Source organism: Homarus americanus, unplaced genomic scaffold (genome assembly GCF_018991925.1).
Source record: "Homarus americanus isolate GMGI-L3 unplaced genomic scaffold, GMGI_Hamer_2.0 scaffold54679, whole genome shotgun sequence".
NCBI classification, from domain to species: Eukaryota; Metazoa; Arthropoda; class Malacostraca; order Decapoda; family Nephropidae; genus Homarus; species Homarus americanus.
Genome location: NW_024722701.1, coordinates 2,817,921 through 2,890,009, shown reverse-complemented (window position 1 = coordinate 2,890,009; position 72,089 = coordinate 2,817,921). Strand labels below are relative to the sequence as shown.

Below are 72,089 nucleotides of genomic sequence, written 5' to 3'. Positions count from 1 at the left end.
GGTAATGATGGTGGTAGGTAGGTTGTGGTAGGTGGTCAAGGATGGTGGTAGGTAATGTTGTGGTAGGTGGTCAAGGATGGTGGTAGGTAGGTTGTGGTAGATGGTCAAGGATGGTGGTAGGTAGGTTGTGGTAGGTGGTCAAGGATGGTGGTAGGTAGGTTGTGGTAGGTGGTCAAGGATGGTGGATTCTTGTCAAAAATTGTGGTAGTTTACGGATTGTGGTTGAAAATGGTGGTACATATCGGATAGTGGTTAAAATGATCGTAGCTTGCGGATTGTGGTCAAGAATAATAGTGGTTCTTTACGGGTGAGTGTGTTTACGGTACCCTGGTGGTAATAATAGTGACACGTACACAAGCTCACGGCAAGCTACACCCAACCACAACTACCACCATCAACCACCATCCTCAACCACCACTTGCGCTGAGGTGAACAGAAAATATCCAGTAACTCCCTCACAAATGGTGTATGTGTGTATGTATGTATGTATGTATGTATGTATGTATGTATGTATGTATGTAGGGGTGAAATTCCAATCAGTTAAGAGAGATATAAGACCCTAAACACATATTAACATTATTAACATCAAAACACTAAAAAAAAACCTAACCTAACCAAACCTAACTGAAGGCTTTATATAGACAAATCCACCTGAGTTTACGAGAGCCTGAGAATGTGAGTGAACGTGTACAATTTCAGGTGTAAATTTTCGTTGATTACAGGTACTTAGTGTGTGTGTGTGGGGGGGGGATGATATGACAGAGAGAGAGAGAGAGAGAGAGAGAGAGAGAGAGAGGGAGTGAGAGAGAGAGTGAGTGAGAGAAAGAGAGAGTTACTTTTACCGGTAGAGCAGTCAGGAGGTGACCACTTCCCCTGGTGACTGAGCGTAGCGTCATCACGAGATACAGCAAGTGTGAAGGAGGACCACTGCTCCCTGTTGTCATGAAAATCACTCATCCTTTTCCTATGACACTCACGCACTGTATGTGGGCGTGAGGGGGGAGGAGGGCGTGTGGAGGGAGGTGTGGGGGTATGGGGGAGGGTGTAGGCGTGAGGGGGAGGTGGGGGTCAGGTGAAGGAATGAAGGAGCATGAAGGGGTTGACCAGGAGGGAGGGAGGGAGGTGAGGTAGTAGGATGGACAAGAGACGGGGAGGGTGAAGGAGGGTGAGACAGGCAGGTAGCAGGAGGGAAGGAAGGAGGTGGGGGGTAGAGGGGTCCGAGAAGGAGGGTGAAGAAGTAGAGAGGGAGGGTGAGGAAGGGTGAAGGAGGGCGAGACAGGCAGGTAGAGGGAGGGTGGAAGGTGAGGTAGTAGAGGGGGAGGAGGGGGAGGGAGGCGAGAGAGAGGGGGGGAGAAGAAGCGGTGTTCAGGACTAGAGACGCAGTGAGTGGCTGGCCGCTGGGCGAGTAGGATGCTGGCATTACTGCTCCTGTTATTGTGGAGTGCCGCTGGTATGTGGCGCCCGCTTATCCACCCTTTGCCTCTTCCACATGTTCTGAGGACCTTACAGTGCCTCTTCCACATGTTCTGAGGACCTTACAGTGCCTCTTCCACATGTTCTGAGGACCTTACAGTGCCTCTTCCACATGTTCTGAGGACCTTACAGTGCCTCTTCCACATGTTCTGAGGACCTTACAGTGCCCCTTCCACATGTTCTGAGGACCTTACAGTGCCTCTTCCACATGGTTTATGGAGTTACAGTGCTTCTTCCACATGTTGTGTACAATGACGTCTTGGTATGGTGTTTATAGTGTTACCAATGCGTGATGTTTACAGTGTTACCAATGCGTGATGTTTACAGTGTTACCAATGCGTGATGTTTACAGTGTTACCAATGCGTGATGTTTACAGTGTTACCAATGCGTGATGTTTACAGTGTTACCAATGCGTGATGTTTACAGTGTTACCAATGCGTGATGTTTACAGTGTTACCAGTACGTGATGTTTACAGTGTTACCAGTACGTGATGTTTACAGTGTTACCAGTACGTGATGTTTATAGTGTTACCAGTACGTGATGTTTATAGTGTTACCAGTACGTGATGTTTACAGTGTTACCAGTACGTGATGTTTACAGTGTTACCAGTACGTGATGTTTACAGTGTTACCAGTACGTGATGTTTACAGTGTTACCAGTACGTGATGTTTACAGTGTTACCAGTACGTGATGTTTACAGTGTTACCAGTACGTGATGTTTACAGTGTTACCAGTACGTGATGTTTACAGTGTTACCAGTACGTGATGTTTACTGTGTTGCCAGTACGTGATGTTTACAGTGTTACCAGTACGTGAGGCTTCTGAGAAAAGTTAAGGCTCATGGTATCAAGGGGAAAGTTTTAAATTGGATAAAATCATGGCTCACCGAGAGAGCACAGAGGGTCACCGTAGATGGTGTTAAATCTGAGTGGGGCTGTGTAACCAGTGGGGTTCCCCAGGGGTCAGTACTAGGCCCACTCTTGTTCATAATCTACATAAACGATCTAGAGACTGGGATCAGCAATACCATAAGCAAGTTTGCGGATGACACCAAAATAGGGCGGCAGATTAATTCAGGGCAGGATGCAAATGCACTACAGGGGGCTTTAAATAAACTGCAGGAGTGGTCAGAAAAATGGCAAATGAAATTCAACACAAGCAAGTGCAGCGTACTTAATATTGGAAGATTAATTCTGTCAATGTATACAGCCTTAACAACATCAACCTAGAGAAGTCGACTTGTGAAAGAGACTTAGGGGTATTTGTAAGCCCGGACCTACGGCCTAGAAAACAGTGCGTTAATGTTCGAAATAAGGCAAACAGAGTATTAGGTTTTATATCTAGAAGTGTAAGTAATCAGAGTGCAGAGATCTTATTGCAACTATATCTTGCGCTAGTCAGGCCGCACCTCGATTATGCGGTTCAGTTCTGGTGCCCCTATTATAGAATGGATATAAATTCACTGGAGTCGGTGCAGCGAAGAATGACGAAAACGATTCCGTGACTTAGAAACCTTCCATATCAAGATAGGTTAAAGAACCTAAACTTGCATTCCCTAGAAAGACGAAGAGTGTGGGGAGATATGATAGAAGTATTTAAGTGGGTGAAAGGAATCAATAAAGGAGACATAGATAAAGTTCTTATAATATCCGAGCAGGATAGGACTCGTAGCAACGGATTTAAGTTGGATAAGTTTAGGTTTAGGAGGGAGATAGGAAGGAACTGGTTCACAAATAGGGTGGTGGACGAGTGGAACAAGCTTAGCAATTTTGTAGTAAGTGCTGGAACGCTGGAGAGTTTTAAAAGGAGGCTGGATAGATTCATGGATGATAGAGAGTGGTAGTAACTCTCGACAGGAGCTGCCATGCACAGGCCAACCGGCCTATTGCAGACTCCTTATTTTCTTATGATATTGTGTTACCAGTACGTGATGTTTACAGTGTTACCAATACGTGATGTTTACAGTGTTACCAGTACGTGATGTTTACAGTGTTACCAGTACGTGATGTTATTTTATAGTGTGTGTGTGTGTGTGTGTGTGGTCAGTACAGCTAGTGCCTGGACGGACAGTACTTACGGCTAAACATGGACTTGTATATACTGTAGTTAACGGCGTGTGTGTGTCTAACTCTCTCTCTCTCTCTCTCTCATTCACCAAGACGTGGCTGGCTTTCAGTTTACAAGCATCACATGACCATACCAGCTGTCAGTCTAAGAAGTGACAGCGAGCGCCACCAACAACTAACTTTGAGTGGCACCTTTGGCACTTGAGGGGGGGTGGGGTCTGAGTGAGGGAGGGGGCCTGGGTGTGGGAGGGGGCCTGGGTGTGGGAGGGGGAGATGGGGGGGGGGAAATCGCTAAGTTGTGACAGCGGGTATGAAAACGTCTCTCATTCCTGTCAACCATTCCTCACTTTCCTCCCTCTCCATTCCTCACTTTCCTCCTCTCCCTTCCCCTCTCCCTCCCTTCTGCATTCTGTTCTCCTTTTCCTTCTCCCTCCCCTCCTTAGTTCTTCTACCTCTCCTGTTCATTCTCATCCTTCCTCTTCCTTTCTCCCCTTCTCCCCTTTCTCTTCCTCACCCCTTCCCCTTTCACCGTTGCGAAGGTTAGAAGGGCACCAAAACGATGAGCAAATTGCCCAGACAGACAGACAGACAGACAGTCCTCGTGAGCTAGACAGGAAGACAACAAACAGACACTCACAAGGCGCTTTGTGTGTGTGTGTGTGTGTGTGTGTGTGTGTGTGTGTGTGTGTGTGTGTGTGTGTGTGTGTGTGCTGATCGACCTATTATAACAGCAGCCATCAGACCTTTGATTGATGGGAAGAGGGGGGTGGAGAAGAGAGAGTTAGAGAGAGTTAGGGGGTGGGAGAGAGAGAGTTAGAGAGGGAGGTAATCGTGTGTGTGACTGCCTTTCCTCCTTCTCCCCTTCCCCCCTCCACTTCAATCCTTCCTCCCCTTCCCCCCCTCCTCCGCTTCCCTCTCGTAACAACTTTCTCTCTCATTACGACTCCCCAGCCTTGTCGTGGGAGTCGTACCTGTGACTTGCTGTGATAATGTGTGTACAGCCTCGCTATAGTGGTGTTTGTACGACGTCGCCATGGTGATGTTTGTACGACGTCGCCATGGTGATGTTTGGCCTAACGTCGCCATGGTGATGTTTGTACGACGTCGCTATGGTGATGTTTGTACGACGTCGCTTCATGGTGTTTGTACGACGTCGCCATGGTGATGTTTGCGACGTCGCCATGGTGATGTGTTTGTACGACGTCGCTGGTGATGTTTATACGACGTCGCCATGGTGATGTTTGTACGACGTCGCCATGGTGATGTTTCTTCTGACGTCGCCATGGTGATGTTTGTACGACGTCGCCATGGTGATGTTTGTACGACGTCGCCATAGTGATGATGTGTGTACGACGTCGCCATGGTGATGTTTTAGCGACGTCGCCATGGTGATGTTTGTACGACGTCGCTATGGTGATGTTTGTACGACGTCGCCATGGTGATGTTTGTACGACGTCGCCATGGTGATGTTTGTACGACGTCGCCATGGTGATGTTTGTACGACGTCGCCATGGTGATGTTTGTACGACGTCGCCATGGTGATGTTTGTGACGTCGCCATGGTGATGTTTGTACGACGTCGCTATGGTGATGTTTGTACGACGTCGCCATGGTGATGTTTGTACGACGTCGCCATGGTGATGTTTGTACGACGTCGCCATGGTGATGTACGACGTCGTCTGGTGATGTTTGCGACGTCGCCATGGTGATGTTTGTACGACGTCGCCATGGTGATGTTTGTACGACGTCGCCATGGTGATGTTTGTGCGACGTCGCCATGGTGATGTTTAATACGACGTCGCTATGGTGATGTTTGTACGACGTCGCCATGGTGATGTTTGTGCCGTCGCCTGTGATTTGCGTGCTGTTTGTACGACGTCGCCATGGTGATGTTTTACGTCGCCTGGTGATGTTTGTACGACGTCGCCATTGATGTTTGTACGACGTCGCCATGGTGATGTTTGCTGACGTCGCTATGGTGATGTTTGTACGACGTCGCTATGGTGATGTTTGCGACGTCGCCATGGTGATGTTTGTACGACGTCGCTATGGTGATGTTTGTGCGACGTCGCTCTGGTGATGTTTGTGACGTCGCTGGTGATGTTTGTGCGACGTCGCCATGGTGATGTTTGTACGACGTCGCCATGGTGATGTTTGTACGACGTCGCTATGGTGATGTTTGTATGACGTCGCTATGGTGATGTTTGGTACGACGTCGCCATGGTGATGTTTGCGACGTCGCCATGGTGATGTTTGTACGACGTCGCCATGGTGATGTTTGTACGACGTCGCCATGGTGATGTTTGTACGACGTCGTATGGTGATGTTTGTACGACGTCGCCATGGTGATGTTTGTACGACGTCGCCATGGTGATGTTTTTGTGACGTCGCTCTGGTGATGTTTGTAGCGACGTCGCCATGGTGATGTTTGTACGACGTCGCAGGTGATGTTTGATGACGTCGCCATGGTGATGTTTGTACGACGTCGCCATGGTGATGTTTGTACGACGTCGCCGTGGTGATGTTTATACGACGTCGCTATGGTGATGTTTGCACGACGTCGCCATGGTGATGTTGTACGACGTCGCCATGGTGATGTTGTACGACGTCGCCATGGTGATGTTTGTACGACGTCGCCATGGTGATGTTTAACGACGTCGCCATGGTGATGTTTGTACGACGTCGCCATGGTGATGTGTTACGACGTCGCCATGGTGATGTTTGATGCCTGTGATGTTTGTACGACGTCGCCATGGTGATGTTTGTACGACGTCGCCATGGTGATGTTTGTACGACGTCGCCATGGTGTTTGTACGACGTCGCCATGGTGATGTTTGCGACGTCGCCATGGTGATGTTTGTACGACGTCGCTATGGTGATGTTTGTACGACGTCGCCATGGTGATGTTTGTACGACGTCGCCATGGTGATGTTTTGTCGACGTCGCCATGGATGTTTGTGACGTCGCCTGGTGATGTTTAACCGACGTCGCCATGGTGATGTTGTACGACGTCGCTATGGTATTTGACGACGTCGCATGGTGATGTTTGTACGACGTCGCCATGGTGATGTTTATACGACGTCGCCATGGTGATGTTTGTACGACGTCGCCATGGTGATGTTTGTACGACGTCGCCATGGTGATGTTTGTACGACGTCGCCATGGTGATGGTACGACGTCGCCATGGTGATGTTTGTACGACGTCGCCATGGTGATGTTTGTACTGACGTCGCCATGGTGATGTTTGTACGACGTCGCCATGGTGATGTTTGTACGACGTCGCCATGGTGATGTTTGTACGACGTCGCCATGGTGATGTTTGTACGATCGCCATGGTGATGTTTGTACGACGTCGCCATGGTGATGTTTGTGACGTCGCCATGGTGATGTTTGTCGACGTCGCCATGGTGATGTTTGTACGACGTCGCTATGGTGATGTTTGTACGACGTCGCCATGGTGATGTTTCGACGACGTCATGGTGATGTTTGTACGACGTCGCCATGGTGATGTTTGTACGACGCCTGGTGTGTTTGTACGACGTCGCCATGGTGATGTTTGCGTCGCTATGGTGATGTTTGTAGACGTCGCCATGGTGATGTTTGTACGACGTCGCCATGGTGATGTTTGTACGACGTCGCCATGGTGATGTTTGTACGACGTCGCTATGGTGATGTTTGTACGACGTCGCTATGGTGATGTTTGTACGACGTCGCCATGGTGATGTTTGTACGACGTCGCCATGGTGATGTTTGTACGACGTCGCTATGGTGATGTTTGTACGACGTCGCCATGGTGATGTTTGTACGACGTCGCTCTGGTGATGTTTGTACGACGTCGCCATGGTGATGTTTGTACGACGTCGCCATGGTGATGTTTTGTACGACGTCGATATGGTGATGTTTGGCGTCGCTATGGTGATGTTTGGCGTCGCCAGTGGTGTTTGTACGACGTCGCCATGGTGATGTTTGTACAACGTCGCCATGGTGATGTTTGTACGACGCGTCGATATGGTGATGTTTGTACGACGTCGCCATGGTGATGTTTGTACGACGTCGCCATGGTGATGTTTGTACGACGTCGCCATGGTGATGTTTGTACGACGTCGCCATGGTGATGTTTATGCGACGTCGCCATGGTGATGTTTGTACGACGTCGCCATGGTGATGTTTGTACGACGTCGCCATGGTGATGTTTGTCTGACGTCGCCATGGTGATGTTTGTGCGACGTCGCCATGGTGATGTTTGTAGACGTCGCCATGGTGATGTTTATGCGACGTCGCCATGGTGATGTTTGTACGACGTCGTATGGTGATGTTTGTACGACGTCGCCATGGTGATGTTTACGACGTCGCCATGGTGACGTTGTATGACGGTAGGTGGATGGTGGGCGGCGGTCAGCAGTTGTAGAGGCCCGTTGATGGTGAGGTGGGGTAAGTTCCGTTCAGCCGTTCAGTTTTAGGTGAAGGTCCAGCGGTGTCACCAATAATTAATCTCAAGGTGAACGTAGGCGGCGTTCTTGACCAGCTATGAGATCCGTTCAGCGTTCACCAAGTCTTTGTCTGTTACGTTATTTCCCGTAAGGTGAGGGGGAGGGGGAGGTTGAGGGAGGGAGGTTAGGTTAGGTTGGTGGAGGGGGAGAGAATGTGGGGAGGGGAGAGGAGGAGGAAGGGGAGAGAATAGGAGGAAAACAGGGGGAGGAGGAGGAGGAGGTCAGCTAGTCGGTGGTACTCCTCCCCCTCCCCCTCCTCCCTCCTCCCTCCCTCCCCTCCTCCCCACCCTTCTCTCACCTCTCACTTTCCTCCCACCTTCTCTCACCTCTCTCCACTCCCTCTTTCTCTCACCTCTCACTTACCCTCTCCTCCTTCTCTCCTCTCACTTCCACTCTCATCCTTCTCTCCTCTCACTTACCCTCTCCATCCTTCTCTCACCTCTCCCACCCTCTCCTCCTTCTCTCACTCCTACTTCCCTCTCCTCCTCTCTCCTCTCACTTACCACTCTCCATCCTTCTCCACCTCTCCTTACCCTCTCCCTCCTTCTCTCACCTCTCACTTACCACTCTCCCTCCTTCTCTCCTCTACCACCACTCTCCATCCTTCTCTCACCTCTCACTTACCACTCTCCATCCTTCTCTCACCTCTCACCTACCACTCTCCCTCCTTCTCTCACCTCTCACTTACCACTCTCCCTCCTTCTCTCACCTCTCACTTACCCTCTCCTCCTTCTCTCTCTCACCCATCTCCTCCTTCTTCTCTCTTACCCTCCCTCTTCTTCACCTCTCACTTACCCTCCTCCTTCTCTCACCTCTCCCCACCCTCTCCCTCCTTCTCTCACCTCTCACCTCTCCTCTCTCCCCTCCTTCACCACCACTCCCTTCTCTCACCTCTCACCCCCCTCTCCTCCTTCTCACCTCTCACTTACCACTCTCCCTTCTCTCACCTCCCCTCCTCACCCTCTCACCTCTCCTCTCCCTCCCTCCTTCCCCACCACTCTCCCTCCTTCTCACCTCTCCTTACCACTCTCCCTCCTTCTCTCACCTCTCACCTCTCACTCTCCCTCCTTCTCTCACCTCTCACCTCTCACTCTCCCTCCTTCACTTACCACTCTCCCTCCTTCTCTCACCTCTCACTTACCACTCTCCCTCCTTCTCTCACCTCTCACTCTCCCTCCTTCTCTCACCTCTCACTCCTTCGTTACTCCTTCTCAAACGTGTTGATGTTCTCTTCTCCTGCCTGACTCTGGTGATGATGTGGCTCTGTGTGTTGGCGAGGTGTGGTTAGATGTGACTTAGTGTGACACCATATTCGGTGAGAGGTTAGGCACGGGAGGTGGTGGTGATGATGAGTGTTGGAGGTGGTGGTGGTGAGTGTTGGAGGTGGTGGTGGTAAGTGTTGGAGGTGGTGGTGGTGGAGGTGTTGGTGGCCACAGCTGGTTATGAGAGCAGCATCACCACCTGTACACCCGCCTGTCCACAGCTGGTTCACCTGCCGTCTTGTACTCCTCCAAAGACCCACTTCCGGCCATCTCCACCACACCTGTACTTGTTGGAGACGTCCCGGAGTGGCGGAGGGAAGAGGGAGGGTGATGGAGAGTGTTGTTAGTGTGAGGTGGAGGGAGGGATGGAGGTGCTTGTGAGGTGGAGGGAGGGATGGAGAGTGTTGTTAGTGTGAGGTGGAGGGAGGGAGGGAGGGAAGGAGGGAGCCACGTACCCACAAGGACAACTGCTAACTGTTGGCATCCAGACAGGCGGAACCGTAAGCCCGATGGTTGTGTTGAATATTATTATTATTATTATGGTGTTAGTGGTGCAGCAGTGAGTGTGTTGAGGCTGTGTGGGGTGTGGTGAGGGTGTTTTGGGTGTGTTGAGGGTGTGTGGTAAGGGTGTGCATAGGTGTGGTATAACCTAACCTAACCAAACCTAGCCAAGAGGTTAAATAAGCTAACACAGTATAAGGTTGAGAGCTTTCAAAATTACCTGTGCATTACTGACCACAAAACCCTGATTAATTAGGGACACAAGTAGGCTGTGGCCCCCCCTTTCCTCCACCTCCCACCTTCTGGACCGTTGTTTTGACCCCCCTCCCCCCAGACCATCTCAGAGCCCTTTAGGGTGGTGGCGTATACCCCCCTTCTGATCACTCACGCCACGCTGTCTCAGAACACAGTCGAGAGTAATGCAGCATGAGTGGTGGTGGTGGAGGTGGTGGTGGAGGTGGTAGTGGTGGAGGTGGTGGTAGTGGTGAGGTGGTGGTAGTGGTGGAGGTGGTGAAAGTGAATGAGGTAGTAGTGGTGGTGAAGTAGTGGTGGTGGTGGTGGCCATGGGGTGGTAGTGGTGTGGTGGTAGTGGTGGTGGTGGTGGCAGTGGTGGTAGTAGTGGTGGTGGTGGTAGTAGTGGTGGTAGTGGTGGTGGTGGTAGTAGCGGTGGTAGTGGTGGTGTGTTTACTGGATGTCGCGGGTGTTATGAGGAGGTTCTCTTATTTCTTCCTCTTCCTCTTCTTTATCCTCCTCTCTTTCGTCTTTCCTCTTCTTCATCCTTATCTTTCTACTTCGTTTCCTCCTCCTCCTCCTCTTTCTCTTCTGTTCCTGCCACCTCCTTCCTTCCTTCCTCCACTTCCTTCTCTCGTTCCCTATAACCTGTACCCTTACAGTGCATGGTGTGGTGTCTATAGTGTATTGGATGGTGTAGTGGATGTAGTGTAGTGACTGGTATACTGGGTGTGGTGTGATGGGGTGTAGTGTGTTGGGTGTGGTGTGAGGGAGGTGATGGGGTGGTGAGGGAGGTGATGGGGGGGGTGAGGGAGGAAGGTAAACACAGTCAGGGCGTAGCCAGGAAGGTGAGACAATTAGGGCGGGGACACGTGAGCTTCAGGAGGGCGTGGGCGGGGACCAGGACGTAAGCCTCAGGTGGGCGTGAGACTCGAGGATTAGGTGGGCGTGAGACGTGGGGTTCAGGTGGGTGTGAGACTCGAGGTTCAGGTGGGCGTGAGACGTGGGGTTCAGGTGGGTGTGAGACTCGAGGTTCAGGTGGGCGTGAGATGTGGGTTTCAGGGGGGCGTGAGACGGGAGGTTCAAGAGGGCGTGGCAGGTAAGGGGAGGGCGTGGCTCTTCGGTACCCAAAAATGAGGGGCAGGGCGAAACCTTGAGGACACCGTATCATGCAGAGTGGCGCCAGGGGGGTGAGGGAGGGGGTGGAGTGAGGGAGGAGGGAGGGGGAAGGTGAGGGAGGTGAGCGAGGAGGGGGTTGAGGGAGGAGGTAGACAGTCTTTTATCTGTCCTGAACGTCCTGAACACACACACACACACACACACACACACACACACACACACACTGATGTCCTCACGTACACACGGAAACACCTCAAGATTTACCCAGTATGTGTACCAGTCCCGGGAAGATACGGCCTTTGTCTCACGTGTGAGATGTTCTTACCTCACCTAACCTAACCTAATCTAACTTAATCTAATCCTAACCAAACCTAACTAAACTTTACGAGGTTTTCTCTCACTACCTCCTTCACTTACCTCACCTCTCACCTCCAGATGGCCTCTCTTTGAATCTTGTCTCCTCCTCCTCCTCCTCCTCCTCCTCCTCCTCCTCCTCCTCTTCTCCCTTCTCATGCTGACGTCCATTTATTTTTGTCTTTGTTTTTCATCCACTTTCTTTTATCTTCTTGTTCTTTTCTCTTCCTCCTCCCTTCCTTCCCTCCCTCCCTCCCTTTTCCCGTTATGTCTTTCAACTACTATCACCCGACGCCTATCTATCACCCGACGCCTATCACCTAACATCACCCCTCCTCAATGCCCACTGTGCCCCCCCTGCAGCTCGGGGTATCCTTCAGGAGCGTCGTTGCCCGGGCGTGTGGACCTTAACGCTCCTATAATGGAAATACACGTCCTGGCGTCCTGGGTATAGAGAGAGGAAATGCCCGGCTCCTTCCTACCATCCCTCCCTCATTCCCCATCCTGCTCCCTACCCACCCCATCCTGCTCCTCCCTGCCCCTATCCCAACTCCCTACCCTGCCCTCTACCCCGCCCCTGACATGATTACTATGACTTCACGACACACACACACACATACCTCTCTCTCTCTCTCTCTCTCATATATCCATAAGAACACACATAAGGTTGATGAGGCAGGTTAGTGAGGAGGGGCTGGGTGGGAGTGGGTGGCAGCTGGGTGGGAGTGGGTGGCAGCTGGGTGGGAGTGTGGTGGCGGCTGGGTGGGAGTGTGGTGGCGGCTGGGTGGGAGTGTGGGTGGCAGCTGGGTGGTGGCTGGGTGGCGGGGATTTGTGGTGACCTTCCGATACCGCCCTTGCTGGAGGCGGTCTGCTCCCTACCCTACCCGGTGCACTGCTGGGCGTGGTGTATAGGTAGGCGTAATGTGAGGCTAGAGTGCACCTGTACCACCAACAGTGCACAATAACGCAGTGTGGGGTCAGTCTTGTGTGCACCCTGGGTCATATTTCTGTATTCATTACACCATATGTGCACGTTAACCTATGTGCTGTGTCATTCCGCGTGTCATATGTGCGTGTCATGTGCGTATATGATTTTGTGTACGTGTGTGTCATGTGTACTTGTGTAATCTCTTGGGTGACATGTGCGTGTTCTGTGGGTGCTTGTGTCATTTCGTGTGCGTACGTGTGCGTGTCATGTGTACTTGTGTCATCCAGTGTGCACATGCTATTCTGTGTACATAAGTGTCATCCCGGGAAAATATATAAGTATGTACGTGTGTGTGTGTGTGTGTGTGTGTGTGTACATCAGTTTGTGGGCCGCTGAACCGCACAGTGAGAGCGTCAGGTGTACAACGGTGTCAACATCTGCAGGTGTGTGTGTGTGTGTATTGAGTGTGTTTTGAGTGTGTGAGGGAGGAGGGGGGTCGTCGCTTTTTACTCCCCCCTCCCCCCATAAAGAAGGAGGGGACAAAGGAGGAGGGGGAGGGGGAAGGAAGGGGGTTGTATCTTCCCTTGACAAGTAGATGAATCACCAGGTAATCTATGTCATAAAGCTCAGGTAATTATGCTAGATATGTGTGTATACCTGTGGATAATTACTATGTCTTACGGAGTTGTCAAAGGCAGGTGTGTGGTTACGCTTGGTGCTTGTCAGTCATACATTCTGTAATTTGAATATCTTGTCTCTGCTCACACACACACACGCGACTACCCATTCCTGCTAATCACTGCTGGAAAACCTTGATATTACGGACCCCTGAACAGTGAGTACAGTGCTTTAGACATCCCGTGACAGTGAAGTATCAGGGAGGTTGCCACACCTACCCACACAGCGTGATGGGGACCCGCAAATATCCACCTCCTGTCACTCTTCTCTCCCATATCTACGAACCCTGGGACTCATGAGCTCGTGAATCCGAGACACCACTCATTGTTGGGGTCTATGGATGGTGGAACTGTGTGGTGTCTCGGATTCATGGGTTCATGAGTCCCAGGGTTCGTGAATGGGAGAGAGAGGGCAGGACATATTCTTTTGGTAGGAGGAGGAGAAGGAAGAGAAGGGGGAAAAGGAAGAGAAAGAGGAGGAGGAGGAAGAGGAGGAAAAGGAGAAAGAAGACGAGGAGGAAGAGGAGGAAAAGGAGAAAGAGGAGGAGGAGGAGGAGGAGGGAAAGTTGAGGTTTCCTAAGTGTTGCTGAGTGAGTTTCTCTTTCTGTTGGAGGCCGCTGTCTTAACCAACCTGCTGTGGTGGTAGTAGTGATGGTGGTAGCTGTGGTGGTGGTAATGGAGATGGTGAGGGTGATATCTGATTAGGGTAGTAGTAGTGATAAGGGTGGTGCTAGTAGTAGTAGTGGTGGTATTGATGGTATTCATGGTATTAAGAGTCATGGACGCCGATCAATACCAGTACCAGGGTTGTGGTACTCTCAAACACACGAGACCCAAAAATACCACATACCAATACCACAGGTCATGACTCCTTCACAAATACCATTTACCCACCTTCTTGTACTCCCCCACTGTAACACTTCCTATAAGCTGTTCTGCCACACACACACACACACACACTGGGTATCAGATGTGGTGGGAGGCCTTGACTTTTGCGAGGCAGTGTCGTAATCCTGCGCCACTGTCCGAATCACTCACCTCTCACCGACTACCGCAGCTGTGGAGGAGGTGCTGGGAGTGTGCTAGGTGCTGCGAGATGTGTTGCTGGGCCAGGGATGTGTCACAGGAGGAGATATTGATACTTGAAGATGTGTTTCTAGGCCAGAGATACGCCACAGAAGACATTCCTATAGTTTATAATATCCCTAATTAAACCCTGATAATAAACCATTCATCAACAAATATTAAACCACACTATGACATTTCTTAAACCAAATTACTAAACCAGGTGTTTCTTTCTGCACAGGTACACGACTGGGGCCGGAGCGAGGAGGAACTGGTCTTGGCTTGGTTACGGGTAGGTCCAGTCTGCTACAATTATCATATATATACCAAGGTTATGTAAGAGCGTGTGTGGACGGCGGCCTCAGGTTGAGTTGGGTACCCCGATCGTCATTTGTTTGTCGCGATCACCTGAGGATTTGCTTCTTTCCAGCTTATATTCGCTACCCAAGCTTATTGTACTTGAGGATTAGGTACCCCAGCTTCTTTTACCTGGAGTTTGTTGGGGGTATTCAGAACACTTACAAAACACTTAATAACTTATCAGGTCATACCACTTAACATTACTTCACTTTGTAGAGTCTATAGTGAGTATCCAGTAAAGTAACAGTGTCTTAAGTGTGGGACAGTCGAGACACTTATAAAAGTTCTCTGGGATTAAAACCACACTTTTCACTACAGGGCTTAAGTGATCACTCCCCAGTGCACCGTTGAAATCCCAAGTTGCTGTGTAAGTGTTGCACGCACACACACACACACACACACACACACACACACACACACACGCACACACACACACACACACACACACACACACACACACACACACACACACACACACACACACACACACACACACACACACACACACACACACACACACACACACACACACACTAAACACACACACACACACACACACACACACACACACACACACACACACACACACACACCTAATGAACGTCTGTTGTTTTTCTGTCATTTTGTTTTTTATCTTTCATCTTCTAATCTCTCTTTCTTTCTCTTTTTCTTTGATTTCAGTCGCTCTGTTCTTTCTTTTCATTTTATTTTCCTCTTCCTGTTTGTCTCTCTTCTCTCTCTCTCTCTCTCTCTCTCTCTAATATACACAAATGAGACAGGGATCCGGCTCACCCTTGCAGGACTCCCCAGCGTCAGGTACCGGAAAGTTGTAATTACAGGAGAACCATCAGTACACGTCCTCTATCTCGTGAATTGTACTGGGAATAACCTCTTCTTCCCTTCTCCCATCATCCCTCCCCTCCCCATCACCCCCTAGAATGAGTTAATCACCCCATCTCCCCAAGGCTTTCCACCCATTGCCTCTCCTTTAAGTACAGGTTACGTAAGGCCTAAGGGGGGAGTTAATTACCCCTTCACCTGGCTGTGTTTACCTAGCGTGCAGCGAGTCCTTAACACGATCCCTTCCCTCAGTCCCTTTCTCCCTTCCCCCTCCCTCACCCACCCCTTCCCTCCCTCTCTCTCTCGTCTTCCTTCTCACCCGTCTCTTCCACCTGCTGTTAATGTCTTATGAGAAATGTCTTCCTGGATAATTTCTCATAGTTCTGCAACTCTCGGTAATTCGATTTTAATGGTAGTGAAGATATGGTAGGGTAGGGTAACACACACACACACATAGGTGATATTCGCAGCACCAAACACCGATCCAACAATATATTACGTGTGGGAAGCTGTGGCCGTCACACTCTCCTCCTACACCCTGCTCCTACATCCTCCTCCAACACCCTGCTCCTACACCCTCCTCCAACACCCTGCTCCTACACCCTCCTCCAACACCCTGCTCCTACACCCTCCTACATCACCCTGCTCCACATCCTCCTCCTACACCCTGCTCCTACACTCTCCTCCTACACCCTGCTCCTACATCCTCCTCCAACACCCTGCTCCTACACCCTCCTCCAACACCCTGCTCCTACACCCTCCTCCAACACCCTGCTCCTACACCCTCCTACATCACCAACTTAACTTCCTAATAACTAGATATACCGATTAAATTTTCTTAATTATAAATATCTTCACTTGTAAATTAATAATTTCCAAATTTCGAAATATAGGAAATTAATAGTTTTGGAACCTTTTCACAATGAAGATGGAGTACGTGTCGCCTCTCGCGGCCAGAGACGAAAACAGTCAAATGGCCACCGAGTAACTGTACTCACACACTCGCTCTGTGCAGTTAATTGTACAGATTCTCGAAGATAACAACCACGATAGATTTATTTTTATCCAGGGGGAAAGGAAAACATAGTGATGAGAAAAACAAACATTTATGGGGTTTTCTTTATGTTATTATTGTTCTATGTTATTGGGATGAAGAACAACATACTGTACACACATACATAGGATCTATAACAGGTGCAATGGGGATTTAACTGAAACTTTAAATTATGTGGCTGTGTTTACAACTTTACACCCTTTAGCACTAGGGGCGCTGATGTCTGTTATTAAGATCCTCTAGTACTACTGTCTGTCTTGTTTAGTCTATTACATCAGTGTATTAGTTGAAGTGGAGTAGTGTGTATGATTATTTATCTCCCAGGTCCCCAGTGTGTGTGTGGCCAGCAAGACCCAGACGCGACCAGCCAGTACTGTTAGCTTGTGGTGATCATGACCAACTAGTGTTATTATCCCATCAACAAGCAAAAACAGTTCCTTGTCTTATTTGTATATACGAGTGTGTTTACAAATACAGTGACGTTATGACTTCACGCGTCACGGAGTACGTTCATGGGAGGATAATTTTGTTATTTTTATACTTTCTGCCAATTATAACTGGAGATCCCTCGCTATGTGTGTCAGTGGAGAGGGTGTAGTGAACATTTAACGCCGAGCTGACAGATTTCACTCCGTACTAGTGTCTGGTGTTTGTAAACATTCACTTGTGTTTAAAGGTTTCACTGGTCAGAGCCTTGATGACCAACAGCGATTAAAGCAAGTGATAGTAGATGGGACCTGCCGTCATGCAGGGTGACTGACTGACTGGTGATAGCTACATGAACACCAGTAGGTAGATGGGACCTGCCGTCATGCAGGGTGGCTGACTGACTGGTGATAGCTACATGAACACCAGTAGGTAGATGGGACCTGGCGTCATGCAGGGTGACTGACTGACTGGTGATAGCTACATGAACACCGGTAGGTAGATGGGACCTGGCGTCATGCAGGGTGGCTGACTGACTGGTGATAGCTACATGAACACCAGTAGGTAGATGGGACCTGGCGTCATGCAGGGTGACTGACTGACTGGTGATAGCTACGTGAACACCAGTAGGTAGATGGGACCTGGCGTCATGCAGGGTGACTGACTGACTGGTGATAGCTACATGAACACCAGTAGGTAGATGGGGCCTGGCGTCAAGCAGGGTGGCTGACTGACTGATGATAGCTACATGAACACCAGTAGGTATATGGGGCCTGGCGTCATGCAGGGTGGCTGACTGACTGATGATAGCAACATAAAAGCCAGTTGGTAGATGGGGCCTGTGGCGTCATGCAGGGTGACTAGTAATAGCCTCACCAGTATGTGTTGAAACGTTCAGATGAGGGAGACAGTGACTGGCGAAGGTGTGTTCCGTGACCAGACGAAGCTGCTCCCTCCCTCCCTCCTGCTGGCGTCAGATGTCACGCTGGTCGATCAGGACCCGAGGTAAAATTTCAGTGTTTAGAAATATGACATCCGGAGAAAGTGTTTATCTTTACTCTGTACTTGATGAACTTAGAACACTTGTTTAAAGACGTTAGTTGGTACAGTGATGCATTATAACACAAACTACAACACTGCTTAAAGACCCGAGTTGTTGAAGCTTTGTTAGAATTATATATAGTATAATAATAACATCAGATCAACGCTGCTTTCACTGATATAACCAGCAGTGTGTGTGTGTGTGTGTGTGTGTGTGTGTGTGTGTGTGTGTGTGTGTGTGTGTGCGTGTGTGTGTGTGTGTGTGTGTGTGTGTCTCGCTCGGCTTCACACGTCCACTCAACCCATTACTATCAGGCCAGAAGAAAGCCACTATTGTCGACCATGAAAGTGCATTTTTGTCATGTGTGGAGAAGCCTGAAGGGAACTTTTACTGCTCGTGTCGTTGTGGGTCTTGTGTTAGCGTGATGCAAAACAAGAGGAGATTTGCTTTCTCATTCACACACAACCAAGAACAACGTATCACTGCCTTGTATAAACATTTAAAACACAGGTTGTTGACTTATGAGACAGGTGGTTGTAAACATTTAAACTATCTTTGGTGACATTCAAAACATTTTTTTTAATATTCTAAACATTTCTTTTATAATTACAAGGTCTTTCAACCCAAATATATATAGTTTTTAATTATTATTTTGGGGAAGATTACAGTGAATAGTACAAGTCTATGCTCTTGATTACTCGCTACTACTACTACAGTACTACTACAGCACTACTACACTACACACACCATCCGCCATATGTTAATAGTAAATACTTATCTGCTTATTCTAATATTTCATCATTTCCACAGCAGACGCCCGGTCGGTGAGCACAGGAACACTCAATGCCTTCGTACGGGCGCTACAGCTCTCAGAGACGCCCACCACTGAGGCCACCACCACCAAGCCTCCCACCAGGTTCAGATTCCAGACGCCAAAACCAACCAATGGAAGAACCTCCTCCCGCATCACCTACATTCCTCAGGTACTGTACTGTTACACCTGTGTTTCTCTGATTATCACGGCCATTCAGAGTCCTCTAAAAAGTGTTTGACCCTTTGATGAGGATGATTTAGCCCTTTGAGGATTGTAGTTTAACCCATTTTTTAGAATTATGGTTTAACCCTTTAAAGACTGGTTTAACCCTTTGAGAACTATGGTTTAAATCTTTAAGCGTGTGAGCCAGTATATTAGATTCTTAACTCCTCAAGTATGATGATGACCCCAGAGTATAATATCATCATACTCAAGGGAATAAACCATTGCATTTAAGGGCTTAAGACACTATACTTTAAGGATTAAGTCACTATAAGTTTAGGATTATAATGAAAGGGTTAAAATATAATCTTCACAGACACTATAATCTTCACTAGTATGATTTTTATCTTCCTAATATTAAATACAAAATCAATTAACATTCACAGCCAATAAGTTACTCGTAAAATTTAGTTTATTCATTGAAATTGCTGAAAGTGTTTTAGATGTTATATAAATCTAATGTATATTGATAATAAACTCATATATATTTAATTATATCACTTAATCTTGACCACAACATTATAATTACTCGAGTCCCACCATACATTCCTCTCTACATAATAACAGTGATTTATAAACTTATCTTAGCAATGTGAATGATATTTTTCTTTCAAAATATTCCCTTAAAATTACCAAGTTTGTATTATGATTCTAGTTAATGATTCTATAATGATGCTTATAGTTTTAAGTTTGTTTCTTTATGACAATAGTAACACAAGTGCTGTAACATAGTGTATGATAGTACTGTACAGAAAGGTTGCCAGTACAGTACTTAACATGGCTGCTTGAAAACTGTTGTTACACTCTGCATATTTAAGATAATTATTTATTTATTTACTGGACGTCTTAAATCCTCCGTAACTATTCAATAAATATTCCCTTTTCCAGGATCGTGCGGATCGCGTTAATCGACCGCTGTTACCCTTCCCAGGAGCAGCTTTCTCCTTCCCAGCGACTACCACCGCTTCTACTCCCTGGACCAAGACCAGTCCTGTTCTAAACACTAAGTACACTACACCCTCACCCACCAGACCAAAGGCCGATGACAACGCATTCTCCGACGACAAATTACTCGAGGATTATTATTACTACGATGATTATTACTACGATTACTACGGAGATAACAATGGTACCGGTGAAGGGGGTGGTATTGGTAACTTGGGGCCTCTAGATCCACCATCTCCACCCGAGCCCACACGGTTCAGCTTACATACCACCACTGCTAAGCCCTTCAGGTTCTCTTCTTCGTCAGACACAGACACCAGATCCGCCAGAAGACCCGCCGTCGCAGAGAGACCGAGCAGACCGAGCCAACCGAGCCAACCGAGTGAACCAATTCAACCTGACGATGGAAACAATTCTGGTGGTCGATTTTCCTTGTCTGAGCTGATTGCCAAGCTAAAGGTGGAAACAAAGGGTGATCCTGCTCCTCCCATCACAAACAACCTCTCCAACACCAGCACCAACAGCCGTGACTCTCGTCTTTTAACTCACAGTCCAGAAATATCATTCTCTAATTTTAATGAGCAAAAAGAACCCAAGAGAAATATTGAAGTCCGTGTTACAAACTCTACTGAGAGTTCTGTGGTGGTGGCCTCAGTGCAGACATCTCATAGCGTGAGAGTTGGGGACAGCTCTGCCACTACCACTAATCCACCTCTTCCACCCATAAGCTTCTTTATAACCACGACTCCACCTCCAGAGACGACCGAGCCGGCCCCGGTGACCACCACTCGGCGATCTCTGTCCGACATATATGAAACTGTAAATGAGGCTCCAGTTGTCACCTCTGGTCCATCACCCACACCAGAGCCAAGTGACTTCACCCCCAATGATAGAAGCACTACAGAGAAAATCATCCGCCACTCTGAACAACCACTACCACCGCGTATTGAGACTCTCTTTGATATTGAAATTAATACCAAAAACCAAACTGTGACAGCAACTGATGCCAAACTAAATGTGGGTCACGTGGAGGATATATCACCCCTTCTGCCACCTGGTTACAAAACAGAAGAGGATCCTGTTGTAGATACGAGCGCTACTTCCACAACCCCTGTGTTGGCTACGACACCAGCTCCTGGTTCTACAGCACTCGATGTAGGGAGTTTGTTTGAATCTTCTTTAATTGAAGATTCATCAGATTTCCTTCCCCCAGGCTACACCCCAACACAAGGGGAACCTCCCTCCACTACCACACAGACCTCCACTACCACACCAACCTCCACTACCACACCAACCTCCACTACCACACCAACCTCCACTACCACACAGACCTCCACTACCACACAGACCTCCACTACTACCTCAGATACAAATTTGTTTGATCTGTTCTCTGCTCTCCAAACCACGACTGAGCAAACAACTACACAAGCTCCAAAGGCTGATGTGCCCAGCAATATTGAAATGGTAGATCTGTCTTCATTCCTTCCTCCTGGCTTCAAGTTGTTAGAGGAGCCCCTAACTGACAGTACAACTAAAAAACTACCAGTAGTATCAAAGGTAGACATTTCTGCCTTCTTACCTCCTGACAACAAGCCTTCAGAAGAACTACCAGTAGTGAGCTCACCAAAAACAGTTCCTGAGGTGAAGACTGTGGACCCGGCTTCATTATTGCCTCCGGGTTATAAACTAAATGAAGAAACTTCACAGAAAGCTCCTATTATACAAACAGTTGATTTGTCCCAGTTCTTGCCTCCGGATTATAAACTTGAAGAACAGCCCACAGAGAAAAGCACTACACAGAAGAGTCCAATTATTGAAACAGTTGACGTATCCAAATTTTTACCTCCGGGATTTAAACCACCCGAGGAAACTTCACAAAAAGCTCCTATTATACAAACAGTTGACGTATCCAAATTTTTACCTCCGGGATTTAAACCACCCGAGGAAACTTCACAAAAAGCTCCTATTATACAAACAGTTGACGTATCCAAATTTTTACCTCCGGGATTTAAACCACCCGAGGAAACTTCACAAAAAGCTCCTATTATACAAACAGTTGACATATCCAAATTTTTACCTCCGGGATTTAAACTCGAGGAAGAACCAACAGAGAAGGTCACTGCACAAAAGAGTCCAGTAATTGAGCCAGTTGACATATCCAAATTCTTGCCTCCAGGCTACAAACTTCCCTCTGAGAGTGAGTCAACGAGCAAGCCGACCACTACAGAAGCGCCCACCACAACGAAAAAGACTGCTTCCCGAGGTTTGGTGTTCCCTCGCCGTCCAATTGCATCATACGCCACAACACAGAGGCCAGTGGCAAGAACACCCTCTGGCCCTCCACCACTCAAGGTCACCTTCAGGAACATATGGGATAGGTAATCCATCATTTTGCTCTGTTCACTGGATAATTAAATAAAGTAAATATTAAACTGCTGTATAATGACTGTATTAAACTGAATGAATTACGTGTTAAAAGTTGTAATAGATTTAAAACAGAGAGAAGAGGAGAGGGACAGTGTACATTATATTCTCAAGCTTCACGCTATCATTATACTGTATGTATGAAGACTATAATGATTTTGCCTTAAGAAAATCTATGGTAACAGGTTTAAGGTTTTATTTTCTAGTAAATATATAAGAATTTCTAAGACTGTATTATGTATTGATACGATTTTGTTTCGTTTCCGTCCAGCATGAAAACAACGACAGAATTCACCGGCTGGAAGACCACGACACGAGCCACGCCGGCCGGCTTTGTCCCCAAGGCTCCTAAAGACGATGCTACTACAACGACCAGCACCACCACCACAACGACCACCACGACTACAACCACTACGACAACCACTCCCAGAATCACAACTCCCGGTAACAAAAGAAATCCACAAACTAGACAACATTTACATATTAGAATATATATTAAGATAACCTTCCTGAAGTAGTGGTTACTGAGGCAGGGTTAATGCTGTATATAATGAAGTAAAAAATATTATGTTATTTTAATTAATTGTCTAATAAACTCATATTTGCATATTTCTCTTCATAAAAGATGTACAGTCTATCAAAAACTATCTATACAAAATTGTGTTGAAAAAATATGACTTGTGGATTTTGACAACACTACTGAGACAACAGTAGTCCCAGTGTTCATTCTGTTCATTCTGAAGTTCATCAATGTCTTCCTCTTCCCCCCCCCCCCACCAAGTAGAGGTAGTTTTTTCAGAGACTGCACTTTTGTTGCTACTGATGAAGAGAGAATGCAATCCACAATGATGTTAAACCATTCACAAGATCATTCCTAGTTTGGACATTAAAAATTTCACTACTAACATAATACCTATACTGTATCTTTAATTAAAACATTTCATTAAACAGTTTTTGGTGATTTTAATCAATTTCAGTGAAACCTCCATATAATGGACCTCTCTCTTCATATTAGTTCATTAGATGGAGGTTTATTAAACAGACCCTCGATATAATGGACATTATTTTCCATATAGTCCATTAAATAGAGGTGTCACTGTTATTTAATATTATACTTCTGTGTCAGGTGTTTGTGGAGCCAAGTGTCGTCTGGCTGCCACGCTGAGGATCGTCAAGGGAACAGAGTGGCGTCCCGAGCTGGCCAACAGAGACACACTCGAGTGGCAGGAACTTGCTAACACAGTGGAAATTGAGGTACTGTACTGTAATGTATTGTAAAGCTTTAATAAACTACAATGATTTTAATAATGTTCTTACCTTTTGATGTTTGATAAATAGATACTCAGTATATTCAGTGATATCATCGTACAAGTTTACAATTGGCTCAGCATGTACAGCCAGTCCCCGGGTTATGTATGAGCTTCGTTCCTACGGACGTTCTTAAGTCAAAAATGTACTCGAGTCGAACCACGTACCCTATGTGCACACTGTACTTTCACACCAATGCTTAAAGTCCCACTATATCATAGCCTAAGTCCTTATATACATCTAAAGTCATTTAATTTAAGAAAAAAGAAGAAATAAAATGACAAAATACAATAAATGAAAGTAAAAAAATAATTCACCATGTAAATAAAATACTTCAAATTTAAAGTTTAGTTTTAAGGAACCACGTTTGTATGTGAGGATGTTTGTAAGCCCAGAGTACATAACCCAGGGACCTCTTGTATAGAGCTCAGAATGTACACAGACAATGCAGGTATATAGTGCAGACAGACAGTGGTATATGTAGGTACATAGACAGTGCAGGTATATAGTGTAGGTACATAGACAGTGTAGGTATAGTAGTACATAGTGCAGGTATATAGTGTAGGTACATAGACAGTGCAGGTATATAGTGTAGGTACATAGACAGTGCAGGTATATATAGTGTAGGTATTATTAGACAGTGCAGTGGCATAGTGTAGGTAAATATAGACAAGTGCAGGTATATAGTGTAGGTACATAGACAGTGCAGGTATATAGTGTAGGTACATAGACAGTGCAGGTATATAGTGTAGGTACATAGACAGTGCAGGTATATAGTGTAGGTACATAGACAGTGGTATATAGGTGACAGTAGTATATAGTGTAGGTACATAGACAGTGCAGGTATATAGTGTAGGTACATAGACAGTGCAGGTATATAGTGTAGTATATGCATGCAGGTACATAGACAGTGCAGGTACATAGACAGTGCAGGTATATAGTGTAGTGTAGACAGTGACATGACAGTGCAGGTATATAGTGTAGGTACATAGACAGTGCAGGTAGTGTGTAGGCACATAGGTGCAGGTATATAGTGTAGGTACACAGACAGTAGTGGTATATAGTGTAGGTACATAGACAGTGCAGGTATATAGTAGGTACAGACAGTGCAGGTATATAGTGTAGGTGCTAGACAGTGCAGGTATATAGTGTAGGTACACAGACAATGCAGGTATATAGTGCAGGTACATAGACAGTGCAAATAAACAAACAGTTGAAAATAATAATGAATTTTGACCAAGGACAGAAACAATGCCATTATACAACACCAGAACAACAACAGAAGTGTGATGAAAGGTGAGAAGAGAAGATAGAGAGAATTGTAATGATTTAAGAAAATTGGTTTAGGCATCAAAAGTTCGCTCCCGCCCCAAATGAAGCAGCATCGACCACCAATGGGAGTAAGCAGTCAAGGGTAAGTAAGTCCAGAGACTCATTCCAGTGGATCAGTTTCACCTCAGGGAGCAAACTGTGGTCCTCGACTGTATACTTAAACAACACGTAGATGCCTAAACCAATTTTCTTAAAACATTTGACCATTATAATTCTCTATATTGTTGCAGAATCTGTAAGTTTTCACCTAAACATACAGGGAGAATTAATTAACTCTTCCTCACTAACGTTCCTTTCAGCTGGATTCTCTGTACCGGCGAAGTGAACTGGCGCCCTGGTATGAGAGGGTTGAGATCGACGCCTTCAACCCCGGCTCGGTTCTGGTCGACTACATCCTGCACCTGATAGACATAGAGACGACCCTCGACACCATGGACCTCAAGGAGATCCTCAACCAGGAGGCGGCTGACAACGAATCTTTCTTCCTTGGAAACTACACACTGGACCCTAAAGGCACAGATTTTCTAGGTAAGTTTTTTTGCACATAATAAAGCTAAATGTATTACTGTACAAAGCTCTCCATTACACAATACAAAAACAAACTATAGTACTGAAGTTTTTAATAATAATTTAATAATAATAATACTGTACTCATTCAATAAAATCATTGTATATGTTTACATTTGGTTTGTCATGTATGCAGTTTCCCATGTACCAAGACAGTTCAGATGTACAACAATAATAAACAGTGAGACAATTTAACCAAGGATAGCTGACAAAGCCATCAGATGCTTTAGTCGAAAAAAGAGGTTGTAAATATGCCCTCAATACTGCAGTACATTGTTGAGAAAGAGTTTTACTTACAAAAACATGATTAATTTTATATTTGACTATAATAGCATATTATCCTTGGCCAAATTAACTAAAAACAGTATTTGTGCACAATTAAAATATCTGGGGTGGTAAAATTTATGACTGGATTTCACTGGTGTAAAGAAACTTCATGGACTAGCACCCCAGCCAGCCAAGAGGTGTACAGTATACCTTGCCTACCTCTTTATTACCTCAGAAGAAATGCTAGTCAGCTATTATCTTACATCAAGGGTTTAAGATATTATATTCAAGGGGTTAAGTCATTGTACTCTAAGAATTAAGTCATTGTACTCAAGAGGTGAAGTCAGTGCACTTAAATGATTAACATCTTACTCAGTGGAATAATTCATTGTACTTAGTGGTGAGCATTATATGTACTTTACAGTATTAATGCTTTAAGACAGATAATCATATATATGTGTCTCTCTCTTTCTCTCATTCCGTGCTGCAATAGTGACGCTGTTTTGTGAGTGTTGGTTGACGTTTTTAACATTAATATACCCTCATGGATGTATCATAACCACTTGTTCAAATTTCATTCTCCATTTTCATTCTCTTAATTGTCCTCCTCATCAAACAATGTACCTAGACAGTGCAGGTATATAAATAATGTACCTAGACAGTGCAGGTATACAACTAATGTACCTAGACAATGCAGGTATATAAATAATGTACCTAGACAGTGCAGGTATACAACTAATGTACCTAGACAATGCAGGTATACAACTAATGTACCTAGACAATGCAGGTATACAACTAATGACAAACAATAAGGTTATATAATCAAAGATAACTAATAAAACCATCAGATATTTATATCCAGTAAAAATCTTTTCTCTTACTCACTTCTAATCATCTTCATCTTTTGTTTTCAGTTTTACGCGAAAGAGCTCAGATCGTAAATGAAGAACAGGACGACTATCTCATCCCTCAATGGCTCATAGCTGTTATTGTCATCGGCCTGGCGTCACTCCTCTTCATCCTCATCTTCGGGATTACCGTCGTGAGTCGTCATTCCTCCGTAGCTTTCCTTAGGGTCGCGGAGAGACATAAAGACCGTAATATTTAACCATTTATGTGATGATCAAAGCAACATGCAGGTACTCCTTCAGCAGATGTCTCTCGGTCATTACTCGTAAGTATTTGACGGAAGAAGGAATGACGACGGCTAATCAGACATTACTTGAAGGAGAACCTGATTTAAACCCTAAAAAAAAAAATTATATTATCTCATTATGGTGTTGTACCTTTAATACTGTACAGTTCTTTAAAAAAAAAATTCTGCTTTACTTACAATAAAATTTTCATTATTGTTTACAGAATAACTAAATGAGTGGTTCCTATGCATGACTGTTCTCCCAGGCATAGAACTTACTAGTTGTACAGTTCTCTCATCTTTCTCACTACAAATAGTTCCTCCGTTTCTCTGCATGGGATTGATAAATGACTTTTTTCTATATACATGTATATACTTATACCTTCCATAATTAGCCAGAATTTCTTATTTTTCATTTCATTCTATTTACTCATAACTAAACTCTCTGGCAGTGTCCTTAACTAATTCAAACTACCCTGTATATTTGGATAATTTTCATCATTCCTTGCATGGGACTTTGAGTCTTAATACCTCCTAGCACAAGGCTTTAACTTGTGCTCTTCTTTTGCATGTTCTCCGCCAGTATGTCAACCGTACCTGTTGCAACGTTATCAAGCCGAACAACGTGCCACTGACCGAGGAGATGCTCAACGACTCTACTGTGGGTTATGACACATGATCTTTCTTCTTTTGTTTTGTCTATTCTACATTTTTGCTGTTTTCTAATTTCACCCAAACTATATCTTCTTTTTAAATATCTATATCTTTCTTTTTGTTAATTCTTAAAAAAAAAGAAAAAAAACAATTCATTTATCTTCCACACTTGACCTACTATTGTATACAGAAACTATCCACCTCTCACAAGACTGTAGCACCGTGTTGCTTCTTACAGCTGGTGAACCGAGCTCGTGTTAAGAAGCGCCACGATGTTCCTCTCACCGCCGAGATGCTCAATGAACTGAATAAGGCGCATCTGGCTGGAGTTGACAACTACGCCATGGACGGCCTCTATGACATGGACGCCATATGGAATGAGAAAGTCAACGACAGAAGAGCAATGAAGGTAAGTGTGTTTTGTGGTCTAATGATTAACTAAAATGACCTGTAGTTCTGTCTTCAAAATCAAAAGAGACTGCATATGTACTTCCTTATGGTGTGCTGTATTAGGTGTTCTGTACTTGTGAGTGATAAATGTTGAGATGAAAAGTGAGTGGAGACTGTATCAGACAAAAGTACAGTACAGTTAGGAATAATGTACTGTAGTACCTGCATTCTGGAGGGATCGTTTACCTGACAGTACTGTATACTGAGCTTGGTGGACTCGGGATGAAACAGACTAGACGAAATTAGACTTAAGAGAAGAGACACGTTTGAGAGCAGTGTGTTGGGTAAATAAGATGCAGGAAATAAGAAACATAGAAATTAGATGGGAAATAAGATGCAGGAAATAAGAAAAACAGAAATTAGATGGGAAATTAGATGAAGGAAACAAGAAACACAGAAATTAGTTGGATCGTGTGAAACTAAATGATGTGTTAGACCAAGAGTTTGTTAAAGAGTTATGGATAATAGCGAGAAAATAGGAAATGAAAGATTGGTAAAGGAATTGAAAGGTAGATGGGCGAGATGAAGACCAAGAGGGAGATGAAAGGATAGGATGAAGGAAATACTGGAGGAGATTATACAGCCCAGTACAACATGGTGGCTGTCGTGGCTTACCAAGAGTAGTGTCTGTGGAAGCAGGAAACCGTCAACATGATACAAGAATAAAAATTATTAGAATTTTATGTAATTATCTTTTCTTTATCTTCCAGCCACCATCAAGCAAAGGAAAAGGATACAACCCCAACTACAACATCAACATTTACGACTCGTGGCGCACCGACTGGTCTGGCCCCTATGGTTCCTCCGCCACTTACGCCAAACGCCGCCCAGACACGAACTTCTGACATGAGGATTCTCAAGAGGAAGACATCGAGGACTTCTAGACAGGGTGAGGATCTTCTGAGGTCCTGAGGAAGCACACACACACATACACTTTCATCTGAGTATTGGTGTTGCACTAATATTTAACTCTCAGTCTGTTTGTGGTAATGATCATAGATGTTTGTTACTTGCTCTTTAGGCAGTGAAGGTTAACACGTCTGCCTCTATACTGTACCAGAGAGCGACTGATAGATGTCTAGTTATAGCCCCTCAGGACCCAGATAATGGTCAGCATCAGACATCCACTACCTACTGTGTGATGTTGACTGACCTGACCCCCCCAGTAGGACTAACACACATCCTCGGTGCCTCCACATTCAGGAAACATTTTTTATACAGCTGTTAAGTTTAATAAAGTCTATAACTTTTGATGACTTGTGGAGAGGGGATGTGAGTCCTACTGAGTCTAGTGGACCTTGATGGATCGTGTTCACTGCCCTGAATACTGTGTGACTTATCCTTCTGATCTGGCAACTGTTATCTACATCTTACTCATCAAAGTCCAGTTACAAACAAATTTAATCCTAAACTGTACTAAAAACTTTAAACTATCCCAGCTTTAATTTGCCAACAATAGTTTTACTTAATACTTGGTTCTTACTTCTCAACACAGTGCTGTACCGAATCCATCAACACAGTACTGCCACCTGTCGTCCCTCTCACCACGTGAAACTCTCAGCGAACACGATCTTGACTCCTTTTGAGAACTGACTGTCTTGTGCCTACACTGCTGAAGGTGTGGCATAGCATCACCACCTTTGTACAGTAGAAGAAACTTTTAACATAAGTTTCCTCAGATAAAGATCCATATCTGCATTTGTGAGGAAAACTTTATACTATTGTAAGTAAAATAAGTAATAGACACTAGAATACTTATAATGAATGTATATTATTGATCGACTCCTAATGTTTTATGCTGTGTAATTCTTTTGAGACTTTGTACTCTATAAGGATCTGACCATTAGGTTTATATACAAGTGTCTGAAGCTGTTATATGGCAAGCAAAGGTTATTTACAACGTACATAGAAACAGAGAATATTTTAAGATAATTAAGAAATAGGATACACTCAGGTTGCCTTAAAACAAACCTGAAATGTTAATACATTACTGTACTCTACTGTGACATGGCTGGCCCAGGAGTCAGGAACCTTCACTTAACGAGATAAGACAAAAATGTTGTTCAACTGTGATACACTATTAAAGTAAGGTCATTGTATTTTGTCTAATCATTTGACTCTTTTTAATACGAAAAATAATAATAATATTCTACTGACACTGGGCACACAAGCTGTTTAAGTTACATTAAAGTCTATTTTAAATGTTTATAATTTTGAGACAGAAGAATCACTTGTTACCATGTGTGTTGCGGAAGACTTGAAGTGAGTGCAGCACGGTGCCATTATCAAGGGTAGAATGTTTCAAACGAGGGGTCACAGAAGCTCAATCTTAACAGACCTGCAATAAAATTTGGTGAAACACTAACACGTCACGTCTTTGTTGTAAAACTGCAAAACAGGTGCATTGTTTATGTTGATACATTCCACTGAATATAGGACTTATATTGTATTAAGTTCATTATATTAGTACAGTATATACATTAAACTGTCTACCAGGATGACAGAACTAGATTTTGGTATATCTTAGAATTAGTCAACAATTGTGCATAGATTACTAATAATATTTATAACTGTAAATTTTTATTTTTAGTGGCATTCACTATTAATGTCCTGAATGTATGAGTAAATGTGACTAAATGTCTGAAAAGGAATATTAGTTCCCCATTATTGACTAAACAGTGACAGCAGGCATAAGAGTGTGGCCTAGTCCTCTGAGGCAACACAGTGGGCCACCTCTCACTGCTCTTATGTTCAATATTATGTCTCTCTAGTATGTGATATACATGGGCTCACACTGTACAGTTCATCACAGTTTTTAAAGCTGTTTCTTTAATGCTACTAAGATATGACATTTCATTATAACTTCCAGTATATGTGAGAATATGGCAATACTGTATCCTCAACACATTTTAACCAGTTGAGCCGTCATTTGTGGCTCTGTTACACACTGTTGGCAAGTACTGGGCACGTACTGGCTTCTGGAAGTACTTGAACTAAACCTGCATCAGTGTTGGTCAAGTATGGTTTGGAATGAGCTCACACTCAGTGATTATCAATAAATTTTGGCTCAATGAGGGTAAAAGATTATATTGCAAACATCATTAGGTATGTAAACTGGTCCTAAAATAAAATTTAAATCTGTCATAATTATGTGTTTGCTATAGTATTATATTACTCAATGTTTGTTCAAATTTTTGTATCTTAACGATGTATCGGTAAAGAAGTAAACAAACTGTATTTCGGACTCGGATGCTGAAACGAGTGTTTATTTTCATCAGCGGTCAAACATTACTTGATAATTTGTGTGAAGTTTTGTGTGTGGTTTTTTTATGATTAAGAATGAACCAATGAAAACTTTCTGAATGTGTTGTCTAGTCTGAGTGGCTGAATGAATGTATGGTTGAATCGTGTCAGTCTTATGGACATCGTGTGTTGTCTTGTCTGATGATAACCACATGAAAATACTCCTTCCACCTAACAGAATCACATCTTAGGATTTAATCTATAAGTAATCTGACCTTCGGTATCACCAATGTAATATACCTTGGCTATGTACACCCTATGTAGACTCTCATCCACCAAGTCTGTGTAAGGCTTCACACCTTCGTTATTAGAGAACCAGTTTTACAGAGCATACTTAGTTATATAAGGTATACTGTACTTACTTATACAAAGAATATACTATAATTTCATATATATACATATACGTATATATATACCTGTACTGTATATGCTATTTTCCTTATACTTCATAATGCGTGAACTACAGAATACTTCAAGCATTATTTTCTGTAATCCAAGTGAATGTTTAATACAATGAACCAAAGCAAGTAACCCAGCAGGCATTTGACATTGTTTCATGTGGAATAAAAGTTGAATAGCGTTGGCATCATTTCAACATAGTCAACGTTGCAATGATCAAGTGTCAGCCAGGATAATGATTAGCTTATGTGAAAGATTTGTTCTCATTTATGCTTTCTGTTGTTAGCAGGAGAGAGTAACAAGTCTATATATATATATTGTGTGATGATCACCCCAAAGGTTCAGCTTCTCTGTCCTGCCTGGTGTTACATGGTAGCCCCCTGCAGGACCAATAATTTCTGTACATTTGTAATATAGCTGGTTTATACATTCTGCACTACCCATCTGACGGTGGGTAGTACCAAAGGGGCCAAGGTTTCGTAATAAAACACCTAGTACCAATGTCCCATGTATCTCATTACCCCAGGCGTGTGAGCAGTATCTTATTGTTATGAACCGTGTCTTAACTTGTTGTGTTTAAAAATCTCATCTGATGGGAATGACAGAGACTTGAACAATAAGTAAAACCAAGAGACGACCCAGGATTTTATGAGCAGGAGCACACATGGTGGGTGTGTTTGGGTCTGGAGGTTGTGTCACTTGGATTACCACACCAGCAACCATTACTATAAATGCCTTTGCTTTGCTTCATCTGTTTTTGTGGTCGTTAGTAAATTTTACATAGGAATAAACTCACCAGACATGTGCCAATAAGTGATGCTTGAAGGCGAAGTGACCACGAATAAAATGGATATTAAAAAAAATCATGAAGACAATATAGATTAAATTGAGAGGGAAGAGAGAGGCAAAGGAGGGCAGTGTGGACAAATACCAGGGGATTATTAACATCAGGTCACCTGTCAGAACATACCTGAGAGATAGTTGTTGGCACCTCACCTCACCTCCCCCCTCCTCCATCCTCTCCCTCCCCCTCCTCCAACCCCATCCCCTCTCCCTCCCCCTGCCCCATCCCCTCCCCCCCTCCTCCTACCCCATCCCCTCCCTCCTTTTCTTCCTATCCCATCCCCTCCCTCCCCCTCCTCTTACCCTATCCCCTCCCTCCCTCTCTTCCTATCCCATCCCCTCCCCCTTCCTCTAATGTCATCCCCTCCACAACCCCATCCCTTTCCCTCCCACATATGTAAAAAGGATCTAGGGTTGTATGTTGACAATGAGCTGAAGTTCTCGGGCCATCATGAGGAGAAGGTTGTAGGATGTCGAGCTGCACAACATCTTGGGCAGTGGGGTCAGGCACCACTGCTCGTACCTGTGGCTGTCGCGGGCAGTTGAGATCTGACTGACTTGATGCTTACATGTTCTCTAGCCTCAATAAACCACAAAAATCCTGCCATGTTTTCTTCAAGACCCAACATGGTGCAGTGACAGTCAAGGAATCTTGTAGGAGCCAAGCTAAGTCGACATGACTCCAAAAACCACCAGTAAGTCCCACTTCAGGTTGCTGGCAAGCCTTGTCCGACGCCACTCACACCAGGACATGACCGCCCAGCAGACCATCCAAGCTCAACAGACAGCCATCACAGCCCTGCATTCCCAGATTGCCACCCTGTCTGTCAGCACAGGTGGAGGCGCCCTTACCGGGGGCAACAGAGTGCCTGCGTCAGCTGCATCGGAGAAATGTGGGACGGAGATGTCTTCAGCGCTTTCCGTTCTTGAAGAAGGTCGATGAAACGTTAGCTGGCTCTCAGTGGATGGTCGGATGGGGTAGCAGTCCCACACAACTGCCTACAGTGTGCCCTGGACGCCAGATACACCATCAGTCAGTGGCAGAACCTCAAGATAAGTGAGGCTCTGGACTCAGTGGGCAGCCTGACGTAACGGTCGACCAACCAGGCAGTCATGTGGAGTGTGTTTTATAGGGATGTGCAGACCTCAGGTGAGACAATGAGCGCTCACTTCCAGAGGTGCTCACAGCAGCCAATGGAGCCCCAGGTGTCATGGTGACCTTTCTGAGTACATGATTGCAAGAAAATTCATGGTGGGGCCATGCACCATGCTCTGAAAAAGGAACTGTTTCAGAACTACAGAGTATATACAGATGTGGACTGCCTGCGTAAGAAGTGTCTTTCGTACATGGCGGTTGTCAGGGACGATGGTGCTTATGCAGGGTTCGCTCTCAGCAACGCCGCTGGGGTAGGTGCAGGCGGGCCAGATGTAGGAGCATCCGGTGAAGGATGCCTGCCTCCGTCCATCTCCGCTTGTCCCTGTGGCAGACCCTATGGCCCAAGATCATCACATGTCATCACTGCTTAATAGTTGGACACATGAAAAACAGCTGTAGGAGCAGACAGATAGAGGGGGCATCACTGCCCCTCCCACCACGGCAGCACTGGGTGTCTCTGGAACAGCCTTTGTGGCAAGGGTACAGGTGGCCCCACACCCATCTCTATTGGTGTCGGTAACCACCGCAAGTTGTCTGGCTGTGGCAGACACAGGGGCTCAGGTGTGTGGTGCAGGCTCTGCCCTACTTCAGCTCTCAACCATCCCACTGAACAAGAAGCACAGCAGGATCTGGGACGTGGCAAATCTTCATGTCAAGTGCCTGGGAAGCCACGAGTGTCACATTGACTTAGACTGGACGTTTACCCTGCAGGAAGTGTTTTTTGTACAGTCGTCTTTGTCACTGGCTTCCTGCAAGGGGCTGTGGTCTGCTCCCTGAGACCTTCCTGCCCATTATGGCCCCGGTGGGGGTGGAGCTCCTGTTGAGGTGCTCTCCTCAGAGGATGTGGTGCTGCCACCTCGGCCATTAAGTGTATACTTTTCCGGCTGGAGAGGAATGTTGCCTGACTGGAGGAGTGGCTGCAGCAGCATTTCTCTGCATCCACGTTCAACACCACACGGTCGCTGTTCCCAGTGATGGCCGGTGTCCTGCACCACATCCACCTCACCCCGGATGCACTTCCGCACATGTGCCACACACCTGGTGCCCAAGAACTGGGAAGCTGAAATGAAACACCAGTTCAATGAGGACGTCAGGAGGGGGGTACTGTACTCGGTGCCCACTTCACGATGTGGTGCACTAGAATGGTGGCCGTGGCCAAGAAATGTGGCTAACCCCAGTACCGAGACGCTCGTACAAGATGGTGGCAGACGCTTCCGGGGGCTCTCATCATGTAGAGTTAGACGAGGACAGTAGTCGCCTCATCACCTTCATTACCCTGTGGGGAAGGTATCAGTACCTGTGTGCCCTTATGAGGCAGTATGCTGCCTGGGACGCGTACACCCGGAGATTTGAATACATGATCCAGGACATTCCACGGAAGTTCCAGTGTGTGGACAAGACGTTGTTGTACGATGAAAGTGTAGGGCAGGCCTTGTGGCACACATCTGACCTCCTGGAGACGTGTGCCAAGAAGGAAGTCATGCTGCAACCGGACAAGTTCCAGTTTTGCCAGAGAGAAGCAGAGTTGGTGAGATCACACCTGGGGTGGGAACAGTACACACCCACTGAGGACCGGCTGGCTGCCAGTCAGAACTCCCTCCTGCCAACACAGCCCTCCATTACCAACAACCACTTGTGGCACGGGCTGGTAAACTAGCTGGCCCCATTTATGGCCACAGCGCCAGTCAGGGGGCCATTCAGGGAATTGCTGAAGCGGCTGGAAGTAATGAAGGTCTACTGGGACGAAAGGTTCTGCCAGAAGTATAACCAAGCCAAAAATAGATCCACCAATCACAATCACCATTAAATACAAAGTTACTTTACCAAGTATTGCCAAGTAAAACTATGAGAACGAGATCTAGGGTGGGGTCGTTGCATCTTTGGCTGACTGGACATGTCATACGCTGACTGGATGGCACACTTCCCGAGCGGTACTGTGGAGTACGAGTTGTTGGCTGTAGCTAGAAGAAGAGAGCTGGTTGGTGAGGATGCTCAGAGGAGGACAGCTTGTGGGTCGCCATGCTCGCCGGCGGGAGCGAGGACCGCCAGGCAGGCGGAGGAGGTGGAGGTGTTGATGGCTGGTTGGTGTAGGTAGAAAAGAGAGAGATCACCACGAGGTCAGGTCTTAAATAGCGGGGGGTAGGCGTGGCTTAGTAGTTGACCCCCGTGATGTATGGCGGCGCTGGTTGACCTAGACCACGAGGCATACACAGGGGAATTCGTGGGGTCGGCTATGCAGCGACAAACAGCATTTGTAGGGGAGAAATCCACTACAGTACCACTGTCAGGACGATCATCCCGAAGCTAAGAAACTATTTCGCCAGATGGGGCGCCCCAGAATCTGGACAGCGAGATGTCGGCCTTCATCAGGAAATGGGGAGTGACGGTGCGGGTGTCCTTCGATCACTACCCACACTTCAATGGCAGGGCAGAAGCTGCCGTGAAGGTGGTCAAGCGCTTGATACGCGGCAATATGGGAGCTAGGGCAGCCTACAGGCGGCCAAGGTGGCCCAGGCGCTGCTCCAGTACCTAAATACGCCTCTGCGTGGAGTCGACAAGTTTCCTGCCCAGCTGGTGGCGGGCAGACAGCTGAGGGACGGGGTGCCCGCGGCAAGGCAGCATTACCCCGTGGACCACCACTTGAAACAGACTCAACGCCAGAGGGAGTTGCAGATGTCAGAGGCCCAGGACCTAATACTGGAAGGCCAAGAGGCGAGGGTGTACACTGCCCCCCTCCCAGCGGGCCTCGAGTTCAGGACCCCACAACGAAGATGTGGGACAGAGCGGGCGTGGTGGTGGACGCCCACGATCATCGGCTGGACGGCAGTGGACGCCTATCACTTCGTAATCGGAGACATCTACGGTCACCAGCAAGCCCCGCCCTTATAAGCCTGCCGCGCCGCCCCACACGGCTTCTCCAATTCACATGTTCTATTATGCTTCTATATAAATAAGCGTGTAATTCATTTATGATATATCTATTCTTAATACAAAGTAGATAATAATTAATTTCAATATCGTAAAGAATATTATATTCGTTTCCAAATTTATTTTGTAAGGTATATTTTGAGCATCACTCAGCGGTGAGCTCTTTAATACCAGACTTGACCAACACTGGAGCAGGTTCAGGAGCCGGTGCATGCCAACAGTGTGTAACAGAGACGTGACCGACCGCCCCAACGGCTAACGGACAGGTCAGTGGTGAGGATAAAGACTGACCTTGGTCTGACCTGTAAAGGCAGTCCGCCATCTTTACGAGAGCAGGTCCTTCCTTCTTGATCGTTCCCCGCCCCTTTAAGAGGTCTGGGGGTGGGCTTCTGACGCCCCCGGTTAGGCTAAGCATGGGTTGGTGCAACACCACGCCTTAGTAATAGAACAAAATACCTAAGAGGAAAACAGGAGTCTGTCGTTAATCAACAGGAACACCGAAAAAGCCGGCCATCGGACCCTTCCCGTGGTTGTTGCGTCACTAGGACTCTGCTTCTCGGGGACCAAAACCCTCTGTTGTGCAGGGAAAGGAACAACCACTACTTTGGATAACTACATTACCTCCTGTAAGAGTCCTCTGTGGCTATTCCCGCAGGTCTCGCTAATTCCCACAGCAGTCCATCTTCAGCTGTTGTCTGGCCATCGTCTGCGTGGGTCGCCTGAGTCCGGGACCCATTACCCACGCCCAGTAATAGACCAGTGAGACCCGGGACCCATTACCCACGACCAGTAATAGACCAGTGAGACCCGGGACCCATTACCCACGCCCAGTAACAGACCAGTGAGACCCGGGACCCATTACCCACGCCCAGTAACAGACCAGTGAGACCCGGGACCCATTACCCACGCCCAGTAACAGACCAGTGAGACCCGGGACCCATTACCCACGCCCAGTAATAGTGTGTAAAGGAGACCCCACCGAGTCCCACCGCCCAAGCGAAGAGGATAAAATAAAGCAAAATTAAATAAACCAAAGTATAGTATATTTATTTTACCATAATAAGTATTAGAATGTTATATGACTCAGAGGTAATTCTCCTTAATCCATCAGTGTGTTTTATCAATTCCTTATACGAGTGTCTTTATGTATCTACCCATTCATCTATCCATCTATCTATCTATCTCTCTTTATCTCTATCTATCTATCTATCTCTCTTTATCTCCATCTATCTATCTATCTCTCTCTCTTTATCTCCATCTATCTCTCTCTCTCTCTCTCTATCTATCTATCTAACTATAATAAGGTAAAAGAACGTCTTATAAATCCAAAAGAATCCGGATTAATCTCCTCGTTCTTGTAACCCCGTGTGAGTGTCAACAAAGAAGAATCCGGATTAATCTCCTCGTTCTCGTAACTCCGTGTGAGTGTCAACAAGGCAGCAGCATTATGGACACAGTCTCTTGGCTATTACTTTAGTTTTTCTCTTATAAATTGAGTTTAATAGCATCTAGTGTGGTGTAATTACTAGAAGGTTTGTGTTGCTATTGTTGTTCTTGTTTATGGTGTGGTTAGAGATGGTTAAGTGGTTGTTTTTATTGTTTTTTAAGGTAATTTAGATAGTTTTTGTAATGGCTCGTATATTGGGTTATTAGTGCTACTGTTGTTATTATTGTTATTATTGTTATTGTGCTTTTATTTCCTTGTTATTTACTGTGTTTATTGTTGCAGAGTGTACAGACTGTAGTATGATGGCTGACAGAGAGAAATTTGAGAAGTATGAACATTTTGTGAATAATGTTTTGAGGGAAGACTTGAGGTGAGATATAATGTTTATATTTTTTGTGACCTAACTTAACTTAATCTAATCTCATCCCACCCCATTAATGTTAGAGTAGTTAATCTTCAGGTGAAATAAGCTAGGGGGGTGATTCTTCAAAATTTTCCCTTCGCCCTAATTCTCAAACTAGATATGTTTCTAGAGCTGATATCATTTCATCTATCAATATGGTTCTGTACAGCATCTCTGAATGGGGAGGTAGAAACTTGGTTAAATTCAATTGTAATAAAACTCAGTATTTACTAATTACACTTTCCTAAATAGAAAATCTCCCACCAATCACATTTCAGGACGTAATCATTCTGCCAAATTCTGAAATAAATATGCTAGGCCTCACCATTTCCACTAATATGTCATGGAAGCCACACATCCTCAACATTGCTAAAGCTGCTTCCTGAAAGTTGGGAATGCTTTAGAGATGCCGTAGCTACTTCACTCCTGAGCAGTTGCTTCAAGTATATAAGGGTTTCATTTGTCCTAACTTGGAGTACTGCTCTCATATCTGGGGTGGCTCTTCTGTCCAACTGTTAGATAGGGTGGAATCAAAGGCATTTTGTCTTATTAACTCTCCTCCTTTAGTTAACAATCTTTCTTCCCTTTCTCTTTGCCGCAATGTTGCTTCACTCTCTCTTTTATAGGTACTTTAACGGACAATGCTCGGTGGATCTGGCATCCTGTGTACCGCCGGCAAGGCTGTGGGGTCGTAACACTCGTCCTGCCCGCGGTGCCCACCATTTCTCTGGATGTCGGTCACACTAGATTAACCCGTTATAGTGCCTCCTTCTTTCCTCACACAGCCAAACTGTGGAATGCTTATGTCAGCAGTGACATAAGCAAGTTTGCAGATGACACCAAAATAGGGCCGCAGATTAATTCAGGGCAGGATGCAAATGCACTACAGGAGGATTTAAATAAACTGCAGGAGTGGTCAGAAAAATGGCAAATGAAATTTAACACCAGCAAGTGCAGCGTACTTAATATTGGAAGAACAAATACTCTCAATGTATACAGCCTTAACAACATCAACCTAGAGAAGTCGACTTGTGAAAGAGGCTTAGGGGTACTTGTAAGCCCGGACCTACGGCCTAGAAAACAGTGCGTTAATGTTCGAAATAAGTAAAACAGTATTAGGTTTTATCTAGAAGTGTAAGTAATAAGAGTGTGGAGGTAATATTGCAATTATATCTTGCGCTAGTCAGGCCGCACCTCGATTATACTGTTCAATTCTGGTGCCCTTATTATAGAATGGATATCAGTTCACTAGAGTCGGTGCAGCGAAGAATGACGAAAATTATTCCGGAACCTAGAGACCTTCCATATCAAGATAGATTAATTGAATTGAATTGAAACAGTTTATTTAGACAGAAAAACACAGATACAGAGTGGATAATAATAACAATATTAACATGGCTGAGCCAGTTGAGAATCTGGGCTCTCTTTTAGGCACCTGATATATACTATACATTTATCTCAAGGAACTATTATGTAACAATTAGTATCATCTGGAATAGTACAATAGCATGGTGGTAATGAGAACATATCATAATGTTAGCACGGTTTTCACTTCAATATTTATTTATTTTATTTATTTATTATCTTTTTTTATTTATATTATAAGTATATACTGTACTGTACATTAATTACAGTGGAATTGAAAAACATAAGTATAATGGGGGAGCAGTACAACCTGGGTTGTACAGTATTAAGGTTGAACAAGAGGACAGAGCTGTCAGGATTATGTCTAGTTGGCAAATATGTTTATTGCAATGGTAATTTCTTATCTATTTACATGAAAATTTCCGATAAAACGGTTTTGATGGTATAATATGAGCAGGTACTGTAAATATAGTAGGTGTTACAAGAAATATTAATACTTAGACAATAGATATTTTTTAAGAGATGATTTAAAGGAAGGGAGCGTAGTCTTTGCTGGGATGGGTGGGGGTAAGTTGTTCCACACCTTCACACTGTGATATTTTATGGAGGTCTGGGACTGAGAGGAGCGCATGGTGGGGTGGTCTTAGTAGCTCTGGGTGCCTTAAGTTGTATCTCTGATTATTCTGGAACTGGAAATAGTTATTGTCAAGCAAGTGATTGATAGATTTGTAAACAAAGATGGTGCAGCAGTAGGTGTTAATATCTTCTAATTTTAACATTTTCAATTTAGCAAATTTTTCGTTTGTGTGATCTGTTTTTTCAAGTAGGTCATTGTCTGTACAACTCTCTTTTGTGCAGTAACCAGAGATTGTGTTTTTGAAGAGCCAGAGGACCCCTGTAGTGTGTGACAGTGTATCAGGTGTTGGTAAAGAAACTAAACTTGCATTCCCTAGAAAGACGAAGAGTGCGGGGAGATATGATAGAAGTATTTAAGTGGGTGAAAGGAATCAATAAAGGAGATATAGATAAAGTTCTTATAATATCCGAGCAGGATAGGACTCGTAGCAATAGATTTAAGTTGGATAAGTTTAGGTTTAGGAGGGAGATAGGAAGGAACTGGTTCACAAATAGGGTGGTGGACGAGTGGAACAAGCTTAGCAACTTTGTAGTAAGTGCTGGAACGCTGGAGAGTTTCAAAAGGAGGCTGGATAGATTTATGGATGATAGAGAGTGGTAGTAACTCTCGACAGGAGCTGCCGTGCACAGGCCAACCGGCCTATTGCAGACTCCTTATTATTCTTATTTTGTGTTTCCATATTCTTACAATCTCTCTTACTTCAAAAAGCTGGTTTTCTGGCATCTATGTGGTGTAGATTAATAAAGTCTTTTTCTCTTCTATTTTTAATTTCTTTTCACTCTTATCCCCCCCAGGCCCTGTTGTGGGTCGATGACCTGTACCCAGGTGGGCTGTTGCACATATCTTATTTTTTTTTTCATTATAAGCTTGAGAAGAAGGTGATGCATGAACACACCACTACCACCAGAAGGAGTTGTTTAATTTCATTCATTTTTTTCACAGATGTTCTTGACGTTATTGTAAGTATTTTAAAAGAGGCAACATTTACTAGAACCTGACCTAACCATCCAAATAAACCTCCCTAACCTTACCTAACTTCTTAGCTGGGGGGTAGACCCCCTGCCATATTAAACAGAAAGTACTTATTATGATATTTGTTACCAATGAAAGAAACTTTGTTGAAGCGTCATTGTGTAATTTATATTTTTTGTGGTCGTGAGAGTACACTCGGACTGAGCGAGTCAGTTGCAAAGAAAAAGGTGACACGTGGTGACTCGTTTGATTTTTCGGAGGAGTATTTACGGTAAAGAATTAATTTCTTCACGTAAAAAGCATGTAGAGAGACATCATTTTTGTGTCATATGATCAGTTTTTCAGTGTTTTACCCCACAATTTCTCTCATCCTTCATGCCCTGTCCACTACTGGTGATTTATAATTGTGGATAGAGAAAATCTTTAAAAAAAAATACTTATAATTAAAATAAAAAGTTGTTGCCTCTTATAAAATACCCGGTACTAACTATAATGATCAGAACATCTGTGGAAAAAATGAACAAAATCAAACAACTCCTTCTGGTGGTCGCGGCTACCTCATATATTTTCCTCCTGAAGTAATATTCTATTGATATAATGCTATTTCATGTGTTTATTGTGACTCGAGTTTATCCCTACTTCACAATAATCGTGAGTGTTTGCTCTGATGCTTGACCCATCACTCAGGAGCGTGCTAGAGGACCGTGACAAGTTGTTCGAGGAAATAGCCGCTCACTCCCAGCTGAAACAGACCATTGACTGCATGACTGAGGCTCCCAGCGAGGAAGGTTTACGCACTCAAGTCGACCTGGGCTCAAACTTCTACGTCCAAGCTCATGTGTAAGGCCTTGTTGTATTACTAGTACTGTAACACACACTCTATCTTTTTTGCACACACTTTATATGTTTAACACACTCCTTCACCCCCAGTGTGTGTGTTTATGGTTCAGGTTATCCTCAACCATCTCACCACACACTTGTCACTGCTTCTTATACTTTTTACTTTTATCCTCTTCACCACCGATCTGCTCGTTAGCCACTTGGGCAATCGGTCACGTCTCTGTTACACACTGTTGGCAAGTACTGGGCATGTACCTGAACCTTCTACAGTGTTGGTCAAGTCTTGTCTTGAAAGAGCTCACACTCGGTGCCGTCACAACACTCTCTGGCAGGTTGTTCCAAGAGCTCACAACTCTCACTCCGAAAAAGTTACCCCTCACAGTTTTCTGGACTTGCGGCTTCTTTAACCTCGAGCTGTGACCCCTTGTGGGACGAGCATCTGCCAGCTCCAGGTAAGGAAACTCGACTGTGTGGTGCCCCTTGAGATGTTTATACACCTCAATTAGGTACCCCCCCCCCTTGCTCGTCTGTAGTATAAGCTAGGAACATTGATCTCATCCTCTTGTGAACACCGAGGAAAAGAAGCTGTTCAATGCCTCAGCTTTGTCCTGGTCAGAATCTGTGTAACTACCTTCTTCAAGCCTCAGGTCCGATTCTTGTCAACACACTCCTTCAACACACTCCTTCAACACACTCTTCAACACACCCCTTCAACACACTCCTTTAACACACTCTTCAACACACCCCTTCAACACACCCCTTCAACACACCCCTTCAACACACTCCTTCAACACACTCCTTCAACACACTCCTTCAACACACTTCTTCACCCCTTAGTGTGTGAGTTTTATTATTATACACGACATGTTAATCTCATAGCACAAAAATGTGTGTACGTATATGTAGATACAAATATGTACACACACACTACATGCGAAACACACTGATAACACAGATAACACACTGATAACACACATACACACACAGATAACACGCACACAGTTACGATTACTTTTATCATTGTTATCAGCATGATGTGACTTCAGGATTTACTGTAGGGCTTAATTTTCAGTTTATTTGTAAGCAAAATAATCCCCAAGATGGTAAGCAGTGTGCACATAAACTTGTTGGCACTCACAGTCGTAATTTCTTGGTTTACAAACTCCCTAACAGGATACAGACTCTAACAAGCCCAAGTGGGCGAGAAACCCCCAAATCTGGCAACTCTGGGAGGCCCGTGAGACACTTCTGGCTCAATCTCAGTCTTTGTACTGCCAGTATTCGTAGCACACATACTGTACTGTCTTGGATTGTGTTTTGCCCGATATTATTTGTCACCCAAACATTGTTGTAAGTTTATATACATTTCTTATGGTTAGAAATGTTTTGACATGAGAAGCTTTCATCATTAAAAGCGTTTAAGTGAGTTACCCTCTAAAAATGTATAATGTCATCATGGTCCTGGATGGCTACATTTTCTGTTACTTAGCAACGGCGACTAATACAATGACATAAGTGTTACTATCACTTAGCAACCTTGAGTACACGAACACGAACAAACATTTCCCCCATTTTTAATATCAGTATATATATAAATATCCTATTTCCCGATCCTAGTGTGTGTTTACATAATGTGAAGTAAACATACCCTAATTATAATAATAATAATAATAATAATTAACATTTTATTGAAAAAATTCTGCAGCCCGAAGGCTGAAAATATACATTGGACATAAATGACTTATTACATACATTGGTGGTTTAACAAAAGCCTTCATTAGAGAAAGGTAAAGGAACATACAGTGAACATACAGATTAATGTAGGTGTTGAACAACAAACTCGTAGTGTAGTAACTCCCTCCCAGATGGTGTTAGGAGGAACTCACGTGGTGTAGTAGTTCCCTCAGATGTTGTTATGAGGGACCTGGCGTGGTGTAGTAATTCCCTCGCAGATGGTGTTATGAGGGGCCTCACGTGGTGTAGTAATTCCCTCACAGATGGTGTTATGAGGGACCTCACGTGGTGTAGTAATTACCTCACAGATGGTGTTATGAGGGACCTCACGTGGTGTAGTAATTACCTCACAGATGGTGTTATGAGGGGCCTCACGTGGTGTAGTAATTCCCTCACAGATGGTGTTATGAGGGACCTCACGTGGTGTAGTAATTACCTCACAGATGGTGTTATGAGGGACCTCACGTGGTGTAGTAACTCCCTCCCAGATGGTGTTATGGAGGAACTCACGTGGTGTAGTAGTTCCCTCAGATGGTGTTATGAGGGACCTGGCGTGGTGTAGTAATTCCCTCGCAGATGGTGTTATGAGGGGCCTCACGTGGTGTAGTAATTCCCTCACAGATGGTGTTATGAGGGACCTCACGTGGTGTAGTAATTACCTCACAGATGGTGTTATGAGGGGCCTCACGCGGTGTAGTAATTCCCTCACAGATGGTGTTATGAGGGACCTCACGTGGTGTAGTAATTACCTCACAGATGGTGTTATGAGGGACCTCACGTGGTGTAGTAATTACCTCACAGATGGTGTTATGAGGGGCCTCACGTGGTGTAGTAACTCCCTCACAGATGGTGTTATGAGGGGCATCACGTGGTGTAGTAATTCCCTCACAGATGGTGTTATGAGGGGCCTGACGTGGTGTAGTAATTCCCTCACAGATGGTGTTATGAGGGACCTCACGTGGTGTAGTAATTCCCTCACAGATAGTGTGATGAGGGACTTGACGTGGTGTAGTAATTCCCTCACAGATGGTGTTATATGAGTGAGGTTTGGTCTTAGGCCTTCCTATCGTAGTGTGTGTATTAATGAACTATACATAATGTGAAGTATATACAGTATATGTATCCTAATTCTCCGTGTTTTGCGTCCCAACAGGCAGGATGTATCACGTATGTATGTTAACGTTGGTCTGGGTTTCCACGTAGAGCTGGCACTCCAAGAAGCATCGACATTTATCGACAAGAAACTCGGAATTCTGAACGCAAGGCTGTCCGAGTCGACGAAGAAATCGACTAAGATAAAAGCCCAGATCAAATTTGTATGCCAGGCGATCGGGGAACTACACCAGATGAACGATATAATACAAACACAATGAAAATCCATTCTTTTAAAATGTTGGCATCGTGTTAATACTCGTAAGCTATGAGTAACCAAAGATGACCGTGCCAGTTAGAGTTAGACAAATTAATTATAAGAAGATTTGGTTTGTTTCAATCAGTATTAACTTCATAGTGTGGCTGCAGCCCCTTATAACTGGCAAGTACACCGACGCAACATTTACCTATATACCCGCCAGTAACATCGTACCCGAATTAGTCGGACTAGTGGGACCAAAGGAGAACGGCGATCTCCCTTGGTGTCCTGTACTGTCTCCTCATCTTCAGGCCTCCGTCACCTTGCTGAACAACAATGTGGAGCCTCTCTCAGATGAAGAAATACTGAGGAAATATGACATCCAAGCCGGTGGTGTGTGGAAACCTAAGGACTGTCAATCGCGATATAATGTGAGTGATTGATGCGAGTCATCTTTTATTAAATTTAGGTGTTTTTTTTTAGGTTTTCTTTCTGTTACTTAACTGTTTATTGATAGTCTCGGTGTTGCTTAGCTGTTTAATGATAGTCTATTGCTGTTTCTTAACTGTTTAATGATAGTCTTGATGTTACTTAACCGTTTATTGATAGTCTCGGTGTTGCTTAACTGTTTAATGATAGTCTGTTACTGTTTCTTAAATGTTTAATGGTAGTCTTGGTGTTACTTAACTGTTTAATGATAGTATGTTACTATTTCTTAACTGTTTAATGATAGTCTTGGTGTTACTCAACTGTTTAATGATAGTCTTGGTGTTACTTAACTGTTTGTTGACAGTCTCGGTGTTACTTAACTGTTTAATGATAGTCTCGGAGTGTTAATTTTTGTCTTGTTTTCCAGGTGGCATTACTTATTCCATATCGCAATAGGAGTCGTCATTTACAGCAGTTCCTGACGTATATGCATCCATTCCTCTCAAGACAACAGCTGAACTATAGGTACAATACCTACATCATCCACTTTTATACAAGTGATCTTTTAACATCACCAGGCTTTTGTTTTTTGGGAATCTCTGGCTTTTTTAATTATTTTTCATTGTTTTTTAGTTTTTCTTTTAGTTTTTATTATTTCCCGATGGTTTTAGTAATTTATGGTATGTTTCCATTACCATTGATACTAAATTTAGGTCTTTCATTATTAAATTTGTTGTCATGATCAAGCATATGGCTACAATCTACTTTATGATATCGTTAACTTGTACCCATACTCCTCCTGTTGTGTTCACCGTCTCTTGCCAGTGTTCTTGGCCTTTCTGGTAATTTAGTGTTACTCTTTTAAGTGTGGTCTGTCATCTTTCTTTTAACATGTAATAGTTATTGTCTATAAATAAATCTCAATCTTATATAATCATTAATAATAATTGAACTTTATAAATGAACAAATCAGTAGTCCTTAAAATAAATTATAATTCATTGGATAAATACAAAACAAAATAGCTTAATGTATTTTTGTATATTTTAGGAATGAAAATTATATTGTACGGGTCCTCCCAACCCTGAATTCATTGCAGTATTCATTTTAGTCATGATGGAAGGCAAGAGTTCTGTGTGTATGTGTGATGTGTGTGTGTGTGTGTGTGTGTGTATTACTGATGTCAAATTCTTTCCTCAGAATCGTCGTAGTTGAACAGACAGCGGACGTCGCCTTCAACCGAGCCAAACTATTCAACATCGGCTTCAAAGAAACTCTTTTCAAACTGGATCAAGTAGATTGCTTCATATTCCACGATGTTGATCTCCTGCCACAAAATGATTATAACACATACGCCTGCACCCATTACCCGCGACACATGTCTACCGCAGTTGATACCTTCAGGTGAGTTGTTTCTTAGCCTAACCATTAAGATCTGAGCCTTGCCTTCATGTATCCCAGTCTTAAGGGTTACAGTAAGTTAGGATGGGAGTCTGGGTGATCTACAGCTCTCAGTGAGGAGGTTATTCATATAAAAAGAAGAGAGAGAGAGCGATGGTAAAGGGTGATCATGTAACAGTGTTCGTGACTTGCTTACAGAACTTTATAGAGGATATTCACCTCTAGATACTCTACCAGAATTCTCAATAGAGTATTCATTAAATTTTCCCTTTACTCAAATTTCATGAACTTTAATGCATGTCTCACTGTGATACAGAGTGACCAGACAGATGCTAATGCCCTGAATTCAGCAAGTAGTGCCCGGCTTCTGTAGGTCAAGTCATGACAATTGAGTTCAAGTGCGAGGTTTACAAAATGGCTCCTGGTAACCATACCGTGGGAAATTACATTGAAAATTAAGTGTACTAAAATATGATGGTTGACAGTGAGAGCATTGGCAGCTAGTGGTTTAACCTGGTCCCATCAACAAGTGGACCTGACAGTGTTATCACCTTGTTCTTAAGAGTATACAGATGTAAGCCAATACTGTAAACTGTATCCCACTTTAGTACAGAATTAAACCCCCAACCTTTCTGCCTGTGGGATAACATTTCTGCTCCACCTCTTAATTAATGTATTGTTTTTTAATGTACATCAAGGAACCTTACTATTTTTTAAAGGATATTTAGTATTTAAGGAATCACATTTGAGTATGATAATTTGATTACCATTCAATCTTCTAAACTGCCAGATATCACCTACCATACCGAAATCTGTTTGGAGGAGCCGTAGCCATGCAGAAACTCCACTTCACCAAGGTCAATGGCTTCAGCAACAGGTATTATGGATGGGGAGCTGAAGATGATGATATGTACAACAGAATTAAACAAGTAGGGTTAACCATTGTCCGCTTCGACCCGAGAGTGGCCACTTATGTCATGTTATCCCACGTCACTCTGCCACCGGCGGAGGACCGCTACGAGAAGCTCAGGCACACTATAGACGTCAGTGAAGATGGTTTGTCCAACCTGTCCTATCGTGTTGTGAAAAATGACACAAAACCTTTATATACTTGGATTCTTGTTTCATGCTGACTATTTTAAGTTAGTATATTTCTTCCTTAATAACTATATCAGGTTATAGCATTAAGTGTAATATATTGTAATTTGTAAAAAAAAAAAAAGTAAAGTAGTTTTAGATTAATTCTGAGTTGCTTTTTGCCATGATAGGTATTTCAGTTTATGTAGTCCAGTTATAGTTGTAAGTGAAGAGAATCATGTCTTACATGCTTTCAACTTGGGGCTCACAAAACAACGCAATAAGTGAGAAGTGGAAACCCAATCTTACAGTTTCTCGGACACGGAGAAAAGAAATTTGATTACTGTATAGAACACAAGCCGTTTCCCTCACAAGTTCATATGATAACAAAGAGGTATTTGGGGAGTTAATGAGCCCCATCAATGTTTCTGGAGCTATAGATAAACTTTTTGACCTGTGGGTGATTAATTTCTGGTGTTTTATAATTAGTAGGTATCCAGTTGTGTGAGAAATTACTGTTTAGCAATATTTACCATCTGCCACTGACATCCTTGTGTGATCTGGGGATATCTTTCCACCTTGTCCAGGAGTAAGGTGAATGTGAAGCGTAAACTGTGGTGTTGTCTTATTATGAGTCGACGTAGAATTGATCCTCTGGTTGGCCCAAAGGAAAGCCTAACTCTCCCACTACTTGTGTCGGAGAAGCAGCGGGACATCTATTGGTACTGCGTCTTTGTATTCAGTTTAGTAGAGTAGAGGAAAACCTCGAATTATGACGATTCAACTTACAGAGATTCGTATTTAAAACCCTGGTTAATTTAAGACCTGATTCAATTTACATTATTATTTTATTCGTATTTATGATGAAAATAGACAAATATAAATAAAATAAAATTACAATTACTCATAAATAATTACTACGGTAGTGAATTATATTGTAAAAGTATATGTACTGTAGTTTTTATTTTCCATTAATTTTACTGTTTTAAGGAAAAGAAGGTAAAAAGCCACACAAAAGATATGAAAAGGTCACACTCGGGAACTCATTTCATTATTACTTTATTTCGATGGTAATTAATGATTCACAATACGACTATCAATTCACCTTACACCGCAATAATTGAGTAGACGACGTCGGTTAGTTTTACAAAATAACAGATTCCAGAGTTAAGTGTTGTGAGGGAGAGCCATGGTTGTGTATAGGTGTTGGGAAGGTGTGGGAGAAACAAAAGAATAACAAAGGTTAATATCTGCTGTTCTAGAGGGACAGTAAATGATTGTTAAAGGTTTACCAAGATATTATTTCATCCATTAATAATCTAGATACGTGTACAAGTTTTCTTAGATCGACAGTAGCGTATATTAAAAAAATGCATAAGATGATAAATTCTCTAAATACAGATTATGTAGTACTTGTATATTGTAGTTTGTGTTAGTATTTTCTTTCACTGTATGTTAATGATTTTGTTGTAGTAAAGTGCTCATAACAACATGATTTTGAATGATTACATCTGTTATGACACACTACTGTTGCATAATAAAACTTTACCTACCTATTACATGACTTTTAATTAAGATCTTGTTGAGAATTTTTTACTTCTAGGAGTCACCAGAGGGCAGTATATATATTGGTGGTACAGTGATAATGTAGGTATCTCCAAAGACTGTGTCCTGGGCTCAGTACCCTGCCTGGGACATTTATGAGAAGAGTGTTATCCAATGTGACACTACCAAACATGGCAGGTTTTCTCTGGTCACTAAATGACACTGAACAACAAAGTAGCAATGAAGATAAGTGGTGAAATAGATGAAGACATGAACAGTAAACAAGGCTTGGATAAGAACGTGTAAAGGTAAGGAATAAATATATTGTGGGGTTCAGGATATTTGGTTCACACTCAGGATGGGTTGGAGAAAGGAAACTCACAATGTGCTCTCTATATACATGTTGTATTGGATGTACAATGCAGCTTGGTGCTGGGAAGGCAGCATGGTTACAAGCGTGATGTAGAGAGAGCTGGTTGGTGAGGGTGCTCAGAGGAGGACCAGCTTGTGGGTCGCCATGCTCGCCGGCGGGAGTGAGGACCACCAGGCAGGCGGAGGAGGTGTTGCTGGCTGGTTGGTGTAGGTAGAAAAGAGACAGGTCACCACGAGGTCAGGTCTTAAATAGCGGGGGGGGGGTAGGCGTGGCTTAGTAGTTGACCCCCGCTCCGTGATGTATGGCGGCGCTGGTTGACCTAGACCACGAGGCATACACTGGGGAATTGGTGGGGTCGGCTACTCAGCGACAAACAGCGTTTGTAGGGGAGAAATCCACGACAATACTCCCCCTTCCCTCCAGGCGGTGGAGGAGACTTGTTGTCTGCAGGGTTGCATAGCACATGTGAGGCAGAACGGGCGGTGCATGCCTCATGTGAGACAACGGCGATGGCGTGAATGAGCCGGTCGCTGGATACAACTGTCTATATACACACTATCTGTGGGAGAAGAGAGGGAGAAAAAGGGTGTGTGGAGGCGATGAATTTTGTTCTTCCCTCACAGCAGGTACAGAGTCGTCAGATGCGCCTGCTGGGGTGTGTGGGCCTGGGTCAGGAGCAGGGGCTGCGTCAGCAGAAGCGGATGAGAGCTCGTGACAGCAGCTGGGTCCACGACAGCAGCAGGGTGCAGGACAGTAGCAGGGAGTACCTGAGGGAGAAAAGAGGGGTGTGTGGGTCCGCACTCAGGAACAGAGGCCGCATCAGGGGCGGCAGGGGTTACTGCTGGGCCGGGGTCGGCGTCTGAGGCAGGACGGGTGTGCTGGGGTCGGAAGAGGAGCGACTGTCTGCTTAGAGTAGCAGAGCTGCTCTAGGGTGTCTAACCTGCGGTGTAGAGACAGTAGCTGTAGAGCCGATGAGAGCTGCTTCTGGGTGGATTAGCCAGTCTTCCATGTTGCTTGAAGACTGGGAGCGTGATCAGTTTCTCCTCCATCCTGTGTGAGTGCGAATCTCCGGGAGCCACCATTTGTGGGGTTCAGGATATTTGGTTCACACTCAGGATGGGTTGGAGAAAGGAAACTCACAATGTGCTCTCTATATACATGTTGTATTGGATGTACAATGCAGCTTGGTGCTGGGAAGGCAGCATGGTTACAAGCGTGATGTAGAGAGAGCTGGTTGGTGAGGACGCTCAGAGGAGGACAGCTTGTGGGTCGCCATGCTCGCCAGCGGGAGCGAGGACCACCAGGCAGGCGGAGGAGGTGTTGCTGGCTGGTTGGTGTAGGTAGAAAAGAGGCAGGTCACCACGAGGTCAGGTCTTAAATAGCGGGGGGGGGGGCGTAGGCGTGGCTTAGTAGTTGACCCCCGCTCCATGATGTATGGCGGCGCTGGTTGGCCTAGACCACGAGGCATACACTGGGGAATTGGTGGGGTCGGCTACTCAGCGACAAACAGCGTTTGTAGGGGAGAAATCCACTACAATATATATACAGTACTTCAGGTGGCCCACAACACGGGATCTGGATAATACTTGGATGGGTGACCGTCTGGGAATATCAGATTCTGTTTACATTTAATGAACCGTAATGGAAGTAATTATGTAATGACTTGGTTGGTTATCCTTAGTCAAATTATGGGAATAGTAATTATTAGTATTATTATTGTACTGTATTACTACTACCACTACTATTAGAACTACTACTTCTCCTCCTTGTCTCCCTCCTCCATGTCCCCCATTCTCCCCTTCTCCTCCTTGTTCCCCATCTTCCCCCCTTCTCTTGCCCCCTTCCTTCTACTCCTCCTTGTTCCCCATCTTCCCCCTTCTCCTTGCCCCCCTTCCTTCTACTCCTTGTCTCCCTCCTCCATGTCCCCCGTTCTCCCTTCTCCTCCTTGTTCCCCATCTCCCCTTCTCCTTGCCCCTCTCCTCCAAACCCCCATCTCCTCCTGGTTTGGTAATAGAGTAGTGGATGAGTGGAACAAGTTACCAAACATCATCATTAACTCTATTACGCTGGGTAGCTTCAAATATAAGGTTGGACGGATATATGAGCGATAGGGGTTGGGTGTAAACGGTACTGACCAGTATGGACCAATAGACTCCCTGCAGTTTCCTCCATTCTTTTGTTATAGTGTTCATTGTATGTATGTATGTATGTATGTAAGTAGTGATTTACTGAGGCGTATATGTACAATTCATTAAGTAAAACTAATGAACGAATTGTAACAACACGTACACTTCATATCACCAACATGTAATAATACAGTGTGTGTGTGTGTACATCGTCTAGTACAAACATGTGTACATTATGAGTTTCGGTTTAAAGGGCTTTGTACACTGCTGGCCTGTATCAGACAGTGAGGAAAATGACTCAAAAAAATTTCCCTCACTCTACCGTATCCATAAGCGTAAAACTTCCTTCACTCACATGTAGATAATAAACTGATAACGTTTATCTGTTGAATAAATGTTTTTAATATTAGTAAAACCATTCATCAAGAGGTTTAGGAAGAATTACTAAGATTGGTTAATTCGTACACATTTTAGCTGCCTCTCGACGTTCGAATAAACGAGGTTGGAGTTTATTGGTACTTTATTTGTTGTTCACATTTCGCTACGTTAGCTGTTGTGTTTGTTATCTTACTTAACTTAATCTTTATCGTGTTTGTGTTGTTTATGGGTGTGTGATAGCCTATAGGGAAGAGTAAAGCGATATGTAATAACGTTGGTGATCGTGAGTCCTATCGTCTACCTCGTTAATGCGCCTAATCCGAGCCTTTAATCCCACCTCCCCCATCCTTCTCCCCTCCCCCTCCCCCATCCCTCTCCCCTCCCCCATCCCTCTCCCCTCCCCGAAATCCCCCCATTAACCCCCCTTACCCCATGCTACACCCACTGCACACATTACTAACGTATATTTTCCTCCGTTCGTTAGTGAGGAAAGATCTATGGACATTCTACAATTCGGGATTAATGAGGAAAACAAATATACTCTGCATATTTCCGCGGCTCAACATCGCGAAGTTTAAAGCCTATAAAATCGATCCCAGGTACAGTAGGCAAGACCCAAAGTGGTGTTGTGGCGCCTGGCAACTCCCTGCCCCTGTTGCCAGCCGTGTGTTCTCTTCCCCTGTGTATTACTTCATTATCCACTCGATATATACCGTATTGGTGATTCATGTATTGATATTGGGTATTTATTGTGGGGGGGAGGTGTTATGTGTGGGTGTGGGAGGGGTGTGTGTGGTAGTGTGATGTAGAGGGAGGTGAGGGTGGTGGGTGGAGGTGGTGACGGTGGGCGGCTGTGAGTCGCGTTTACACCGTACAAAGCGAGTGAGTGTTGGGCTGTGTGAGCCACTCTGTGTTTACGTCTGCTAAAGATTGGTGTTCACTGAATGGACTGAATACAACAGTCAAGTGAGCGAGTATATATGTGTCCACACGTGGCTAGCGTTGGTGGTAGAGGACAGAGAGTGTTGGCAATACTGCTGTCAGCGTTGGTTAGTGCGGGCAGGACTGACGATGCAGTAGTAGTAGGCTTGTGACGCCCAGACTCACTGCAACCTCGTTAGTACAAACTCTCTTCCATACAATCCAATAGAAAAATGAATAATACCTGTGTTTGTGAATAATGCTGTGTAGCGATACCAGTGTTTATATGTTAACATGACACTGATGCATTATCTACGCTGAAATAATATTAAATAATTACAATCTTATTAATTATAACAATACGTACGGGCACCGGTTCATTATGTCGAATTCAGCGGGAGAAATGGCGAAGGGTGAGGCTCAGCCGTGTGAGATGGCCAGAGGGGCGGCTCAACCCTTCCACACACCGCGCACTGACCACCCACCGTTTGATATGACGAGATATGTCACACAGTCGTCAGATATGGTGCGTGGCGCTTATCAGACCTTCGACATGGCTAAGGGTGCTCACCAGCCCTATGACATGCCAAGGGGCGTCGGACACACGTTCGAAATGGCAAGAGGTGTGGCTCCCCCGTTCGACATGCCCAGGACCGTGCCACAGTCTTTCGAAATTCCCCGAGGTGTACACCAATCATTCGAAATGGCCCGAGGTGTCGCACAGCAATATGACATGACCAGGGGCGTCACTCAGCCGTTTGAAATGTCGAGAGGCAACACCGGGTACGAGATGCCGCGAGGACCTCAAGGATATGAGATGACCAGAGCCAACCAGTCTTACGAGATGCCGCGGACACAACCTTACGAGATGGCGAGAGGCGGCACCCAGCCTATTGACATGGCGCGAGGGGGTGTTATGGAGGTCACCCACCCCTATGATTACCCCAAGAACTACCAACAGTGTCCCGAGCCCCAGCCGGCTGGTCCTGCCAAAACCGATGCCCCACACCACATGCCCGACGCTCACCAGGGGCTGGAGATCCCTATGGAGATGCCCAAGACTGCCCCACAACCCACAGTCAAACCTAAGAGTGGGGCCCAAAAAACTAGTGGCCACCCCTTCGACTTCGCCAAAGGCTATGCCCAGCAGCTGGAGATGGCCAAACGAGCAGCACAAAATGCCATACAGGCCAAGGTCCAGGCGCAGAAGGTGGAGAAGGCTAGGCAGGAGGCCGAACAAGCTGAGAAAACGAAACGGGAGGCAGAAGAAGAAGAGAAGGCGAAGCAGGAAGCTGAGGAGCTAGAAAAGGCAAAGACTGCAACACAGCCGTCTGAGATCCTGAAACTTTACGCCCAACAGTTGGAGATGATGAAAAATGCTGCCAAACCTTCAGAGATCGCCAAGATGTACTCCAAACAGCTGGAAATGGCGAAAGCCTCAGCATCTAAATCGGAAAAAAGCAGAAAATCAGGTCCTTATTGTGACAGATCAAGACGAGGAAAGACAAGTGTAGGGAAAGTGAACGGTGGTGAGGAGAGAGATGGTGTTAGCCTGGCGACGCCGTGTGAAGAGATGGATACTGACGACAGTGATAACAAACAGTCCCATGATAGTAAAGGTGATCCTCCGCCCTTTGAGATGGCGAAATACCTCGCTCAGTTATCCAAGATAACGAAGGGCGGTGTTCCACCTCTCGATAGAGATGATTCACAGTCTAGTGAGGGCGGGAAGAGCGAGAGTCAACATTGTGATACAGACAAAGGGGACTTAACTCCATCATCCACAGAGGCAGCAAAAACCTCAGGGCTTCCTTTTCCCTTCGAGTTAATGAAAAATTTGGGTCTGCCGTTTGGAATGAGTATTCCTGGTGTTGGGAACCCGAGAGCTAAACGTGATCGACAAGAACTGACAATAGCAAACAAAGCTAAGCTTATAGAACAAGTGGAAGCGAGAGGTGCCAAGAAGAAGGCAGATATAGCCAGAGAGTGGGGCTTACGGCCCTCCACACTCTCTACCATAATGAAAAACAAAGATAGAATCCTGACACAGTTCAAATCTCAACGGTATGCTGCTGGACGGAGACGCATGCGTACGGCAGCTTACCCCGATGTGGAGGAGGCCCTTCTGACCTGGTTTAGGTACGCCAGGGCAGCAAATATTCCCATCACGGGTCCGGTCCTCCAAGGTATGGGCGTCACCTTGGCTCAAGAACTCGGTCACCCGGAGTTTTCCTGTAGCGTTGGGTGGCTGGATCGGTTTAAGGCGAGGCATGGACTCTCCTTTAACCCCAAAAATAACCAGGATACAGGTGGCGGCACTTTCAATGAGCCAGCAGACCGACAACCTAGTCCACTACCACCAGTCCCGACAGAGGCCAGCTCAGACTCTGAGACCTCACCCAACTCGTGGTTCCCGCCTGCAATGCCTGCAGTAGAAACTACACCTGCAGCGCCAACAGATAACTCAGCTAACGCCTGGTTTCCTAATACACTCCCTAACATTAACTCTACCTCGGTGACAGAAACACAAGACCAGTTGAATAAATGGTTCCCTATAGCACTTGGAGAAGAACCCTCAGAAGACGCCGTGGCTCCACCACCCACGGAAGACCCTACGAGTACCTGGTTTTATAACACAGTTCCTTCCCTCCTGAGAGACAACAAACCTCGAGATATTTTTAGTGCGAGTGAAGCGGCTCTCTTTTACAACCTTCTGCCGGACAGATCTCTGGCTGTGAAGGGTGAGGACGGTCACAAATGGACCTGGGTCAAGGAGCGACTCACCTTCATGGTTGGCGTCAACATGGACGGTAGCGAGAAACTGCCTCTGTTGGTGATTGGTCAGATGAAGGACCCGAGAGCCGTCATGGATGTAGACACACTGCCACTGCCTTATGAAGCTAATGACTCAGCAATGATGACGTCATCTATTTTTGAAAGCTGGGTTCGGCAGCTTGATGAACAGTACCAAAATCTTAATAGAAATATAATAATTTTAGTTGACAGTTGTCCAGCACATCCACACGTAGATGACCTTAATAGTGTTCAGCTGATATTCCTTCCAAAAGACTCTACCTCACAGCTACAGCCAGTTGAACAAGGCGTCATCCAGAATTTAAAGACTGTGTACCGGCGCTCGGTGTTGGAGAGGCTAATTGAGTATAACGAGAAGGGACAAGAGTACGAGATAACATTGCTGGAGGCGATGGGGCTGCTGGAGGGAGCGTGGAAACAAATCAAGACAGAACTCATCGTGAAGAGCTTCAAACAAGTGGGGCTGGAGCCACTAGAAGACCTGGACGATGCTACGCTGGGAGGCGAGGACGAACACGCACTCTTGGAACGGGCTAGACGCTCCGGGATTGACATTCCAGGAGATGTCACCTTTGAATCCTACCTCAACGTGGACAGCCAAGTGCAGACGACGATGGAGCAGAGTGAAGACGGTGCCACGGACCAAGGCCTAGGGGGGGAGGGCACTGAGGCAGGGAGCGCGGCGGGCACCACCCTCCCTAGCGAGGCTATGCATGCACTCGCCACACTCCGTAAGTTTATACAGGAACAAGGAGGACCCGACCACTACTTCGATCCCTTGATCGAGATGGAGAGCTGGGTAGCGAAGCACATAGTCAAGCCCGAGGTTTCCTTCACGTCAGAGTAGATGAACCTTCAACACACACAGCGAGGAAGAATAAACTGGCCCTCTTAAGGGCCAACATGACACCATGTGAGATGCGTCCCCGTCGCGGTGTCGGTAATACGCGCTACCTCACAGTACGCGTAGCTGAATCTCACACTTCTGTAATGGCGCTTATCCAACATCTTTCTTAGCTGGACTTGATGAGTCACTCCAGCTAAAGTTTTTCATAGTTGGACTAGTTAAAATTATCCTGTATCAACATAACTTTCCAGGTAGTTGTGTTGTTGACTGCAGTCTAGTGAATTACAGTATACCTTGTCAACAAAACAGGGAGCCTTGTCAGTCAGGTTATTAGAGGGAATAAGACGACAATTTTCTGGACTGGCACCATAGGTTTGTGATAGTGAAGGGGGAGGGACTATTCGCTCTTATTGATAGAGAAGTCTCTCATCATAGCAGTGTCATATCAGTGGACGTCCTTGAAGAAAAGTTGTACCCATGGTCACTGATACTACTGCAACTGCAGCCGTGAGCTGTGAGGGTTGTACACTTGCTGGCTGCTGAGAATATTATAACCATAGGCGTAATTAAGTCGTCTCTTGCTGGAGGTAAGTTCACTATGCGTGAGGTTTTAGTATTGCTACTTATACTGCTCACTATAAGAGGAATATACCAAATTAAATTGTTTCTCCGAGTCATTTGGAATATAAGAAGAGACGTAACATTCTGTGTGTAGGATAATGCCCACTGGATGAAAAGCGACTAATTACATCCACTAAATGTACTTTAGTTTACTTTAGTAGGTAGTAGGCAGCTATCAAACAGGGAGGTATTACTGCCTGGGAGGATATTGGAAGCATAATGTGTTGTCTAATGGTAGACCCTGCTGCCATATGACACCACGTCCCAGGTTGATGAAGTGACTTTCTTCCTCATTTATACACAATTGCAGAGTCTCAATTGTTTCTCTTACTATTGACAACACAACATACATATATAATTTCTCAACTACCCTGAGAGATTGGAGCGCCTGAACTTGCCTAGCTTATACTACAGACTGGCAAGGGGGCGAACTAATTTAGGTGTATAAGCATCTCAAGGGGCACTACTCAGTCGAGTGTCCTTACTTGGAGCTGGCGGACGCTCGCCCCACAAGGGGTCACAGCTCAAGGTTGAAGAAGCCGCAGGTCCAGAAAACTGTGAGGGCAAACTTTTTCGGAGTGAGAGTTGTAAACTCTTGGAACAACCTGCCAGAAAGTGTTGTGACGGCACCGAATGTGAGCTCTTTCAAGACCAGACTTGACCAATACTGGAGCACGTTAAGGTACATTCAAGAGCCGGTGCATGCCCAGTACTTGCCAACAGTGTGTAACTGAGTCGTGACTAACTGCCCAAGGAGCTAACAAGCCGACCAGAGGCGTAGAGAATAAAGTAAAGTAAGAGTAAAGTACAATATCTCTCACTTGTGTCCTATGTTCAATCCTCGGCCGGGGACAGATGTGAGAAGGGCGTTATTCAGGGTGACACTACCAAATACGACAGATTTTCGATGGTTATTAAAGTTTCCTTCTTTACTGATACTTGACAATAAAGTTCATAATAAATTAACATATACACTTACCGCCTGAACGTCCAATAAGAGGATAAAAGGTGAAATGATAAATGAAATGAGCAAGGCACAAATTTACATTAAAAAACACGATTAGATTTGTACGAAAAAAGCTTAAACTGGCTTTGAAATGAATACATCCTTTGTTTTATCAGTTTTGGAAATTTCAAGTTCATAAAATAAATATAATCATATAAGAAATATTATGGTGTAGCCCCGGGAGCTGAGTTGTCGAAAATAACACAGTCACTCCTTAAAAAAGTTGATAGAGAATGAGAAGACTGGCTTATACAGCTCAAACCAGGGGAATTAGGAGCTGTGACGTGTGTTTTAAGTTTAATTAAGTAATATTCATATCATTTAATTCCTATTTCTTCTTTAATTCATAGTCATTACTCCCTAAAGTTATGATAAACCGTCATATATGAGAAAAACATACACCATTTTCTTTTCTATTGGCCATAATCCGTTTTCTATTGGTCGCCATTGTTGAGATTTAACTCTGGCTTTCGGCAGCTCCAAGTGATTTAGATTTTAATATTTGCCATAAAACATTAATAGAGATTAATACGCGTAATAGTTTTGAGAGGAAGGAAATGAACTACTCAAGAAGGTATTAATTCAGTGTAAAGTATGAGCCGGAGTCCTTGTGAGGTGACAGGAAGAGAATCTACGAGGGCCCAGGAGGTGGGCTTTAACAGCACCCGTAAACACCAACACCACTTAAGAGAACACTTGTACCAGCCTCTACAATAAGGTAAATTGTCATCATCTACAAGTTTAATTCTACCATAATCACACAGAATTTTAGTGATTTTATTTTATATTGTATTAATTGTTCCTGTCACTGAGGTCTGTTTATGGTTGCCTGGTTAACACCTGTTGCTGTTATTTGTGTTTATTTACTTATTTAGGGTTTGTCACCAACATTTTTCTCGCTATATTGAGTTATTTTTATCTTTAGTCTGGATATATAATGTTAAATCCTTAATAATGAGGTTATTTACTCATAGTTCCTGTCTCAGCTCATAGGTTATGGATATAGGATATTGAAATAGTTTGTGCACAGTTTGTTAATATATGGATGAGAAATTGACTGGAAAAATTATTATAGAAGATTGTTTTATGTGTCACAATATATTGGCAGACAAAATTGAAGGTTGAGATACATTCAGAAGCCAGTACATGCCCAGTACTTGCCAACAGTGCTTAACATAGTGACCGATCGTCCAAGCGGCTAACTGCTCGATCAGTGATAAAAATTACTATGATACAGCATGTAATTAGTTTTTCCATTCATTACTATCAACTCACTCTTGGTGCTTCATTGATCAAACAAGGAATATAAATGTATATACCTTAAGAAAGTGTGCACCACCGAGCAATGTTAACTCAGTTTACTAGTGCTGAGTGGTTCATATTTTGCTGAAATAAGACTTAATATTTTATTTGTGGTTCTTACTTAAATCACCAAAAATACTGCATTATTTATTGTTGTTTGATTTTGTTTGTAGAGCAGACGATGCTTAAAATAAACTATTACAAGATTTCTGATGGTGTACCTAGCAGAAAATATACATCAAAATTAACTTTCAGTTCCTAACCTTACTGCGTTTATAGGGGCTCATCAGGTTTTGTGGTAGAGTTGTGTTTATTTACATTAGACAGAAGGAAACTTGCAATAGTAAACATACTATGGAGTCACATTAAAACAATATTAAAACAAATATCTCAATATAATGATTTAAGGAATGTTTCTATGACAAGTCCTTGTAAAAGCACTAGTGAAGGGGACTTTACCTACCACAATAAACAAGTAAAAAAGTCCTCCCATACAAAAGTTTCGTTTTCTTTTATAACATCAGAGAAAACGGATGTAAACAAACTCATGAATGAGATTTAAACACTGGAATTAAATGACTGAATGAGATTAAAGCTTTAATTAAATGACTGAATGAGATTAAAGCTTTAATTAAATGAGTTTAAAGCTTTAATTAAATGACTGAATGAGATTAAAGCTTTAATTAAATGACTTTGAATGAGATTAAAGCTTTAATTAAATGACTTTGAATGAGATTAAAGCTTTAATTAAATGACTTTGAATGAGTTTAAAGGTGTTATCGTAGTACTAAAGACACCACGTGTAATTAAATGGCTAATAATAACAATAACAATAGTAATAATACAGGACATTTGGGCGGGAAGAAAATTAACTTTGATTTGTCTGAAATATTGAATGTAAAGATAATATTCTCGAGATTCTGTTGTTGATAATAATAATAATAAAGAATAATAAGAAGAATGTTATTACTTATTAACTAGATATGGAATAATTATTATGTAGTTAATTCAAGATAGAGTTATATTAAAGAAATTAACCTTAGATATAGAAATTGTAATAACTAAAAGTTCACATAATGGAACTTTAGTAATAATTTAACAAAATAAAATTTGTTACAGATTATTAATAAAAAATTATAAAAATATAAAGATTTAAGGATTATTAGGAACCACAGTACATTATATTATTTTAGTTGGGTTAGGATATGTTAGGTTACATTAGGTTTGGTTAGATTAGATTAAGACAAATTAGGTTTGGTCACAATAAATTAAGTTATATTAGGATAAGTTACGTTTGGTTAGGTTGTGTTAGGTTCCACTCCTTTACAAGTGATGTGTTTATATTCCTTTATATCCATTTTTAGGCAAAGAAAAACACTGTTACCATACACATGCACCTTTTATTAGCTAGACAACACACATAATTTATCTATATGTCTTAGGCCCTTAATTATATTTGTTAAATAACAGTACAGTACAAAATGGAGGGAGAATGTTCGCCTCGTATTTGTAATGAGTAATTTTACACACATTCTGCACCACCATGTATTAATCTTGTATATGTTGTTTTATTGCTGTGGTGAGAGGGCTTCTGTAGGTCACTGTTCACATGACACACAAAAATACACCAGGATATTGTGTTCACTGGACCAATAACCTGATGGTGACCCTCAGGATCAGTTCTGTCTGGCCACACTACATCATACAGGGTTAAGGAATGTTGTAATAAAATGATGCTTTGTGATTTGACTACAGTATAATAATAGATATATCTTCTTTACAGATGGTTGTTGAGTACTGGAGCAACTACCTCACCTGTTGAGTACTGGAGCAACTACCTCACCTGTTGAGTACTGGAGCAACTACCTCACCTGTTGAGTACTGGAGCAACTACCTCACCTGTTGAGTACTGGAGCAACTACCTCACCTGTTGAGTACTGGAGCAACTACCTCACCTGTTGAGTACTGGAGCAACTACCTCACCTGTTGAGTACTGGAGCAACTACCTCACCTGTTGAGTACTGGAGCAACTACCTCACCTGTTGAGTACAGCACTACCTCACCTGTTGAGTACAGGAACAACTACCCCCACCTGTTGAGTACAGGAACAACCACCACCCTCGTGCACATCTCCAACAACTGACAAATGCAGCGGCCAAAGACTTAAGTTATGACTCTTAAGTTTTTATTTTTTTTATTTATTAAAAATAATTTACCTTCCAGAGCCACCATGATGCACCTCTGGTGTAATGGTCAGCATGCTTGCCTCACAAGCGAGTGGACTCGGGTTCGATCCCCGGGCAGCGTGAAGCTATGGGCAAGTTTCTTTCTGCCATTTGCCTCTGTCTACCCAGCAGTAATTGGGAACCTGGATGTTAATCGATTTGCGGATCGTATTCCGGGTTAATGGTTAGCCAGTGCAGTTGGCGAGTTGTCCGGTCTTCTCGGACTATTCCTTGACACTGGGTCATGCAGCTCGTTAACTCAGGGTGTGGTTGTTGTGTTGCTGACAGCTTCTACACCTTAAACAAATTCATGCCTAGGTGGCTCTTGGGCCGGTCATCCTTGTTACACGAGGGGCAACCATTATTATCTATATATGGTAAGATCTTGTTAAATGCTGAAATAATGCAGTACAGTGTGTAGAATGCTGAAATAATGCAGTACAGTGTGTAGAATGCTGAAATAATACAGTACAGTGTGTAGAATGCTGAAATAATACAGTACAGTGTGTAGAATGCTGAAATAATGCAGTACAGTGTGTAGAATACTGAAATAATGCAGTATAGTGTGTAGAATGCTGAAATAATACAGTAAAGTGTGTAGAATGCTGAAATAATGCATTACAGTGTGTAAAGTGTGAGAATGTAAAGTGAATACGGATTACAGACTCCATATTAACATTCACAACTGAAGGGAAGAAATCTGTAGACAGGGAGGATAGAGAGAAGGATCTGGTGATTACTGGAGGTAGACAGAGCTGATAGTGAGGGAGACTGGCTGATTTAGGAGATCAATTCTCTGAAACTGACGATAAAGTCAGAGGTGTGTGCGCATGTTTGAATATATATATGTGTGTGTGTGTGTGTGACTCCTCTAGCAACTTGCAGCAGAATGTCATATAACTGTACCAATGATGTACTGTATAAGGAGAGTTGATCCATTTATAACTGGTTGGTTCTGCTCAACAGGTTTTGTCTATCTTTGATTGGTAATACTGTACAGTACTGTTATATAACAATTAAAATATCCAACAATTTTCTGCTGCATTTTATGAGGTTTAGTACGAGTGTTGTTGGTGATTGATTGATGGACACATGATCAAATATATTGGCTTTTTCAGGGCTTCAGTGACCTTCCAATATGTATGGCTGAGACTCACCCGTCCCTGATGTCAGATTCTAGTAAGAAGGGAGCGTCCACGAGCTTCACAATTCCTGTGAGAGACGTAGGAGCATCAGTTGGTGGTGGCTTCCTCGACCCTCTAGTATGAACGGTAAAAACCCACACACACACACACGCACGATGCACGCACGCACCACGCATGCAGCACGCACGCACCACGCACGCACCACGCAAGCACCACGCACGCACTTTCAACTGCTCCTGTATGATATAGGTCTTGATTGGGTGTGAACAGTCTTGTAATTGTTTAATAATTATACTGTGTAAGGTTTAGTGGTATGATTATTATTATAAGTTTTGCAAGTGCCTTAAAACAGATCACTTAATCATCCTAATATCCAGCCAGGGTTTGCTTAGGTGGGGTCTGGTCCTACAGGATTACAATGTAGTGTTTAGCAAGTAAAGGGAAAAGTTAACAGAACATTTTGCTTGAGGTGAATCATTTAACAGTACCTTACTGGAATGGGAAGCAGTATAGGAAATTAATGTTACAATTTGTACGTATAAGGGAAATTTTTCTTAATAAAACAACTAAGATTACATTGAGGAAAGTGATGTTTATGGAGTAAATTTTCATTTATGCCCAAAAAATATGTCTACATAATTGTTTTATTTTCAGGTCTGGAGGAAGTTGGTGTTTGATGTAATCCTCCTTGATGGCTTTGTAATGAGCTGCCAGTGACTGATGTGACGGCACTGGACGTGAGCGCCTTTAAGACCAGACTTGACCAACACTGATACATTCAGGAGCCAGTTCATGCCCAGTACTTGCCAACAGTGTGTAACTGAGACCTGACCAACAGCCCAAGTGGGGAAGAGGAGAGGATAAACAAAAACTGCAACAGTAATTTATTGTGGAAGCTTGAAGACATTTAACATATTATGTTAAAGAGATTGCTGATTACAGTAAACCCTTGCCCATTCATAGGTTTGCAATTTACAATTTCCACGATTCACAGTAAGTAGATGGTGGCTATGGTGGCAAGCCTCTCCTGCAGCACAATGAGTCACCCCACGTGCCTGCAGTGTCTCCTCTCCCTCTGTTTGTGCTCAGCCATTGCCTGTGACACAGCATCTCATGTTGTACTCTCAAAACTTTTGTGATACTGTGTGAAAATGGCCCCTAAAAGACTGCTAGTGATGCTAGTCGAGTGAAATGTAAAAGGCAAGTCAGTGATGACCCTGACAAACCTGGCTTTCTTTACCGCTCGGCAAACCCTCGGGCTTTAAAGGGTGAAAACAAGAATCTTTTGCCAGTTTTTTGGCAGTCCAACAAAAAGTCATGGGTAACTGTGCAAGCATTCATGGATTGGTTCCATAAATGCTTCATCCTGGAAGTGGAAAAGTATCTTGCCTCCAAGAAGATGGAATTCAGTGTGTTACTATTGATAGACAATGCACCAGGCCACCCAGTTGTAGAGGGTGTTCCTACAGTACCCCTAACACCACTGCTTTTATTCAGCCTCTCAATGTTTGCAAGCGTTGGAAGGAGTACAGCATTGCAGACTACATTAGTGAAGCATTCAATGAACTCAAACCAGAGACAGTTAATGCTTGTTGGCGCACCTTATGGCCTGAGTGTATGAATAACTTCAGGGATTTCCGTCTATAGTAAAGGATGTGAATGACATTGTGAGTGTTGCACGTCAGTTGGGTGGTGAGGGGTTTGTGGATATGGCTGCTGAAGACGTGGAAGAGCTGATTGATGGGCATGGAGAGGAACTGACAGAAGAGAATTTGAAAGAGTTGGTATAAAGTGCCGAGAGAGATGAAGAGGAAGAAATTATGGAATTACAACAAGAAGGTTGGAGCTTGAACAATTTGGGTGAACCATTTTGACAGGTAAAGGTGGTAGCTGATTCCATTGTTGACCACGGCCCTTCCATGGAACGGAGCCTTAGGATGGTCCGAGGAATCAACCAGGTATTATTTCCGTACCAAGAAATGTTTAAAGACCTCAAAGCCAAGAGGAAACAACTACCAATTGCGATGTTTTTCAAGAACCAGCTGCTCACCCAGCTGATTTGTCTCCCTCTCCTGGCCATTTGCCACCTCCCGGCTGCAGGCCTCTCCACCACCCACCCTCTTCCACCAGTGATCCTGATGATCTCCCTATGCTTCAGTAACCAGATGTCTCCCTATGTACAGTACACTTCATCAAGCTCCAAACTTCCACATATGAAGGTAAGTCGTATTAGTGACTTAAGTTTCTCATACACAGTGTAGGTATACAGTAGTGCACTAAGTTGCTATTCACGGTTTTACCAATTTGTGCCATTCCTTGGAACCTAACCCCTGTGACTAGCCAGGGTTTATTGTATATTGTTTTTGATTACTTGAAAAATATCAGTTAATATTGTAAGGTGGTTCAGTAAAAGTACGAGAGAAAACTAAGATCCACTTCATAATGTTGCGTGACTCATCTTTAAATCAGTTGATGAATTATAGAAACCAGGTGTTAAGTTTATCCTTGTACAGATATTTATGGAATAAATTCACTTAACGTTGACAGATCTCCTCATTTTAGGTTCCCGTACAACTTGGATCAACCCAAAGATGACAAGATTCTTGCCACTGGCCAGAAGATATACGGCGCCGACGACATACATCCAACCTAAGCTAACCACTACAGGAAACAGGTCAGTACACAGTAGGCTTATGTGTGTGTTATATGACCCATGCCTTAACCCACAACTGCTGCTAAACTGCTCTATCATCAAATAACTTTGATTATTCTGTATATTAAGGGTAATTCACCTTGGTACCTGAGTTTAATCTTGTTCATTTGCATATACAGTACAGTATGTATGTGTGTGTGTGTGTGACTCCTCTAGCAACTTGCAGCAGAATGTCATATAACTGTACCAATGATGTACTGTATAAGGAGAGTTGATCCATTTATAACTGGTTGGTTCTGCTCAACAGGTTTTGTCTATCTTTGATTGGTAATACTGTACAGTACTGTTATATAACAATTAAAATATCCAACAATTTTCTGCTGCATTTTATGAGGTTTAGTACGAGTGTTGTTGGTGATTGATTGATGGACACATGATCAAATATATTGGCTTTTTCAGGGCTTCAGTGACCTTCCAATATGTATGGCTGAGACTCGCCCGTCCCTGATGTCAGATCCTAGTAAGAAGGGAGCGTCCACGAGCTTCACAATTCCTGTTAGAGACGTAGGAGCATCAGTTGGTGGTGGCTTCCTCGACCCTCTAGTATGAACGGTAAAAACCCACACACACACACACACACACACGCACGATGCACGCACGCACCACACACGCACCACACACGCACCACGCACTCACCACGCACACACTTTCAACTGCTCCTGTATGATATAGGTCTTGATTGGGTGTGAACAGTCTTGTAATTGTTTAATAATTATACTGTGTAAGGTTTAGTGGTATGATTATTATTATAAGTTTTGCAAGTGCCTTAAAACAGATCACTTAATCATCCTAATATCCAGCCAGGGTTTGCTTAGGTGGGGTCTGGTCCTACAGGATTACAATGTAGTGTTTAGCAAGTAAAGGGAAAAGTTAACAGAACATTTTGCTTGAGGTGAATCATTTAACAGTACCTTACTGGAATGGGAAGCAGTATAGGAAATTAATGTTACAATTTTAACATATAAGGGAAATTTTTCTTAATAGAACAACTTAGATTACATTGAGGAAAGTGATGTTTATGGAATAAATTTTCATAAATGCCCCAAAAATATGTCTACATAATTGTTTTATTTTCAGGTCTGGAGGAAGTTGGTGTTTGATGTCATCCTCCTTGATGGCTTTGTAATGAGCTGCCAGTGACTGTTGTGACGGCACTGGACGTGAGCGCCTTTAAGACCAGACTTGACCAACACTGATACATTTAGGAGCCAGTTCATGCCCAGTACTTGCCAACAGTGTGTAACAGAGACCTGACCAACAGCTGGGCTGCTCACCCAGCTGATTTGTCTCCCTCTCCTGGCCATTTGTCACCTCCCGGCTGCAGGCCTCTCCACCACCCACCATTGCATCACCCTCTTCCACCAGTGATCCTGATGATCTCCCTATGCTTCAGTAACCAGATGTCTCCCTATGTACAGTACACTTCATCATCTCCAAACTTCCACATATGAAGGTAAGTAGTATTAGTGACTTAAGTTTTTCATACACAGTGTAAGTATACAGTAGTGCACTAAGTTGCTATTCACGGTTTTACCAATTTGTGCCATTCCTTGGAACCTAACCCCTGTGACTAGCCAGGGTTTATTGTATATTGTTTTTGATTACTTGAAAAATATCAGTTAATATTGTAAGGTGGTTCAGTAAAAGTACGAGAGAAAACTAAGATGCACTTCATAATATTGCGTGACTCATCTTTAAATCAGTTGATGAATTATAGAAACCAAGTGTTAAGTTTATCCTTGTACAGATATTTATGGAATAAATTCACTTAACGTTGACGGATCTCCTCATTTTAGGTTCCCGTACAACTTGGATCAACCCAAAGATGACAAGATTCATGCCACTGGCCAGAAGATATACGACCTGCCAGTGACCGCTGTGCCGGCACTGGATGCGAGTTCCTTGAAGACCAGACTTGACCAACACTGGAGTGGGTACATTCAAGAGCCTGTACATATCCAGTACTTGTCAACTGTGTAGCAGAAAAATGACCAGCCACTTGACTGATTAGTGAACCGACAAGAGGATAGAGTGAAAGAGAGGAGCACCGGCAAGTGTGTGTGAGTTATTTGTCTCACTTGTTCCTTTTTCTCTTATATTTGAGAAATTTGCTCATATTTGTTGGTCATGTTAGCTTGAGTACTACAGGGTGAGCATAAAGTCTTTCCCTGATTACAAATATTTATTACACAAAACATATGTTAGGTACAAACATACAGTTTTTTGCAACTTGTACCTTATCACAAAAAGTTTCTTTGCAAAAAACTGTACTGTATGTTTGTTCCTAGCATATGTTTTGTGTAATAAATGTTTGTAATCAGGGAAAGACTTTATGCTCACCCTGTAGTACAGTGGATGAGGCCACATTATCAGCAGCTCACATTTACTTTTAATATTGGGAAAATTAAATGTTTTGAGTAAGTCTTCATATTTATTATTTAGCTTTACATATAATTCTCTTTTCTTTACAGGAGTGTGGTGGTGATGTCAGCGACAGCAGTGGTGTTGGTTGAAGCAGCAGTTGTGAGGGAAGTATGGTCCAGTATACAGTACAATATACTAACACTTCTCATATTTTACAGGAGTGGCAGCAGCAGCAGAGGGAGGAGGTGTATACTAATGACAATTCTCTCATCTTTTACAGGAGCTGTGGTGGTGGAGGCAGCAGAGGGAGGGGTGGGGAATACTAATCACACTTCTCTTTTTCTTGCAGATGGCGGTGGGGGAGGGGAAGGGAGGGGGGGGGGTGGGGGAGGGGAAGGGGGGTGGGGGGAAGGGGGGTGGGGAGGGGGAAGGGGAAGGGGTAGGTAGGTAGGTAGGTAGGAGTGAGGGTAGAGTAGTAGTAGGGAGTGGAGAGGGGGAGGGGGAGAGGAGTAGCCTTTGAAATAGTAGAGTTGCTAATCTCTCTTCTTATATCTTGAAGAGTGAGCCACTGGGAGGGAGCAGCTGCCCTCTTGTCTGCAGAGGGGGCCAGATGGATGGAGCCCAGGAAGCAGCGGCCCTCTTGTCTGCAGAGGGACCAGATGGATGGAGCCCAGGACGCAGCGGCCCTCTTGTCTGCAGAGGGGGCCAGATGGATGGAGCCCAGGACGCAGCGGCTCTCTTGTCTGCAGAGGGGGCCAGATGGATGGAGCAGCCAGGACCCAAGGAGCTGGAAGCAGCAGCCATCACCTGTAACATTGAAAAAATAAAAGAAAGAAATATATATATATGTATTATTAACACCCATGAAAGACTTATGAAACATTGAACAAAATAAAGAAAAGAAAACAAGTATTACCACTTGTAATACCAACACTGATGAGAGACTTGTGTTGGTCAATGAAGGGAACTAAGAGGGAAGGAACTTTAAGGGAGAGAACTCCAAACACTGATGAGAGACTTGTGTTGGTCAATGAAGGAACTTTAAGGGAGAGAACTCCAAACACTGATGAGAGACTTGTGTTGGTCAATGAAGGAACTTTAAGGGAGAGAACTCCAAACACTGATGAGAGACTTGTGTTGGTCAATGAAGGAGCACAAGTGGAATACTCTGTATATGAGTGTGTGTGTGTGTGTGTGTGAACTATAAGACACCCTGGACGTGTGTGTGTGTGAACTATAAGACACCCTGGACGTGTGTGTGTGTGTGAACTATAAGACACCCTGGACGTGTGTGTGTGTGAACTATAAGACTTACCCTGTACTTGTGTGTGTGAACTATAAGATACCTGGACGTGTGTATTGTGAACCATAAGGCCACCCTGTACTTGTGTGTGTGTGAACTATAAGACACCCTGGACGTGTGTGTGTGAACTATGTACACCCTGTACTTGTGTGTGTGAACTATAAGACACCCTGGACGTGTGTGTGTGAACTATAGCACACCCTGGACGTTGTGTGTGTGTGTGAACTATAAGACACCCTGTACTTGTGTGTGTGTGTGTGAACTATAAGACACCCTGTACTTGTGTGTGTGTGAACTATAAGATACCCTGGACGTGTGTGTGAACTAAAAGACACCCTGTACTTGTGTGTGTGTGAACTATAAGATACCCTGGACGTGTGTGTGAACTATAAGACACCCTGTACTTGTGTGTGTGTGAGAACTAAACGACACCCTGTATTTGTGTGTGTGTGAACTATAAGACAACCTGCACTTGTGTGTGAGTGAACTACTGTATAAGATACCCTGGACGTGTGTGTGTGTGTGTGTGTGAACTATAAGATACCCTGTACTTTTGTGTGTGTGTAACTATAAGACACCCTGCACTTGTGTGTGTGTGAACTATAAGATACCCTGGTCGTGTGTGTGTGTGAACTATAAGATACCCTGGACGTGTGTGTGTGTGAGACTGCTAAGACACCCTGGAGGTGTGTGTGAACTATAAGATACCCTGGACGTGTGTGTGTGTGTGAACTATAAGACACCCTGGTTTGTGTGTGTGTGTGTGTGTGAACTATAAGATACCCTGGACGTGTGTGTGAACTATAAGACACCCTGGACTTGTGTGTGAACTATAAGATACCCTGGACGTGTGTGTGTGTGTGTGTGTGAACTATAAGACACCCTGGACGTGTGTGTGTGTGAACTATAAGATACCCTGGCGGTGTGTGTGAACTATAAGATACCCTGGACGTGTGTGTGTGAACTATAAGATACCCTGTACTTGTGTGTGTGTGTGAACTATAAGACACCCTGTACGTGTGTGTGTCTGTGAACTATAGACACCCTGGACGTGTGTGTGTGTGAACTATAAGATACCCTGGCGGTGTGTGTGAACTATAAGATACCCTGGACGTGTGTGTGTGTGAACTATAAGATACCTGTACTTGTGTGTGTGTGAACTATAAGACACCCTGTACGTGTGTGTCGAACTATAAGACACCTGGACGTGTGTGTGTGAACTATAAGATACCCTGGACGTGTGTGTGTGTGAACTATAAGATTCCCTGGCGGTGTGTGTGAACTATAAGACACCCTGTACTTGTGTGTGTGTGTGTGAACTATAAGACACCCTGTACTTGTGTGTGTGTGTGAACTATAAGACACCCTGTACTTGTGTGTGTGTGTGTGAACTATAAGATACCCTGTACTTGTGTGTGTGTGAACTATGAGATACCTGTACTTGTGTGTGTGTGAAGAGATACCCTGTACTTGTGTGTGTGTGTGAACTATAAGATACCCTGTACTTGTGTGTGTGTGAACTATGAGATAACCTGAACATGAGTGTGTGTGTGAATTATGAGATACCCTGTACTTGTGTGTGTGTGAACTATGAGATAACCTGAACATGAGTGTGTGTGTGGCCTATAAGACACACTATGTAAGTGTTGAAAAATAAACATGAGAAATGCAAACAAATTTGGATTATCATAAGATGCATGAATTTTTTAACTCCACTAAAGCAATGTATAGGCCAACTACTAATGGTGCGGCTCCCCTCCACTCATCCTATGGCAAATCCCTAATTAAAGACGAAGAAGGCATCTGTCAGCTCTGGAAAGAGCTCTGCCATTCGTTGCTCAACTGAATTAACAATGTGGATGTCTTGACTACCCAGCAGGTCCTTCAGCATCCAGAACTGATCCACCTCAGCTATCCTCCATTCTGTGATTAGGTAGCTACTGCCATCAAGCAGATGAAAAACAACAAAGCCTCAAGGCCTGATGCATAAAGCAGGAGGACCTCTGTTTACCAGCTGTGTCTACTCTCTCCTGGAGAATATATGGGAGGAAGAGGAAATCCCCCCCCCAAGATCTTAAAGACGCCTCCATCGTCAATATTTATAAGAACAAGAGAG

General features: G+C 44.1%; 2 protein-coding genes and 2 long non-coding RNA genes across 7 annotated transcripts; all 4 read left to right on the top strand.

Moving 5' to 3' along the window:
• The first annotated feature begins 1,376 nt into the window (after positions 1 to 1,376).
• LOC121863083 (mucin-2-like) lies at positions 1,377 to 32,211 on the top strand. Of its 3 annotated transcripts, XM_042361580.1 has the most exons (12): positions 1,377 to 1,450; positions 14,409 to 14,459; positions 18,700 to 18,872; positions 19,814 to 22,248; positions 22,566 to 22,738; positions 23,421 to 23,548; positions 25,234 to 25,462; positions 26,683 to 26,810; positions 27,487 to 27,564; positions 27,796 to 27,966; positions 28,718 to 28,896; positions 29,503 to 32,211. In XM_042361580.1, exons 1-11 carry the CDS (start codon positions 1,411 to 1,413, stop codon positions 28,850 to 28,852), a joined length of 3,741 nt encoding a protein of 1,246 aa, XP_042217514.1. In that variant the 5' UTR covers positions 1,377 to 1,410; the 3' UTR covers positions 28,853 to 28,896; positions 29,503 to 32,211. The 3 variants fall into 3 exon arrangements, with proteins under 3 accessions (XP_042217514.1, XP_042217513.1, XP_042217515.1); XM_042361579.1 differs by having other exon boundaries at positions 28,718 to 32,211; XM_042361581.1 differs by lacking the exon at positions 27,487 to 27,564 and having other exon boundaries at positions 28,718 to 32,211.
• A 5,846-nt stretch (positions 32,212 to 38,057) lies between these two features.
• LOC121863109 (beta-1,4-galactosyltransferase 4-like) lies at positions 38,058 to 49,846 on the top strand. The gene is made up of 8 exons (XM_042361607.1): positions 38,058 to 38,168; positions 38,366 to 38,453; positions 42,148 to 42,300; positions 45,188 to 45,401; positions 45,463 to 45,816; positions 46,242 to 46,339; positions 47,013 to 47,216; positions 48,004 to 49,846. The coding sequence occupies exons 2-8, from the start codon at positions 38,383 to 38,385 to the stop codon at positions 48,344 to 48,346; spliced, it is 1,437 nt and encodes a 478-aa protein (XP_042217541.1). The 5' UTR covers positions 38,058 to 38,168; positions 38,366 to 38,382; the 3' UTR covers positions 48,347 to 49,846.
• Positions 49,847 to 58,570: 8,724 nt separating this feature from the next.
• LOC121863082 lies at positions 58,571 to 62,275 on the top strand. Its single transcript, XR_006088331.1, has 2 exons — positions 58,571 to 59,639; positions 62,007 to 62,275. It is a non-coding gene; the product is annotated as an uncharacterized LOC121863082 (long non-coding RNA).
• A 447-nt stretch (positions 62,276 to 62,722) lies between these two features.
• LOC121863081 lies at positions 62,723 to 69,025 on the top strand. Of its 2 annotated transcripts, XR_006088330.1 has the most exons (8): positions 62,768 to 62,825; positions 63,567 to 63,719; positions 64,248 to 65,812; positions 66,156 to 66,267; positions 66,706 to 66,858; positions 67,384 to 67,759; positions 68,103 to 68,366; positions 68,778 to 69,025. It is a non-coding gene; the product is annotated as an uncharacterized LOC121863081 (long non-coding RNA). The 2 variants fall into 2 exon arrangements; XR_006088329.1 differs by having other exon boundaries at positions 62,723 to 63,719.
• Positions 69,026 to 72,089: the final 3,064 nt, after the last annotated feature.

Coding starts and splice junctions, on each gene's coding strand:
- LOC121863083 (XM_042361580.1), top strand. CDS start 1,411: ATGCTGGCATTACTGCTCCTGTTATTGTGGAGTGCCGCTG. Junction 22,739..23,420: donor TCCCAGAATCACAACTCCCG/GTAACAAAAGAA, acceptor CTTCTGTGTCAG/GTGTTTGTGGAGCCAAGTGT. Junction 27,967..28,717: donor ACGACAGAAGAGCAATGAAG/GTAAGTGTGTTT, acceptor TTTATCTTCCAG/CCACCATCAAGCAAAGGAAA.
- LOC121863109 (XM_042361607.1), top strand. CDS start 38,383: ATGATGGCTGACAGAGAGAAATTTGAGAAGTATGAACATTTTGTGAAT. Junction 42,301..45,187: donor TTCTACGTCCAAGCTCATGT/GTAAGGCCTTGT, acceptor GCGTCCCAACAG/GCAGGATGTATCACGTATGT. Junction 45,817..46,241: donor ACTGTCAATCGCGATATAAT/GTGAGTGATTGA, acceptor CTTGTTTTCCAG/GTGGCATTACTTATTCCATA.